General features: G+C 34.3%; 1 protein-coding gene and 1 long non-coding RNA gene across 4 annotated transcripts; both read right to left on the reverse strand.

Annotated features, from left to right (window-relative positions):
- Positions 1–7,586: 7,586 nt before the first annotated feature.
- LOC127879968 (uncharacterized) lies at positions 7,587–10,134 on the reverse strand. The gene is made up of 2 exons (XM_052427113.1): positions 9,982–10,134; positions 7,587–9,376 (listed from the first exon to the last, which is right to left on the reverse strand). Exon 2 carries the CDS (start codon positions 9,374–9,376, stop codon positions 8,369–8,371), a length of 1,008 nt encoding a protein of 335 aa, XP_052283073.1. The 5' UTR covers positions 9,982–10,134; the 3' UTR covers positions 7,587–8,368.
- Positions 10,135–39,769: 29,635 nt separating this feature from the next.
- Positions 39,770–42,799, reverse strand: LOC127879909 (uncharacterized). 3 transcript variants are annotated; one of them, XR_008049332.1, is made up of 3 exons: positions 42,566–42,799; positions 41,888–42,061; positions 39,770–40,893 (listed from the first exon to the last, which is right to left on the reverse strand). It is a non-coding gene; the product is annotated as an uncharacterized LOC127879909 (long non-coding RNA). The 3 variants fall into 3 exon arrangements; XR_008049333.1 differs by lacking the exon at positions 42,566–42,799 and adding an exon at positions 42,332–42,537; XR_008049331.1 differs by lacking the exon at positions 42,566–42,799 and having other exon boundaries at positions 41,888–42,550.
- Between the last annotated feature and the right edge of the window lie 29,290 nt (positions 42,800–72,089).

The raw sequence follows: 72,089 nt of genomic DNA on the forward strand, positions 1-72,089 counted from the left end.
GAAGCATAAATAATAGGGATAACATATATATATGTGACCTTGACAATTGTCATGCAACATCAGTTAGTGAACATTTTGTCCAGTTATGTTAAAGTAATCATAAATTTAGGACTGAAAAAAATTACTTATTAGATGCGAACAGTTGAACCTTCTTTATATATTTGAACTTTAAGTGTGACCTTTGACAAACATTTAAACAAGATTATGGACTCTCCCCCTATCCATTGATAGACCAAAAAAGTAGACAAAGTATAAAAAAATATAAGAACGTATATCTTAAACATGAAAGCATTCTTCTCACTTGTAACAGTAAACATATATTCTTTATCAACATAATATCATTGTATAAGTTATCTTTTGAACTTACCGGTTAAACTGTCAGAGCCTTTTTTCTGCAACGCTGTGTCTACCGCACATAACATGCCTGTTCTCGTCTTGCACGGGAACTTCTTCATGAAATACATTCGCCTGTTGCCAGCATTTCATTTGGACGGGGTGTTGCTCTGACACGTCATATCTGGAAGTCTGAAATCAAAACAAATTGATATTATTTTTATGTTACTGGTAAAATTATGTAAACAATATGAAAGTCTTCAGAATAATTGGATTGCTGTACTGGGTGGGTCACGTAAGAATATCGAATAAAAAAATATATTTTTTATAAACAACTGGTAGCAAGCTGAGTGGCAGATAATTTATCAGTAACCACATTTTATCTAACTCTTTTGACCTGTTAATTCTTTTCAGCTCAATTCAACAGTGCAAAATGCCCATAATATCACTTTAACGTGTTTTAAACTTTGGATTAATATCAATATTATGCGAGCACAACATATCATGTAAATTGTTTTAATTTGCGCATTATAGATATATTTACGATCTATTTATGTTTATTTATGCCAGAAAATAGGTTAAGTTGCTTACATTTCCGATTAAACTGCCGCCCGGATTTGGGGCGGCGAATTTTTATGGAAAATCGGGTTGTCAGTTGCAACTTCCAGCGACCCGGGGGTCAATAGCTGGGAGTTGTATTATTGCAACTAACAAAATTTATGTCAAATAAATCAACCTAATGGGCTAAAGAGCATTTCAATAAGCTGTAGGCGTTGGAAGCAATCGAACAACATAAATTCAATAGTCTTAAACTAACATTATGGTTTAACATACCAGACCGATTAAGCGGTTCCACCATTGCTGGAGGCGCTGTGACTTAATGGTTAGTACCGTCAATGCTCACAATGAATGTTCTGGAATACACAACAATTGAATAAAATGAAAAAGTGAATATTGTACAACCGTGATTGAAATTACTGGGCCAATAAATGTTATATTTATTAGAGTTCCACAAAGGCAAAATAAAAGAATTTGAAAAAGAAAGTATGACATACTGGGGGTTGACCTGCGCCAAATAAATTTACACCACTTGAAGAAAAGGTTGTTATAAATTTAATTTGTGTACATTAAACGATGAATTTCACTCCAGACAATCATTCATATCCATGTATGTTGATTCCATACTGTATTGTAATTTGCTATAGATCCACATTGACAGTTAAGTCCAACGTATTTTAAAGTGCACCTATGAAATTTGTATAGTTATTTTAATATTATTATGGATTAAGTTCTTGAACATTTAACTGTCCACAATCTATCAGCCTTGTTTTGGCAATGAGGTAAATATGTAGGTCTGTTTTTTTTTTACTCTAACTAGGTTAGTTATTTGAACTTTACATCTTTGATGAAGAGAATTTTTTTAATGGATTAATGAAATTTTCAGGTGCTGATTGTCATACATGAAGTGTCAATTTAGGGCGTGACTGCAGATAAGGATGTGTTTGCAGACAATCTTAAAGTTTATCTAAATAGTAAATATACATAAACAACCAGCATATGATAACAAAATTCTCATGAGATGTTAGCTATAAGCAAAAATAGCATAATGGCTAAGAAAAGCAAAAATTCATGTTATATTTTTAGCTCGGCTGTTTTCGAAGTAAACCCGAGGTATTGTCATAGCCAGCTCGTCGTCCGCCGCTCGCGTCGTCCAAAAACTTTCACAGTGGCCAATAACTTTTAAAATATTGAAGATAGCAACTTGATATTTGGCATACATGTGTATCTAATGGAGCTGCACATTTTGAGTGGTAAAAAATCAAAGTGAAGATAATCCTTCAAGGTCAAAGTTTAAGGTAAAGAAAAAGCTGCACCCACAGCCGTGCGTTGGCATCTAATTTGAGCCTCAAAAACGCTCGACTGTGGGTGCAGTGTTTTTTTCAAATTAAGTTGCTCTTGTTAATCTTAGTGACATGAAAATATGGTGAACCCTCTTGTATAAAACTGAGCATATGAAATAGCATTAATATGTTTATATTTACAAATGAATCTTAAGGTCTTAATACAATATCACTGCTAATTGAGTATTTCTCCTTTGTAAAGCAAACAAGATTAAACAATGAAAACGTTATAGCAATGCTTTGTGCATCATTGACTGGTATGATTATTTATAGAAGAAGTAGGTTTCACTGGCCTTTTTATATTCCATTGGACCTTTATTTTCAGAATCCACCATAGAGGAGGAATTCAAGATTGTAGAAGTAGAAGTGTCATGCAAGCACAATGGTAATATTGTGTGTTCATTGTTGAGGTCATTGTGTAAGCCTCCTAAAGCAAAACTTCAGTTGTTAAAGATATGTTAATAGGAATTTCATTTAACCTCTAATGACCAATGTTATATGTGTTTAGGTATCAATAAAACATTATTTATAACTAAAAAAATGACATTTCAGTACGAATGATATTTGCCTTTCTGTATGATATATAAATCATCCACACTTATGTAGGATACGTATTGTAAATCAACAAATATGTATTACCAAGTGTTGCTGCAAAACTGTGTTAAATGTATAAATCACAAATGCAGTTTGTTTCTTTCTTTTTTCCAGAAAACAAAATGTTATCAAATGATGCCTCAATCGAATATACAGAGAGCTTGGTTACACAGACTCAACCAAAAGTTGCCTCACCCAGGTGCATTTTAGTTGCAAATCAGAAAACGAAAGGAAGATAGAACGAATTGTTATGATTAGTTGTTTTTTTTTGTTCCTATTAATTATAGTAAAGCTGACTGCTAATTAGTTCTTACAATTTCAATGTAACAATTTGTGTTTTCTATTTTGTGTTTCTTCTCTTTTTTCATTTTACTGTTATATGGGTATACAGTATTGCTGCTTTTTTTTTCTCTACATTTTTTTACCAATACACTAATATAAACTTGTGCGTATGTGTATTTTTTTAAATTCTTTTAATACGCCCGTTGAAAACAGGACGTATAAAAAGATCACCTTTGGCGGGCGGCGGCGTCCACAGCAGTGTTTGCTCTTTAATTCAATAAGTTTTCATCCGATCTTCACCAAACTTGGTCAGAAGTTGTATCTTGACAATATCTAGCTCAAGTTCGAATATGGGTTTTACCGGGTCAAAAGCTAGGTCACGAAGTCACTAAGTGTGTGCATTTCAAGTATTAAGCATGGTGTCCGCTATCTGTTTGAAGTAGTTTTCATCCGATCTTCACCAAATTTGGTCAGAAGATGTGTATTTACTTTTTTAATATATCACTTTGCCTCACAAATGAGTGGTTATAACATAAACATATATCATTTTGCCACTCAAATGGTAAAGTAATGCGCTGTTTTATTTTCAAAAATATATCATTTTGCCACTAAAATGGTAAAGTTATCAAGTAGTCAAAAACCTTCGAACGGGCGTATCTTGTGACCGTTTGGCACTCTTGTTTGACATTGGTATACTTAAGATCGTAATTGACATGTAGGGCATTACTGTCACACACAAATGTCAAGCTTAAATTCAGAAAGCTAGATGAATTTCACAATACACAATTTCAGAATCAATAACAAGTCATGTAGACACGTTGTCTTATTATGACTGCTTTGTGTTATGTTTGACAACCACACACGCCTAATACATGGACATGCCATATGTTTTGTTTAATATATAATCTTGTTAAATGAATAACTAGTAATTTTATTTACTTGACTTGCAGCCACATGTCAATCATTTAGAAACAGTGTTACACAAACCCAGGAGGAGATGCTGATAGTGTCAACGGAACGAAATTCCATTCTACGGAACATAGAAAACATCTTGAAGAACTGGTTTCTTTAAAAAATGAAATTCCTGAATGTTCAATTGTTTCCTGAAATTTAAATCGGTTGAGAATGTGCTTACTACTTGAGATGACATTGTTTGATAATATGTTGCTTATTATCCCCCGCCAAAGGCGGAGGGATATAGAATTGGAGTTGTCTGTAACAAAACTTTTCTGGGCTATTTCTCAGAAACTATATAAGATACTAACATGAAACTTCTAGTGTGTATTTATATCAATGAGGAAAGGGTCATGCACAAGAACCATAAACCTTGACTTTCGTAAATAAGATGTATTGCCCTTTGATGTAATTTTTAGGGCTATACCTCAGATATAATGCAAGATTTAAACATGAAACTTCATGGGTGTCTAGATATCACATATGAAGAGATTTAGACCCATCCATAAACAAAATTTATTTGGCAGCTAGGGAATATCAATTCAACGAACTTGCTTCTCAATTTTTTATTACATATAATTTAGATGTATTATAAATTGTGAGATGAATTATAAAACCATGCCCAGTTTGTATATTGTACGTCCTAAATAATTGTGTTGTTTTACGGTCGCGACGTCGCCGCAAAATAAACAACGTCTTTTCAACCTATTTTCAGCGATATAATAATAACGTCTTTTTAAAGACATCGAAAAGACGTCTTTTTTGGCGAGGTAAATAATGACGTCTTTTAAAATACGTCGAAAAGACGAATATTTACCTAGAACATAATGACATCGTTTAAAAGACGTAAAAAAGACTTCGTTATAACGTTACACTATAAAGACGTCTGAGAAAATTGTAAAATAAACGTTTTTTTAACGTCTTGTTTTAGCAACATGATAATAACGTCTTTTTAAAGACGTCGACAAGACGTCTTTTTACTGCGAGATGGTAATGACGTCTTTTAAAATACGTCGAAGAGACGTCTTTTTACCGCGATAATAATGACGTTTTTTAAAAGACAAATACGTGTACTAGTATTACTACTAGAAATAATTATGTTAAGGACTTAAAGGTGGGTTATATTTAACTGAAAATAAAACTGTTGTCAAGATGAGATGTTTTGTTTAGTCATTTTTTACGATTTGATTGTATCTATTAACCATTTACGAGCCACAAGTTACGAGTCACGAAACATAGCAAAAAGGTATTTTAACCATTTCTTTCTTTATTTTACGCTGTACAATAAAATGCTTCCACACAGTGCACATTTAGTGGTGCGTATCCCCGAACGGTCCATATACAAAAATAGTGACCGGTCCATATACGCTTAGGTTTCTCTATCGCATGTTACAGACGGAAATCGGTCATATAGATATTGAAGGACCAATATCTCTGAGGTGTAATATATAAATATTTTATATGTGTGGCTGGGAACGAGATTTTGACACATCTGGTCAACAAATGACTTTTTCATTTAAGCATATTTTATGAAAGTGCTACATCTGAAAAATCAAAAACTTAAATTTGAGCATCAAATTCCTAAAATTGACGAAGTTATGTCATTTTTGTTCTATTGCTTATCAGAAACACTGATTTGCGCGTTTTTGAACGAAATGACGTTTCAATTGAACGAACTGACGTTTGAATTCTACCAGTGTTAGTTCATATTATGCTGATCAGTTTGTGTTGCTAAAAACGAACAACTGCTCATGATACAATGGCATGATACAATTTTTGTTGAGCATCTATACTGTGAGACATTTATTTATTTAGCAATTATATTTTAATCAAAGATTTATAAAATAAATAAAAAATAATTAAGTTTACAGTTGCTATGGAAACAGTAAATTGTCTATTACATATATATCTGCTATTAACAGTGTTCTTACATTACAATACTATTAATCTGATCATAATTGTAGATAGAAAATAATATTAACTCATGTCATATGTAGAGGTACAAAACATGATTTTCACTTTATACAAAATTAAAGCAATACGCCCTTAATATTCAATGACAAACTTCACCATAGAACTTGAAACAACTAAATATAAACATCTGGTATACATTAGCTGTTTGTAAAACAAGCATGACCCCCCCCCCCTATGGGCTGTCCGTTGTAGCGACAGCCATTGTGTGAATACGTTAGAAACCATTTTACTGCTTCATGTCACTGTGACCTTTGATCTAGGGACCTGAAAATCAATAGGGGTCGGTTATCTGCCAGTCATGATCAATGCACCTAGTTTCATGATCCTAGGCCTAAGCATTCTTACTCATCATCTGTAAACCATTTTAATGTTTCGAGTCAATGTGACATTGACGTTTGGCCTTGTGACCTGAAAATCAATAGGGGTCATCTGCCAGTCATGATCAATGCACCTATGAAGTTTCGTGATCCTAGGCCTAGAAGTTCTTGAGTTATCATCCGGAAACCATTTTGTGGACCGACCGACCGACGGACCGACTTTTGCAAAACAATATTACAATAGAATACCGTTACACATAACATAAACATATACGTTTACACATGTTCAAGAAAACAGCTTATCATAAGTATCATGGGAGAACACAAACTTAAGAGAATTACAATTGTTACAGGAAAACAAGCTCTCGAATTTTTTACTTCGGAGTAGATGGTTTAAGACACACAATGTCCCTGACAACTTCATTGATAAAGAACGGCGCAATGTTATCATAAAGATACCACTGCCTCTTAGGATCTAGAGGGGGAATAACCTTTACTGTTGGAAGGCAGCCTGTCTCGGGTCTTGCCTTTAGACGGTTAAATCTGATTTCCTGAGAATTCGCGACAGATGAAAACCCCTTGCTCATGAGACGTTCAACGAAAGTGGTAGTATTTTGTAATGTTTTTTTATTGCTTAAAAAAAAATTTCTTAAAAGTTCTTCCAGTTCAAAAACACTTCCGGCTTTGATGGATCATTTATGCGTTGCGGAATGTTATGCCCTGACCAAGAAGAAAATGTAACTGTGTTAGCAATATCCTCCATACATTCAGCATCTGATGTGCGTCACTTAATTTTCCACACACCAAAGTGCCAGTCCGGTGTAAATTTGGTATGTCCCATTTACATCATACTTAATGCAGACATGGAATTATATGCCATAAAAATAGTTAAAATTGTTTAATCCCTTAACATATTCAATCTAATATGCCGTAAACATCTTGTATTTGATACATAATTGTAAGTGATTGGTTGGCATCACGGTGTATAGTGTTTTTACGACCACACCATTTGAGCAAAATCGCCCCCACCTGTACTTTCAGAACTTTGATTCTTTTCGTCAGAAGGATACGGAGCTTTTGTCAGAAGTATACAATTTCGACGGTGAGCGGAATAGTTGTAATAATCGCCTTATCACTGTGAGAAAAGCATGCATTTCAAATGATTTTTAAGTTGTGAAGGTAATATTATTACATATTGATTATATTTAAATTATCTTGTTAATTGGTTAAACTTCGCATTAAACGAAAATAATTGTATGCATGCTTAAAGGGGCCGTCCAACAGATTTTTGCATGTATTGAAGCTTGTCATTAAATGCTTTAAATGCTTTATATTGATAAATTTCAACATTTGAAATAAAAATCTCCTGTAAAAAAAAAAAGAATACAATTTAAAAAAGGAAAAAAATAGACCTAAACAGGGCTCGAAACAATAATCCCTGGATTCCTGGAGTCCTAGACTAAAAAGCCTCCCGCCTGGACCACTCGACCATCCACGCTCATGTTTGGAACGGATGTATTTTATAGCTATATAAGCAATCCTCGTAGTTTCCCAAAATATCGTTTCGCGTCGATACGACGCTTTATCCGTTGGACGGCCCCTTTAATGTGTATTTCGAATAGTTGTAATAATATTAAACTAACAAACATTGCTGTGTACATAGTATAAGTTTTACTTTGTTATGATTGTTAAGCGTTGTTCAGTGGTCCATTTAAATCTATGTGATTGCCAAAACGCCTAAGAATATTTCTTATTAAACGCAAATCAAAGATATCAAATTAATTATGCAATATTTACAGTGAACGCTTTCAACAATCTCGATATTCGACATAAGTTGATCAGATTGGGAAAACCAGCACGTACATAAACATAAAACACTCTTCTGTGCTTAATAATATTAATTGTTTCAAGTTGACTGTACCAAGTAATCAGTTGTCTTAGTGCAAATCTTAAAGACATCTTGCAAAAAAACAACATTTAGCACTTGGCAAAAAATGTTCAAAGATCTACCATTTATATAATTGTACATCCACAGCAAGACTTGTTCGAATCGCCATAGTTTGGCCTGCTGCCTTCTCGGTATGATGGCATGGCATAACGTGGTTCTGATGCATTCGATGCATGTTCTGTAGCACGAACGGAGCTGTGATCAACTGAAGTGTCTGACATAGCGACAGTGGATCTTGATGGACTTCCTTGCTTTGAATAATTACTCAGCTGATCGCGGTTTTGAGATCCTGGACTTTCGCATTGCGTTGAATAATTGCATTGCGGAACACGGTCTTGCGAGACAAAAAGTTCACTATTCTTTGAATTATTGCTCTGATCCCCGTACTGCGACCCTGAACTACCTACTTGCGTTGAACAGCTTCTCTGATCACGGTATTGTGATTTAGAAGAGTTGATATGTCGCTGACTATAATCATCATTTGCCTTACCGATGTCAGAAAAGCACGGATATTTGGATGACGAGGAGCTAATCGGACTTATTTTGACCGGGGCTTTGTAGGACGCTTGCAAACCACTACTTAAAGGGTTGGATTGAAAACTATCTGAATTCGAACGTATCTTAAGTTGAGGTGAATGTTCAGGGCTGGTTTGAACAGTCATCGCAACGTTGGTTTTGATTGCAGTGGTCATGTGTGCTGGTATAGACGATTGTGGTTTCGTTTTTGGTGCCTGGTAGGAGAACAGAGTTGGACTTTCGCTTGAATCTTTTACTTTGTATTTCGACTGATACACATATGCTTTATTGGATATTCGCAATTTCGATTGAACCTTTGGCTTATATGGTGTTGGTTTGTTATGCCAATACCCTCCTGCAGGTCCACGAACGCGAACGGACGTCCCACCGTTATATGATGTCAGCTTTGCCTCGGGTATATATGAGGATATTCGTACCGGAATTGTGTCGCATTTTCCGAGCCGTTCCAGCTCACGAAAAACCCATAAGCGTCGATTGTCTGCGGTAACCCATTTTCCATCGAGGTTCACCACTTCGGAATTGAAGACACTTGACATCTACGAATTGGACATGATTATTGAACAGATTTTTGATAATCCATCTTTATAATTATTTAAATAAAAGTTATTAAAAATGAAAACTCAAACAGTAAAACGTACATGATATAAGATAGGACATCTGTATTTCTTAGTTTTAGGTCAACATACGTAAAAACGGCTATAGAAACATTTCATGTTCTATAAGCTATGTTAATCGTGCCGTGCCATATTATTGCATTATACAGTTGTTTAATGTATATAAAACGCCCCGATCATTTTTTAAGCAAGTTGCGGGAAACTGGTCGTAAAATATGAACGTAATACCTGTATTGTTGAGCACGTTTGACATGATTTGTTTTCCTTTTGCTTAAACTTGTATACTTTAATTAAAATTTGTGATTAAAGAAATGTTTTCGAAACTCATTCTTGTTGTGTCAATTTTTCGGACCGAGTTTCCAAAAACAATATATTGAACTAACTATAATAAATGAGTATATTATCGAAACAAATACATTAAATATAGCAGTACAACGAATATTACTTTCTTTTAAATTTAACTTCCAGCATCATGTAACAATAAGCAATTGTAATCAATAACACTCGTGACTTATGTTTTATCTTACCTTCCTTCACAGACGTCATCCAATGTATCACCAATTCTAGTCCTATTGTGTGATGACCGCTTATCAAAGACATTATTGATAGAATCTGGCGAATAAAATATTTGTGATGGTTTAAGATCCATTCTTAAATTAAACAACAACCTCCCACAACAAGTTAACGCGTCCGAATGTGCACCAAACTTTAATCACAATCTATACAATCTAATCAATATTGTAGTTTAGTAGTTATAATAGATTTTCTGAAAACGAAAATTGATATATACACGTAGTCGATTGCTAACGTTTAGGTACTTTTTTACAATTTTCCAAGAGTACAGCCATTAGAAAAATGGCATTATATAAACTATTAAATTAATAATAGGTACACGCCTGCAGATTATCATTTTAATGACACATTGCTTTATGAAGAAATATGATATTTAAATTTTAAAGGATGTCCGATAATATTAAGCAGAATTGAAGGAATAACATAATTCATTTTCTCAAAATTTCGTAACCGTATTTTAACTTTGATCAATATGTCCACTAATATGACAGTAATGACGTCATAGCGCATTGCATATCGGTATCGGGCGAAATTACCACGAGACAGGTTAAAGTGACCGTCAACCACAAACGACGAAAATATAAAAGTTCTTAAATACCGTATTTTTTATAATTATTAGTTTATATTGATTAAAATATCACGCCTGGTATATTACATTCCTTGAAAAAAGTTGTTCAGTTTTCATATTGTCATATATTCGGTAATAACATTTTACTGGGCATGCGTATTTAATTATATATATATATATTTATATATAATGATCAATCTACTTGCGTTATTTATAGAGTGTATATCGTAATGTCACCTATTTTCGCGATGTACTTTCGATTTCACATCGCGAAATTGTATTACCGAATATAATGAAAATAATATACTAATTATTGAAAAAACTAAGGTTTTTAGAACTTTTCTTTTTGCGTCGTTTGTGGTTGACGGTCTCAAATAATAGAATATACGCGCATCATATACAGCAAAGAAGAAGTGAGGAATGAAACTTAATAGCGTCGACTTAATATAAATTTAACCCTGTAATAAAATTGTTAATCTTCACTATGCAGTTTTTCATAAAGTACGACAGCCTTGCTTTGAAATTAAATATCACTAAAAGGATCGATTCTTAATTTTCGCAGCACGACTGTTTAACTGTAATAAATAATACACGTACCCGATACGTATGGGTATTAATTGGGTTTAATTTTTGGAAAACACGTTCAATATAGATAATATTTACATTATAACAAAGTCGTAGTATAAGGTAAAGTTTGCCAACAGCAATCAATAATATCGTATATTTACATAACCCATTATAACATTTTCAGTAAAATCGTCTTCAAGGTATTAATCTTGCATTATTTAAACATTCGTGGTGAAACTGGTGTATTGTACACTGCTTGTTTAAGAAGTATCTAGTCATTATATAGATATGATATGACTGTTTAAAAGCGACATAGTAAATTAAGTAAAAGCTCTATTGAAGTAACTCGACTGCGAACAAAAATTAAGATAAACGTATTTTATTTAATGTGTCTGGGGTCACAATGAATCAGACAACAGCAACAAGTAGATATGATACGAGTAATCAACATGATGTAATTAACAATATGACTTTGCTTGAAATCATGGAAAGATCTAAAACAAAACACAGCCAACCCGTTTTTGTTCCCCATCTTCCTGCGCATCTAGGTTTGTCAAACATAAAGTCATCAACCTAACTCAGTTTTCTATCTTGTTTTTTTTTTTATAGCATCATGTACGTTTGTGGTTTTAGAAAAAACAACATTAAATGCAAAACAAAGTGTCGTGGAGTGTAATCGTTTGTCATCTTTTTTTTATTCAGCAGCGATTGTTTTGTTTATCTATGTTCGGTTATCTATAGGTAACTCAAATTGTATTTGAACTGCTATTTGTTTCAAAAGAACGAAGAAGGTTGGTCTTACTCCATATGTATGATAAACAAATATAAAACTAAAGAACACGCTTTTTGAATTTGTATTAAATAAATATGTGTATTAAATTGACATGAAAACAGTACAATCAATCCCCTTTTACTATAAAAACAAAATCACAGATGACGATGAATGACAGACGATCGACAACAATCTTAAGGCTAAATTTCTTCTTTAAAATAAAAAGTCATTTAATGAAAACATTGCAGTTTAAGTTGATATGGCACGTATTATAACTGTTAGACATTTCATATCACTATTCATCACTGTCGTTGTCATGGTTGTCGGAGTTATCACTGTGTGTGAAGTTGTCATCCGAATCGCTGTCATCATACCTTGTTGAGTTCGGAACAATCTGGTTATGGTCCCTGTTTTCATGTTCCTGGTACCTTTAACCCCCTGGGTATCCGCGGATAATAATCGACAGCCCATCGTTTCTCGTCGTACGCTTCGCTTCCGGAATACTTTCTCCGACATTGACCGGTACAGTTAGACACCTCCCGAGCAATTCGAGCTCCTTAAAGACCCAAAGACGTCGGTTGTTCGTTGTCATCCACTTTCCGTCTTGGTTTACTACGGTAATTGCAGGTATTGATTCAATGCTTCAGCTGCGAATATATTTCATATCTAATGTTATGTCTTTCACAAAAAATGTGAATTACAAGTGATAGAGAAATCATATGATGTTGAATCGCAGTCATATAAAACATCCTTATAATGGGTAAAATATACTTAATTACCAAATAAAAATGTGTGTTTTCACAGTTTATAACTACATGGGAGCGATAATATGCGATCTTATTACTTTTCTTTTAAACATATATAAAGCTGATAAATATTAAATCTTGAATACAAGTTAAGAGGAAGTAATACCAGAAAATAAACGAAACCAGAGTTGTTGAAAATACTTTACTGGTGTACACAAGACCAATTTAACTGTGCAGATTAGTAATATCGACACATAGACACATTTTTGTTCTACCAACAATACTAGTTTTCATGTTGATATTGACCTTAATGTAAGCATTATTAATTTCATTTAAGAAAACTATATGTTTAATGGCGCCAAATAAGGATAGATGAGTCATTATATATATCTTATATAACATTCCTCGTTCATGTAGTTATGTTTGTTTGCTGAAAATGCTTTCATTTCATTGCTTTGAAACATAATACGTTTTCTAAATTGTGTTTGCAAACGGATCATCAAGCGGAATTGCTAAAATGTTCTTGTTTAATTAGTCTATTTTAGAAAAAAACAATGTCCTTCCCCCAACGTGCAATATAACTTTTTACAACCGCATTATGTTTACATGTCAGCTTCAATTTTAATAAGACTATTTAAATTAATATGCGTGTGATAACACCCAAGTTTAATCTGAAAAGAGAATAAAACGATACATATAAGGTATATTGTATTACTTTATAACTTTGGACGCATACATAGAAGTAAGACGCTAAATTGGAAAGCTAAATAAGTTAGAACGCATACTTTCCCCTCGCATATATCGTCCAGGGTTTCTCGTAGTTTGTGCCCATGGCTAGATCTCGAATCGAAGTAAATATTGATCGAATCCTGTAAATACAATATTTCCGACGGTTCGATTCGCATTTTAAACAACAAAATAGAGACAGCAAATAACACTGTTAACCTTAGCAGTGATTTAAATCGTATGTAAAACTGGGTCGTTAGACGTTGGTGGGGACTTCATTTTCAAAAAATAATGTTTGCTATTTAGTGCATGTATATTGCATTTTTTTTCTTTTCAGGAAACGTAAACTCAGATTACGTATAAATATTGCAGAGAAAACCCGAAGTTGTATTTTGAAACTATGCATTTACTTAATAGGTTCACCATCTCATGCTTTAGTAGGTTTGAATGTAAGTGGGATCTATTTTCCGACAATAGCGTTTGGTGAATACAGTGCCTACATGGCTTAAATAATTTAATCGATTATATAGAGGATATTTGTTGGATTGGGTGGAATATCGATTTTAATTCACGAGTGATCATAAACAATTATATTTTCACGAGTGGCGAAGCCACGAGTGAAAATATATTTTTTTCTATGATCACGAGTGAATTAAAATCGATATTCCAGCCAATCCAACAAATTTTCTTTTTATTTTATGCTCACAAATTAATATTTTTATACGTTTGCCAATCCGTTCAAACCAATTTCCCTTTGGGCGCCCCAAAATATCATTACCGCTTTTACAATAAGCGTCGCAAATAGTTCACAAGAAAACAAACGTTAAACAATAACTTTTTTGTATTTACAATGCAACACATATCAAGTGAAAAACATCATTTAAAAAATAAATAATCATCTGATGACACAATTTGTTTATGTCATGTTGTCGTATAAATATGCGGAGTCTATTAATAGCGTTAATAACGCTAACAATGTGTAGATTTATGTTCAAGGGAAGTTACTCCGTATGTTGATATAAATATTCATCGAAGAGTTCTCGCTCTTGGTGGAAGAATGCGTGGGGCTCACAATGCTCACAGTGCCGGTAAAACAGTGAATATTATCGATAATTTTCACTGATAGTTTTCACTGTATTAACAGCGTAATTATCAATTTTAATTCACTGATATTTCTCTATAAACCACCGGAAAGCATAAAATAAATTGCGATTATTTTATTCGCGCGAATAAATTACACTGTGGTCCCGTGTAAGGCTGATCTTAACTACCATACCGTTTCATTTAGTTTTGTTATTGAGTTCTAAGAAATAAATGGGCAATCATTCGAGCGACGTGTTTCATAGTTCTAAATTTTGTTTCAAACTGTAAAGCGCTAATTGTTTAACTCCATATTACTTGTAAGAGGTGATAACAATTTAATTCCATGTAAAAAAAACGCTGATTAAATTCATCAACGAATATGCACAGATCAGTACAGACTCATGAGGATTTCACAACATTGTACAACACAACAAAGTTAAGAAGGACGATGAAAATCAAAGTACTGGCAGTACTGGTGTGACGATGCTTTTGAAGAGGATGGATATAAAACATCAATTTAAGTTTCTCTATATCACCACAATTGTGTATGTTGATGCAACCATTTGGGTACGATAAAAAATTTGGGTACGAAAATTTTGGGAACGAAAAAAAATTCGGTACGAAAAAATTTGCGTACGAAACATTTTTGGTACGAAAAAAAGTTTAGGGGTACGGGGAAGTAGTACCCGTGGGTAACTTGACCCATTGAGCAAAACTGGGAGGCGGGTCACATTCTTGTTCATTAAGTATGGCAATACATTCATGATGATTCTCGAAAGTAGGTATGAGCACATAGGCGGACCATGTGAGCTCAATCGTATGAGCACTTGACTATCCGAGTTCGCCCACGAACATATGGATAAGTTAACTAATAGCGAAATGACCTTATACATGTATATGCTGAAATCTAACAATCGAACGAAATATCAAACATGGTATGTACACTTAGGTGGTTGTGTAATTTCTGTTAGAATATCGTATTCAATATGTAAATTTTAAATGATTGTGCCCGCACTTGAGTTTGTTGCCTTGTTTGAGTCTATACGCGTCTAGGCTGCACCCAGTGTGTGTATTCGTGTTTTTCCAAGGTAATGAGTTACCTCCGCGTTGAGGCTGCATAATGTTGGGACCCGGATAGTGTCCAGCACTCCTACCTAATAAGATAAGATTGACGACAGTTAGGACGAATTTTGAATGATAGCTGCAATTTCCAGCTATTTGTTTTGTACTGAAATACTTTTTAATTTTTTATATGGTCAAATGCTGCGGGGGGGGGGGATGAGATTTTCCGGGAAAAAAACGACTGTCAGGAATGGTGACCACAAAACATACAAAATATAACATTGCGCCGGGAGCGGGAATCGAACCAGTGTCGTAAAGGTGAAAAAGCGAACGTTCTGCGCTAGCGGGACGGACAATTACTCTAAGAAATGTTGTTTTATCTATATATATATCATAGCAGTGCAGCGTTTACAATTTGCAGGTTCGAAATCGGTCGCATTCTTTAGTTTTGTGATCACGTAAAAATTTAATTTTACATGTTTTTATTCGCAATTTATTTACTAAATCAAGAACAAATATCAAACAAAATTGAAAAAATATATGGTTGTTTCATTGGTCTATAAAAATAAAATGGATGTAAAATTACTAATTTGAAATTAACGTTCTGATACACTTATTGAATCTGTTTCCCCACGATATGCTGTTCTATTAATATTTACCTTTATTAACACGAACGACAACTCTGCTAGGAGAATGTTATCAATGAAAATCAACGAGCAATCTCCTACGCAGTGGCGAATGCCAAGGGAAGTAACTGAAAAATCGAGTTATCTCAATCGGACTGGCTCGGTCTTTTACATAGGTCGCAATTGTGAAGATTTTTTTTACTGGTTATCAAACCTTGGACGCTGCTGTTCCAGCATCGTCAAAAAGAAATGATTTGACGAAAACAATCTGAAGAAAATCTATAAACTGAAACCTATACTTTTTTATTGAATGGAGATCATTTACTTTGGTCGTATTTGTTTGAAAGTATAAAGTTTCATCGCCATGAAGCAAAGTTCCGATCGAATGGGTGTTGTAAATGTATAACTGGTGGACAAAAATACCTCGCATGACGCATGCGTATGTTAATAATGACTTCAAAAAGTAATCAATGCTGTTTCAACTATACCCTCGATGTATAGTAAAGTTCCGACGATGTTTTGTGAGAATAGATGATCATCCATCGCAGTACAATGTATACTTATGCGTCTCCCTGCGATAACAACGTGTTGGGGATGGTCGAAAACAGTTGAGTCTTGTTTCGAAATACACGAACACGTATTCAAACTCATCATACAGGCGTACACATGCACGCGATTATCGTGCACAACCAAAATGACCGTCCATTTTTCCCATGTCTCGTCTGTCCATTTACATATAGTTGTTTAATGTACTTCACAGTTCAATTAAAATAAAGGAAACTATCGAATCTCTGCACGAATTGTCTCCCTCAATAGTAACATGCGCTGTTATGACAATATTAGTTTCTGTGTTTAAAATAGCCAAACCATGAAGAAAAGTTCAGCATTTAATGGCCCTCTCCCTAAGGTTTGGTAAATCGTATTGGTTTTCATGGTCTTCGTAGCCCGTGTCAGGATGGACCTTCTAGTAATTTAAAGGCCCTATAAAGGTTGCAAATCCAATTATTATGCATATAAACTAGTATAATTTTTACCGTATTTCAGTTACTCTTACATAAAAAATGCGTATAACACAGCTTAGGTGCAACGTTGTCAAGAATTATGGAAGATATACCCGTTTCATAATTGGAAGAAATGTTTACAACTTTGCAACTAGCGTGATGTGTAGCCTCAAGGCGGTGACGCATGCTAAAAATAGCCGAAAGAAAATTCAATTTTAATTCTATTTTTAACAACTTTTTACCAGCAGAAAGTAAATTATTAGATCACTACAAACATTTTAGCCATTTAGAAGAGACCTACCTTGTGAGTGATACATGAAAACGTTGAAAAGCAACGATATATTTTTGGTGACCTGAGTCACTTTCACCTTCCCAAGTAAACAGCGATGTAATTAAACTGATTGTTTGTAAACACAATTGACTTGGAGGACACTGTATTTTGAGCTCAAAACAAGTTGTATTGCTCATTTTTGTATGGTAATGTCCAATAGCATATATATATTGTTCTTTGATAACCTTTATAAATAAAATATGAAAAAAATATTTAAAAATCGGTAAATAATAACGGATTGTAACCTGTATAGAGCCTTTAAATAACACAGTTGCGAGGTTTCAAAATGGACATTGGATCATGAAAATTAAATATAGACCAGTTCTTGTATAAATAAAACATCCTTCGCAGTAGCATACTTCTTATAACGCCGAAAAAAAGGCCTTAATAAAGCTCTCTAGAGTTCTGAACAAAACGTTCATTTTGTCAAACGAACAATATAAACGCACGAATGTCTGCATTGTTGTTCACTTATAAAACTATTGATACTTACCATTTAAGGAAAGGTGAATGACGCGATAATCGTGTTCTTAGATAAATACGAATTTTGTAAATTAACTTACATAAATTCAGAGATCTAACGAGACCTGTATAAAGCGATCTGAACTGATCATAACTGATATATACCAGAAGCTGTTTATAAGCGCTATCTATACCTGACTTAGCAATCAAATGTATTTAAGAATCGTACATCCTAAATATAGTTCTCTTGCGGCAATCATTTTACATTAACATTCTTTTTAACTAACAATAACCTTTTAAGAGGATATCTAGATTAGCAACAGATTATACATCAAACAATTATACTTCTCCTTGACCTAAATAGACTTGCAGTTATAAAGAAATATAACGGGAACAATATATCGAACATAATTCCACAGCTAAAAAGTAATTTTTGGGAATAGCGAAGTTTACAAAAATAACAAGGAATCAAGATTTAAAGACAATGAATAGTGTCTTAGAATAACTTGAAGGCGTTTTATTATAATAATACTCTGTTAAATCACTTAGATATACATATCACCGATATAATAATTGCAAGATGAAGGTTTGACTAGCATTCTTGCATTTCGCACATTGCCAGTAATTTTAGAATTCAAGTTTTGTTAAGCATTATCAGACGAAACTTATTCACATGATTACTCTTGGTTTATATTACGACCACACACAAAATGTCAACCATATGGGTATCTTAGGGATGGGAGAGTGTAATAGTTGAGTGAATTATACTTTAAATAATAACAGTTTGTTTATATTATTAAATTACAAATAATAAACAATGTGAATTTGCATGGGCCTAACAGTAGAATTTGCTTTTCACATTGACTGGAAATAATGTATACTGCACATGAAAGACAATAAGAAATAAAATTAAAATAAAACGACTATGAATAAATATTTGTATGGCGTTGTAAGCAGGCAAACGTTTGAAGAAGTGCTATTAAGATATTTAAAATAAGCATTAACAATTTCTAGTTTCTACAGCGTATGCAAGAAACAAAAATGGCGTGAATATATTGTTAATATATTAGTGATATTAAGGGATTTAACATAAGCAGTAACCATACGCAATAACGGGTATTTGTGTAAGAGTATACAAGACACAAAAAAATGTTATAAAGCAGAGCGTTTATGCGAGTGAATAACACAATACTACTACTTAGCAGCATGCATGCTCTGGCAAATAAACCATTCCACATTAAACACGATAAGTAGTTTGCATCTCCTTTATTAAATAATAAATAAAATCATCTGAGCAAGAAGTTTTTTAAATAAACTTTTGTTGGATAGATAATGTACGTTAAGCTTTATTGCTAAACTAAATGGTATTGTTTTTTTGTAAATATTAGACTTTCATATTTTGTTCGGTGTACTATAATTTCTTGTATATACATACTATTCATCGTTTTCAGAAACAGTTTTTATTGTCATTCCAGGAGTGTTCATTTGAAACCTATTTGGACGACAGTAGTGAACATAAGTGAACTACATTTTACACAACAACATGGACTGAAAAAACGATTGTAATCATTTACAATATATTATTTGCCTTTAATGCAATAGAAGATATTATTAAAACTAAATATTTACGAAATCTCTTTAAAGTTTCGTTTCCGTTGAAGATTAATGTACTGTATATACAGTATATGCTGCTGTATACATGTATTGGGAGAATAGTGCTTGCTTTAGTTTCGTAAGTCAATTTAAATCTGATAGAAGAACAGATCGAGTAATGCTAAAATACAACTTTCACATATGTTACGCCTGCGGTTAATCTATCAGAAGACATAAGCAGTTCAAAAGACATATTTTATTAAACAGGGCTGTCAATGTTATATCGATACATATCCAATCGTTACTTCTACTTCGTTTTAATGTTAAGATTCGATTGAAAAACAATCTGACGAATCAGTTCGAAGAAAATAAAGTGCGTACAAACAACCAATTAACTATGGTGACCATGATCGTGTACCCTGCCCACATTAGAACTGTCACACAGTATAAAGACGTCATGAAACTATTTAAGAAAGTGTTATTTAAACTGCTGGTCTTTTATGTGTGAAAACGTAACAAACGGTTATTTTATATTGAATATGTCCGCGTGAGTAAAACCGGTATATATGAATATAACATGTTTTATTAGTATTGTTTCTCAAAATGTTTTTAACGGACACAGCATAATTCCTTTTTTACGTAAAAAATACAATAAAGTCGTATTTGGCTTCTTTTGTGAAAACGACACAAATCAAATGTATGATTATCGCAAAGATAACACAGCAACATTAGAAAAAATGAAGTTTATCAATTGTATTCGAACAATAAACCATATAAAAATTATGTTGATAAAATATTAAATATGAGCAAAAAACCAGCAGTTTTTAGCAATATATCAAATACAACGGACTTAATAATTAATGAAACAAATTATGATTTTCTTTGCAAAAATAACAATCTTGATCACCTTTTTCCTGCTTATCAAGTCATGTGTGTGTACGTTTAAAACATGCGCTAGCAGGTGTGTTACGTGAATTTGTTTTATCGACAATGTACTCAATTAAAGCATATGTTTTCACATGCAGAGCGTTTATACGCGGTGATTTAAAGTGTTTAAGTTCATATATTATTAAATTATTACGATGTAGATTAGGTAAGTGCGAAAATATAAAATGTCATTTTAATAATCGGACTCGAACTCGATACAAAAAGGCGGATAATTTGCCAAGAAAGTATTAATTAGTGGCAATGTCTTTTAAGAAGTCAATACGTAAATGGTTTTTATAACTTCCTTTCCATTAAGTTTCCCTTAATTTCCTTTAATTAGTATGATTTGTCGTGTGCGGATAGATATGTCGCAAACAGTGTTGAGCATCGATGACATTAAATGAAATGACGCATTGTCTGCATGAGATACGTCCATTACGGCTGTGCGTCAACACAATAAGATACCGACTGGTTGTTTGCTGTTTAATGAAGATTCGAATATAGAAAGGAAAGGTCATTAATCCAATATATGGAAATGATTAAATACGCATTACGGAAAATGAACAGCATTTGTTCAGATATCAGGATAGGGTAAAGAGTACATTGGAATAATTGAAGGTATTATAGTGATTTTGTGACTTAATCATAGTTATTTTTTGTTTTATCGAATCGACTTAGCGTATGTGGTATCGAGAAGAAAGCGATGTATTGTATCCATTTTCGAAAACAATAATATAAAAACCCTGTTTTTTATATTACAATTATTCCTGTTTTTTTTAATTGCAATATTAAAATCAAAAATAGGTATTATAATTGTGGGCGTGTCATGCTACTTTTTTAAACATAACATAACTTCTACTTTGTAGTCAATAAGCTTTTTCAGTAGAATTACTGACATTAAATCGAGCATTTTGATGTATATTCTGTTTGCAGAGTTTTACTGTGTGAATTTATTAAATTAATATGACGTACTTTATGTCATGAATAAATTTGTTTATTGTGTAACGTTTAAAACATGTAGACTTAAGTTGAATACTATAATACTATAATTCTCTTATTATGATGCCCCTTTATGACAGGAGAACAATCTAGTTTTAACCGACGAGAACAATAATTGGACTATACACAACATACAATCGCTGTCTCTATTGGGTTCGATTATGCAAATAGAGGTTAATAAAGGTAAGCTTGCTTAAGTAGTGCTGAAAAATGTTTACTTGATAATGTCAATCAATCAATTTCAGATTAGTAACTATGGATTCCACTGTTGTGAACGCTAACACTTCTTTCAACAACACACTGCCATCCCCGAAAACGATGCCGTTACCATGGCAGGACGTTCGCGATGCATTTATGTGGGCAACTGCAATTTTAACATCATGTTGCATTATCGTCTGTGTTGTCGGCAATTCCTTTACAATTGCCGTAATGCTTTCAAAATCTTTTTCGAATATGAACATTAGATACGTTCTGTTGGTTTTGGCAATTTCAGAAACTATTTTTCTCACATCGTATACATTTAACAGAGACTTCATAATCAAATTCGTCGGTTATGACATTAAAGCACTATCATCAGCTTGTTGTAAACTATATTTTGTCGTCGTTAAGACATGTAAAATGATGTCATCGTGGCTAGTAGCTTTAATCTGTTTTGAAAGATTCGTCGCTGTTGTGTTTCCATTCAAAGCGAAAACATGGTTTACACCGAAGACAACGCGCTTCACAGTGATAGGAATGTTTTTGATTATGTCATCCTATAATTGTTTATGGTCCGTTTCGTCAGAAATCGTGGGTGGAATTTGTAAACCTGATATCGATTCCATTGACAACCATTATTTAAATCACTTTCTTATGTTGGTCGGGACTGCTTTACATTCATGGATACCGATGGCTATAATGTTATTGCTAACACCGTTGACGATAAACGCCTTGATGGTTCAACATCGAAAGAGAAAGGCTATGACTACGACGGCGGCCCAACGAATACCAGAAAATCAAGTTAGACACCAGCGAAACATCAGCGACGTAGAAAATGACGCGACAATTGAATCCGTCCGGATATCAATTATGTTGATTTCTGTAGTTATTGCATACATAGTTTTTATGTTACCCATTACTGTTGTACATAATATGGCTTTTATAAGAAATATTAGTATGATGGATAAAAACAGCCTGCAGTATTTTGTTCTGTTTGAAGCAGCACATATTCTTCAAGATTTATATTTTACGACAAACATGTATGTGTATGTATTGAGCTCAAAGCAATTTAAAAATGAACTTTTTAAGATCTTAAAATTGCGACGTAATTTGTATGTTCATCGATCGCGAATAATAAGAGCTGAATCTACACAATTGAGTGTTTTCGGAAAGGACAACAACGTACGCGTATAGAATGTAGCTTTTGGCGTTTGAAAAATAAAGTGCATATGGTTTTACATATAACAAGCTTAAGAGTAGCATAAACGTTTATGCAAATAATCGTAACTATTTATTATAAAGGATTACTGATCTCGATTATCGCAATGTTATCGAGAAGTTGCATTTTGCATAACGATTTCTTCCTGAGATGAATAATCATGATCTTAAAATATATACCATCGATGCTGGGGTAGGGAAAATGTTTATCAAGAAGATATATTGCTGATTATTGTATTCACTTCATTTCATCATGCTTCGATTGTTCCTTTTCTCTATATTCTCTTTTATAGCTTTCTAATTGCAATGCTAAGAGAGCAATTTAAATGTCAACTTCTGTCCAAGCGAAAACTTCTAGTAAACTATGATAATAAATGTGAAGTTTTGTGTACCGTTCATCCTGTTTAAACCCACAATGCTGATCAATAACGATTTAATACCGGTGACCAATGTTTTATCATTTAAAAAATATGGCTGTGTTTTCTAAAATGTCTTGTATAGACTACACAAATTCGAATTGGCCTTAATTAAAGATCAGAAGTTGGTAACGAGATTTTCCCTCTATTCGGGGCGACACTTTCCGCTTTTATGGAAAAATTCTTTTAAAGAAGGTCTATTGTAAACGAAATTCTAGTTACGACAGAAAATTCTTTACCTGATTAGCCTGTGTGAACGGCTTTACAGACGTGCATTGAGCTAAGTAAGCTCAGAACGCAACTCATATATCGATATAGCTCTTGATTGTTGAAATTAGCTGTAATAACGATTGAGTAATTCAAATATGATTACTTTCGCAAAAAAACAAAAAAAAAACACAAAAATTAAAAATTAAATAATTTGGAAAACAATACAAATATAGTATAACAAAAACCAAATACGTTGAACTTTATGTAAATGTATATTGAAGACGATTTTCTACGAATGCCACGATTAAAATAAAATATATTGACTCTAATTTAATGAACGTTTCTATTTTTTTTAACTGTTTATTTTTTTACTGTTTACGTTACAAAAATAAAAGGTGTGTAAAATCGAGAATAAAATGGTTTAATTTCAGTAAAAGTTCCTTATTTTACGATTTGGGTGAACAAAGTGTGTGAGCATGTTTTAATTTGTTTTGTTATAATCCTACGTGATTTTTTTTTATCTCATTTCATGTGTGGCTGTTGTTGTTTTCTTCAAATGTTCCTTTTCCATAATACTACTTTACACCATTGATTATTAATAAACATGTATTGTGGAACAAAATATTCAAAGTATTAAATAGTGTTTTGATGTTGTAATTCCTTTCAATCACTAGTGATGTTTTGAATAAATGCGTATATTTATAAAACAATTGTTTTTTATTGTATAGAAACAACAGTTTAAATAGTTAGTACATTTAATACAACTCGTCTTAAAGTATGGCTTGTAAAAAGTTATTATCCTAAAGTGCCCGCAAACTGACTTTGATATTAATCGTCCCGCCGATAAAACGTAGAAGAGGAAAGCTGACCGACACGTTTGAAACGCTGCTCAAATTAGATAAAGGGATAAAATTTTACGTGTGTAGCAACATGGTATATCTATTACAAATAGTATATCTTGTGTTGCATCTATTAGTGTGAAACGCATTAAACAAACAGTGAAAGCGAAAGAGAAAGCAAACATAAACATAAATGAAGATTTAGCCAATAAACATGATCAATTCTTAAGCATAAAGTGAACTACTAGCTATGAAAAATATATCATGACTTTTTATTGTCGGACACAAAACGAAAATTGGCTGACAGTCTATGAAAGTGAAAATCTATGAGATAATGGTTAATCTATTAGTTATGTCTTATCAGGTTTTATTGTTATGAGCGGCGGAATTGTACATGCTGTTTATCTGACGGTTAGAGTTTGGTTTTACATTTTATGGTAAACATATTTCAACGCTTTGTAGCGATCCTAAAATAATATCAACAAACATAAAAGAAACAACATTTTTGAAATAAAATCTGTTAAAACCAATGTCGTTTATAAAAAAGTGATGACATGCTATATAAAAAGGCCTGAACTCAAACGGTTGTATATAAAGTAATGTGTTAATTGGATTGGAAAAAAAACGAAAAACATATCTATCCGACTTTAAAAGTTATATATTAAACATAAATATAACACACGGTCAGGTCAATACACGGCGCTGTGTGGGGATAGATAAATAATATCCATGGCATGTCAAACATGGCCATGACAGATTTTCAGGTTTCTTTTCAAAAGAGTACGGATTCATTTCATTAGAGTATTGCATTATTGTTTTTATTGAAACACAACTAAACTATCTTATTAAAGCTGATAACATATTAAACGTTAACTTCAAGAGTCAAGAAGTTTGTGTAGAAGCATTCACATCCTCTCTTACGTTTTAAAGGATTTAAACTCATTTTAGCCCTGCACGTGTTTTTGAAAAAGCAACATTTTGTGATTTAATTACAATCTCAATTCCGAAAACACTGAACGCTTGTGCAACCATACACAATTTTATAGATATTACTTTACATGTTATATATCCATGACACAGAACAAAGAATTCGAATATGATAGTAACTTTATTATTATATTTTACACATACACACAATAGTATATCCATTGAAATATGTATAATGTGTAAACATTCGTAAATATGTAATGATATTATATACCTTAAAAGTTTAATTAATTATACAAATAGTCATAAGTTAGTCTAATAGGTACTACTAATTAATAGAACTTTATCATTCGATGCATACATATGAACGAACACCAATCCGATTAAAAAAGATGATATTGGGCCAAGAGCGATTCTGTTCGTATCAGGAAAAACCAAGAATTGGACACATAAATAGCTTCCATGTTTACATGCCATTCGATATAAACATGTTGCTAATAAGCCAACAGAACAAAACATGGTTTGTGTCTATTATTATAACATCGGTTATGCTGCATTAATTTCAAAACAACATCAAACCCTTTTACCGTTTGTAAAAATAACAGGAAACATTATTTGACAGTGATATAATGTTTCTGATTTGATTGTTATCATGATAATATAAGAAATAACTAAGACGAAGGCTCAGTGTTGTCTTTTTATATTTATTATATTGTAGTCATTTTGTAACCTGATAAAAAGAGAGAAAGACAGAAAGAGAACGCATGTAAGAGACCGTTTTCCGATCATTTTTTTCTTCTGAATACTTAGGTCCATATCATTAACTGAAAAGACGTTATGTCGACAGTGCATATATAAACCAATACAAACTAACATTGTTACCAGTCATAAGCATTGGGTTTTTTTATTACAAGAAATGACTTCAAAACAATTTATTACATATTAAATGATTGAATAACAGCAACACGTAAAACAACTTTTAATGTGTCTTATTTCCAGACAGTTATATTTTAGGAATGGGACATGACAGAAAAGAGTAAACAATTCCCTTCTCGGACAACATGTTGCGTTTTGCTACATCCTTAATTGGTACTCTTCCTCTGCTGTAATTAACAATCAAATGCGTCATTAGCTCAATAACGAAGTATCATCAGGCACTTACGTATACCTCGATTCTTATGGAATATTGCATTATTGGAACTTAGTGGCAACTGGATGTCTGATCGTCAGTTGTTGGCTGTGCTTCTAAAGGTATTATATTATTAACTTTGCATATTGAAGTACCAATACGAACAGACAGTTTATACATTTTTATACGTAAGTATATCTTCTCGAATGGATATTTTAATAAAAAAATGTCACGTGCCAGTATACTATAGTAGTTATATTTATATATTATATATAATATTATATATATATAGGGAGAAGGGTGTGTGAACAACCAGATACACAGACATACAAACAGACATACATAATCCCAGACTTCGGCGTGTGCGCCTAGCTACGGTGCAGAACGAGGCAAACATACTATGAAATCCCCATCCCAATAAAGGGTGGTTCATTCACAGTTATATACCCTGTACTTACATCGCAACACATCTCGACGTGGGAACAATTTTTACATACACAGAATGGACTATGTTACATACATTAACACTTATTTACAAACATAAAACCATAGTTGTATTAGGGCACAATCCGATAAGGATCCTAAACTACCCTCACACTATGTTAGAAACACCGCGAAAATCCGTTGGATCAAGAAGATACAGTAAAATCATGAATATATTTGTGTATTAACAGGGAGATAGTTATATTTCACAACAACGTCATTTCCTATTTCTGGGATCTATTAATAGATACTTGTTCACAGTCGATAACTTATATATAGGGAGAAAGGTGTGTGAACAACCAGATACACAGACATACAAACAGACAATTTAAGATATCTATATATAAAAGCCAATATCATAGAAAGCATATACGTTCGTAAAATATCTCTGCCTTTTTTATGAAGATGTAAGAAAAGCTTTAATCTTTTACAGATACGTCTAATATAATGCTACATAATTTTGATTTTTATTCATTGAAATATTCTACAAAAGCATCGGAACAGTTTCCTGTATATAATATACTTGTAGGGTTAAAATGCTACTTTTACAGATAGATGAGATTAAATCTCTGTTGAAGATTACATAACTATACAGGATAAGAGGTGATTGATGTCAACGGGACTTTACGTTCTACATACGGATTCATACATTTAATGAAAGAATCACTTTTCAAACTACAAAAAGTGTCACAACATTGAATCAGATAAACACTTTAAGTGTTATACATTTTAATATAATTGTGTGTGATAAAGTATTTAGGAAATATAAACGAGACATAACCCAGTGTGTATAGACTAAAAAAAATCACGTTTAACTTGTAAAAACATATGCAAACATGCATGACAAAAATAATTAAGTAAATGTGCGATATTAATAGAGAAGTTTCGTAGTTTTCTTACAACTATAATTGTACAAATTTGCAAAAAACAACAACATACATCAAGTTTAAATTCTTAGTTTTTAAGAAAATAGCATAAAACAATTCCCATTAACTGTCAAAGGATTCTGCATTATTTGTTTGAAATTGTATATATTTATCACATGCTATATCCTGTTCCTATGTAATACAACCATTACATATTTTTTTATATTACACATGTGTAATACAACATTTTTAAGCGTTTTCATTGGCTTAGTTATCGTTTATTGACCAATCGCATTTTGTTATTTTGATGCAATGCGTCAAATGACGTCACGAAATGTAAACAACATTCGGGATTTATCATTATTTTTGCGTAAATATTTATTGAATTTGGTCATTTAAAGGCATGTGATAAAAAAGATCTGACACTCCTCGTCATATCATAGCATATTTTATTAAACTCGCCAACGGCTCGCCTACTAACAAAATTCTTGAACTCGTTTAATAAAATATGGTATGATATGACAACTCGTTCCAGATCCTACATATATCAAGTTATCTTATTCATTATTGGTGTATTTATTGGCTCATGTTATGGTTGGAATGAATTTTCATTCTACGTTTGTTTGGGAAAAGCTTATGAAACAAAATAACATTATTTATGGCTGTAGCATACTTTGTTGAATATACAAGTAGAAAGTTGTACTATACATGAAAATAATAGATAGCCCTGGTAACATAACGTCAATTTCTTAAGATATCTGGAATACCTAAATAAAATGTAAAAAAAATTCCTCACTTTGTTTGCAAAATGAACATAATTGCTCATCATTAATTTTTAATTTATCAAAAGACTATTTGTTCTAAGTCGCCTGTGAATTAATCTGTATTGGAACCTATTAGCATTTACATAATTGATTAACATGAGTAGCTGAAATATGGAATTTCATTTTGTTAAATTAATTACGGTACTGTCCACCATTTTGCTTTTACTGGTGTATGTTCATTATTTTTTTTAGAATTCTGTTTAGTCATTTTACAACTGATTATTGTTGAAGTATGACTGATAATAATGACGGCAAGACGGGTTGATAGTTTTTTGGGTAGAACAATATATATTTTTTTCACAAATTTATCTATTGCGCTTGTAAACACATGTATAATTAATGATCTTAATGTTGACATTGTTTATTAAATTCAATTCATTCACATAAATACACGTTTCGTGTTTGAATATGCCACGTATGTACTGCACTACAACACAGAACCATGACTGAAAGAAAACAACTTTTATTTCCTATCAACATTTTTCGGTTATAAAAATTGGATAATACAAGAGGTCGTCATTTTTTATTTCTAATTTATCACAATAATAAGCTTTTAAAAACATTTTCCCAAAAGGGTTTGAAATTCTGTTAGATTTTAAGCAAAATGATAATTGCAATAAACGAGTCTATATATATCAAAAATAAAGTTGTGTGATCGATACTAAAATTTTTAATGAATTTAAAATGGTATTTTGTGGGTTTGCAATGATATGAACACATGATTACACAACAATTTCTTTCAGAAAAACGATCTTTCCTATCGGTGACGCAATTCATCTTTCCTATTGTTTTCAGAATAAATTTTTTTCAGAATATTTTCTATTTTAGAAATTGTTTCACCGTGATTTATTTCAAATATGTATGACGGGTAAACTTATATTTCTTTCCACACATTTCAAAGCTGCGTTGCACCCAATTTAATTTCTTTGTTAAAGACCCATATTGAGATTACGTGTCCATTAATTGCAAAAACAGGACTTGATCACTGATTGTAAACCGCAATACACTGTGGGGAATTTCATTTATAATTTCATAATTGTTAATGGATAGAGCGTATTAAAGTTAAATTTTCTGCAAATAGCCTCTACACAATGACTGACAGCAGAGAATAATTATGTTTCCAACGACTTAGTTTATGACAAAAAAATGGCTCAGTTTACAGATATTATTGCGTGATCCGATTGATGACTTTCTGGTTCTATTTCAGTGGACTGAACTTGTTGCAAGAAAACTTATGTGAAGAATGCGAACGCGATAAGATCCTCCGACGAGCCAGATAACCATTCTCCATCCAAGTCACCAAACTATTATTCGATTTATCATGTCACGTTTATTTGTTTTCTTTTGTGTTTTTTTCACCGTTTATTTACACTGTAAATAGAGAATAATTCAGGTTGGTGACGTGGACGGAGATTGGCTATCTGGAAAGTCGGGGGAATTTATCGGGTGAGCCGTAGGTGAACCCGATAAGATCCTCCGACGAGCCAGATAACCATTCTCTGTCCACGTCACCAACCTATTATTCTATTAATCATGTCACATTAATTTTTTATTTTATGATTTTTTCACCGTTTATTTACACAGTAAAAGAGTTAAACTGGCGAGTTTCGCTGGAATAATTACGTCATTGCGTAAAAAATGAGGTCATTTCACAGTAAAACAGAGCGACTGGCGGATATTCGAGGTCACGTGGTCATCTAGCCGTATATCTTTTGGTTTATTAGGTTGCCTGGTTATCGGGCTGGTTTAAAAGCATGTGACAGGATAAAAGTATAACGCGATTGTTTTGTTTTAGAGTTCAAATGTTTCTCGCCTCCCTGCTGATGACCTTAAACTTTATATATTGTACATTTGGTTCCTTATTCTACAGACAGTATTGTTAATAATTGCCAATATCTAAAGTCACTGTTAAAAAGGAAAGGGTGGGCACAGAGGCTTCCAGCTGATACCAAATCCAAATAGCGGGAACATGTTTCATTTTCAAACCCCTGTTTGCACTAAGTTTGACAATATGGACATTATAGGCATACATGCTCGCTTTTGTTTTCGTATCACTTTTTCATAGCAACGATTTGTGAACATCTTGCATTACTTTCCACAAGACACATACATGTGATTCTATAAATTATTTATGGTAATTATCGTGCACGGCTCATTTGCGTCAAATTAACGTGCTTCCTGTCTAAGATAAAACATAAATCTCTTTCTCAACGTGGTTGCATGTTTAATGGTATGATTTTTTTATCATGTGATATACTCTTTATCTAAAATATCCTGCTGCTAGTATACAAAGTAGCATATTTAAAAATGCGAGTAAATAACTCCAATGTTCTGCACTTTTGCGCTTAAGGAAACCGATCTAGCTGAAATCAAATTTGTTTATCCGAATATTTGAAGAAGTTGCTTTGGAGTTATCTTAAAATTCTCGAATGTTGTACATAAAATAGAAGTTGATACGAATGTGAATCTGTTGCTTTAATGATTGTTTGATAGATTGCTTGGCTGTTTCATTAATGGATTTGTCACATAGAAAATACGGTTGCAAACGATATTGTTAATTCTCCATTGCTTTACATCAAGCTTAACGCATGTACTTACGCTGCCAATCTCTTAATATCTGTAATGGTTGTTGATGACACGTCGTGCTCGCTTCTCAATAATGCATATCATATATAATCGTAAATATGGCCCGGGAGAATAAAATAACTTATTGATTTCATTGAAGAAAATGAATGCTTTACATTGCATTCAGGTTGTTTTAATTACAAATCGTGACAATATTATATAGTTATTTGGTATTGGATTTCTTGCTGGGTGACACAAGGCACTTATCAGATGGGTGTATATGTCCGTATATGCCATTAAACAAATGTGTTTGACCCCACCAATTTGAATATTCTGAACCTATCTGTACGGTACATATATTTAAGAGAAACACATATGAAAGACACAGTAGAGAACCTAGCATATGGGAGAACAGATCATTTCGTTGTTAACATGGTAACAGGGATTCCGCACTTTGCGTAAGTCCTGGAAATGTTATTAGCTACTAGTAATTAGAAATATTCTATGGACTGTAACCTTGTCATGATCATGATACAATAAAATGCAAAGAAGTATTCTGAGAGTTATTTGTTTGAGTTATTATGTGAAAGATTGATCGATTCAATGAACGGCTATGTAACCATTTTATTAAATTCGGACTCTCTGTGGATCCGGCCTTTAATACGATGATAGATAGTGAGATTAATGCCATATTTATTTTTCGCCTGGTCAACCTTTGTATACCTAGAACGCGATATAAACTCAAAAAGGGCATGGAAATAAAGATAGAGGGATCGTGATATCGATTTCGTAATATAACTCAATACAACACCAACATACAAACATCACATCAATAAATTTGGGTTTAAAATTAGCTTTATAGCAGTTGGTTTCAGGCTGGGGTAAAGGGTTACAATGGGCGAGTCTGGTAAAACAAGGATCTGATCAAAGGTAGCAGAAAATAGAAAAGTTATCTTGCTGTACAGTCACCATGCAGGCTAATAATTAAAATAAAAAGATGAACACTATTTTTTAGCGATAAATCAATTTTGTTTGATGTTGAATGAGACAAAATTGATATCGCATTTAAAAATAATAAAATGATATAATGTGTTTGTTGTACATTTAAGTATTCATAAAAATGGTGAATATAATAATGTTTCAGTTGATTTATTGTGTTTGTTGCACATTTAAGAAGTCAGCTAAGCTAAAATGTTGAATATAAATATGTCTCAGTTTATTGAATTTGTTTTGTGTACATTTACGTAATCAGAAAAATGTTGAATTTTCAATTATAGAAAAATATTTCCATAACAGTGCGATCTATGGCATATTTCTTGATATTGAATATTGTTTAAGAAACTTGAGGCATATATAAGATAAGATAAGATAGTTTATTAAAGTCTCATCATCATGTGCCTAGTAAAACTTATATAAAATAGCTTTAAAACATAGTACATAAATGCCGCTCACAATTGAGTTATAAGAGACTATACATATTATAAAAATATAGTCCGGCATTAATAGCCAAAACTTTATGAACATATTTCACTTCAACAAAGGAGAATGTTGATCAAGTTTTCAACTTCAAATATCGGTTTCAAGTAAAATAAAGCATACAAGAGTATGATAAATCTTTCATATAATTGCTTTGGGTGTTATAAAGATCATTTTGCAAATCTAGTGCCAATATAACTTCTTAATGGAGCAGAAAATTGAATAAAATTAAAGTTGTCAAGATACAAATTATAAGAAGTGTAATGTCTACAAACAAAATGAAGATGATTAAAGGATGGTTTAGTGAGTATGGTAGTAAAAGAAAGGAAACTATTCTACCCCAGAAATTTTCTGTTATACTAGCGTGGAATGTATACCGTCTTATGAAAATTGTAAACTTGATATTTAACACTTATGATACAGCTGTTATAACACAATGTATTATAGTATGATACCAGAAGCCGCTACTAGATACTCATATTTAAATATCCAAGTCAAACACTCAAATCATACAAGAGAAGAGGAATCCCTTCAGTATTTATGAATAGGAGATGCTAAAAAAGAACCATAACATACAGTGTACTATCCTACAAAATTTAGAAGAAATATCCATCATTCAGTGGCAGCTTCTAGTATGTGACTAGAATCACCATGAATATCTAAACAAATCTATAAAAAAAACTGTGTAAGTTAACATTATTTACACATTTTTAAAATTTAAACACATTAAAAGATCAAACTCTACAATACAATTTTCTTTTTCTTTCTACTAGAATATGATGACAGGCTTTTGCAGATAAATACACAAGGTTTTCGTCACTAAACATTCTAACCAATTGGTCGTCATCTGACATTTTATCATTATTTGCAAACATATTTTCGAGTGCAGAGACTAGGTTATTTCTAATATCACAATATAACGGACAATCAAACAACACATGCTTTTCATCTTCAACATAATCAGGACAATTAAAATATTTTCTGTTTGACACATCAATATATTCATAGCGCCCTGTTTCTATTCTTAGTGGCGCAACACCACACCTAAACTTTGTAAAAGCTGATCTCTATTGAAATGGCATATTACACATAAGATAGTTTTCTGTGCAATACTGTGATTTAAACTTTCTGTAAGTTCTTAATTTATTACCACCGTTTCCTCTTATAGCATTGTGCCTCCCCAACAATAGCTTCCACTTATTTTTTTCAATATCTAACAATTTCTCTTCCAACATTGATAAAGTAGGTTTAGCATTTCCAATAATATTATCTAATATATGAGCTATATTAATTTTTGATAAAAGTTTCTACAATCTATAAAAAAACATTTTTAACATTGCAAGCTTTGGACCACACGTGTATAGATTTATTAATTCTATTATCATCCATACTCATAACTCAAAAATACTGTCTAAATACTGAAACCCATTGTCTAACAATTGGTGGTTTCCAACCCCTCTCCACTTACAGCAACATTCGGAATATACTTCATTATGTCCAAAGTGAAACAGAAACCGTTAATTACTTTCTAATAGTGCAAACAAGGTCTTAAATGAGACCCATGCGAGCGAACAAGTACACGCATTGAATATTTGGAAGATAAACCATTGACACATAGAATGTTTTTTTATACATTTTTAAACAAGTAACTTAAGTTTATTTCTTATATTTAATGTAATAATGTAGTGTATTTAATTTTAGTATCTGGTGGCGGTTGTGGTCAAATTAAGTTAATATGTCAATTTAAAGAAAAAGCTTAAAACACTCTAGAAGTCACATTTATTGTTGAATATTCATTGGGCGGACAGTTTTCCTTATGTGGATATAGGTAAATCTAGTTGACGCTATATTAGCCTTATTTATTAGACAATATTTATGAAACTTGGTATGAACATTCGTTCAAAAAAACCTTTTCGCGGTTGGAAACTGGTTCAAGTGATCTCAAAAACTAAGTCAACAACACACTAATGTTTAAGGAGTAACGTTTTTGTCAAATCTTAATGAACCTCGGTCAGAAAGATTTTGGAATGATATTTCAGTCGAGATATAAATCAAAGCGCTGAAGGCACTGAAGTTGTTCGCTATTGCATAATTTGACACGCAATTCATTTTTCAAAATCAATCGCAAGTTTGAAATTTACACACGCCATTTAACTTTATAAAGTGTCTGCCATAGCGCACGGGTCGAGTTTTGTGTGCACTTTTTATCATCCTTATTATTTCATAGAAATAACTTAGACAAAATAAAAACAACATGTTTTTTAGACGTTCAGCAAGCATAGAAAGTATGATGAAAATGGTAATGTGAACTTAATATAAAGAAAATTTGTAGTCACCATCATATAAAAGGAATATTTGTCTAATATCAAATAACTACTTCACCAAGAATATAAATTCATAATGAAAGTTCCGTGTACAAAACTTTTGATTTTTGACACTAATACAAATTCAAAATATACAATTATCTTCGTATCTTGTATATGGAGGAATAAAAGTATATACACATTGCGATTTATGCTTTACTTGTTACCCGAGCAGTTCACACGGTGTCAACAACGCTGACATAAACATAGGTATAGAGCACTTTTACAACCCGTTTTGTAATAAAAACATGAATTGTAATAATTATAACAAAGTGGGTTGCGATGCATTATTACATTTCGGGTCGACAGTAACAACCCGTTTTGTAATAAAAACTTGAAATGTAATAAATGTTATTATGTTCATTAAATCAGAGATACAGACTTTTTAGAAGTAGTTTTCATGTTTTACATTTACATAATGAATATATAATTTCGGTGGTGAATTTTACTTCCAAAAAATAAGTTCCCATTGTTTAAATGATCGATTATATTTTCAATGCTGGATAAAATTAAAAATTTCAACCCCAAAATGTTATACATTTGCTCATGTCGTATAAATACCGAGATGTTGATATGGTTTTCATTTATTTTCAAGTTTTAATACAATTTTGATTAGGAATTTACAATTCACCCGACCTTCGTTCTTGTAGACTCCATAACAAAATCATAAATGCAAAAATGTATTGCAAAGTGGGTTGCGATGTCCGATAAAGTCCGAGATATAGATTTGTTAGAATATTGTTTCATGTTTTAAAAAAATTGAGTAGGAATTGACTATTCACCCGACCTTCGTTCTTACACATTTTATCAAACAAACATAAATGTAATAAATTATTACTTGGTGGGTTGCGATGCATTATTGCATATCGGGATGACAGTAAAAGTTATTCAAACGATCTGCGAAAATATTTTCATATTTAATCATGGACAGTTTCAAGAATAAAAGATGTGATGAAACATCAGTTTATTTAAGTTAATTAAAATAGTTTACAGTTGTTATTGAATCAATACAAGTGTGCAGCTTTGACAACAGAAGTTAAGCAGCAATGACTTTAAGGTATCCACTTTTATAACTCATTTCACCCTTTTTCAAGAATGAAATCCCCCTATTTTTCAAAATAAATGGGTGAAAACCTCATTTCCCAAATAATTTCCTGGGGCACTGTATAAACCATAATATAAACACGAAAATAGCCTTATAATTCCTATGATAGCCTACGAATCTTCGACATAATTCTACGTCGAATACACAGTGTATATACTAACTTCTAAAAGTGTAAATGTAATGTTCAAATCAAAGTAAGTAAATTGTAGTCTGTAATCAGCCAGTGCTCATTTTCTAAAGATAAGTTAACACGTAAATGCACTATGGATACTTGTAGAACAAAATAATTAACCAGTTCTTACCTGTAAATTTACTTAAAACTTAAAAAATCCTTGCCTTCATACGTTCTGCTCAATAAAACGGGACGTATTTGAGGACTTTGTACCTAAATCACTAGTTGCAATAATACAACTGCCAGCTATTGACTCTCCGCGTCGCTCGTATGTACTCAATAAAGTTTAGAGCATTCAAGAAAAACTACCTTACTCACCTGCTCGTTATCATTGTGTTTAGGTTACAATATACTTAATCAACGTACACACCAACACCTCGGCCAACGTACACACCAACATCCCGGCCGACGTACACATCAACACCCCGGCCAAAGTTCACATCAACACCCCGGCCAGCGTACACACCAACTCCCCGGTCAACGTACACACCAATACGCCGGCCAACGTACACACCAACACTCCGGCCAACGTACACATCAACACCCCGGCCAACGTACACACTAACACTCCGGCCAACGTACACACCAACACTCCGGCCAACGTACACACCAATACCCCGGCCAACGTACACACCAACACCCCGGCCAACATACACACCAATACTCCTGCCAACGTACACACCAACACCCCGGCCAACGTACACACCAACACCCCGGCCAACGTACACACCAACACCCCGGCCAACGTACACACCAATACGCCGGCCAACGTACACACCAACACGCCGGCAAACGTACACACCAACACGCCGGCCATCGTTCACACCAACACTCCGGCCAACGTACACACCAACACCCCGGCCAACGTGCACACCCGATCAGTGGAATAAGTGTCAGGATATATGCAGAATCTGGTGTTTTTTCGAGTTATATTTTAGTGAATACAATTAATTTATTAACAAGTATGTTAGTTTTTGTTGTACAGCCCTTTTAAACGCTTTAGGACAGACCGACAGACAAACAAACAGACAGACAGACAAGTTCACTCCTAAATACCCCCCCCTAAACTTCGTTTGTGGGGGTATAATAAGGTCGTTTTATTTGTCTATTTTTCACATTCAAAATGATTGAAGTGGACATACTAGTAAATGAAAAGTTCGTTATATATTTGAAGACAGATAAAGTTGCCATTGATGTGGTTTTGTTGCTTAAAGGGATCTTTTCACGTTTTGGTAAATTGACAAACTTGAAAAAAGTTGTTTCAGATTCGCCGATTTTCGTTTAAGTTATGATGTTTGTGAGGAATCAGTAATACTGAACATTTACCATGGTCTAATATAGTCATTATATGCATCTTTTGACGACTTAAAAACCTGAAAATTATAAAGCGTTGTAACGCGAAACGATTGAATAATTTGGAGAGTTCTGTTATTGTCGTTTAATTTTGTGAAACTACGAAGATTGCTTATATAAAGTATAAAATACGTCACTCATACATACTTGGCAGGATGGCCGAGCGGTGTATTTGGTTTTTACTCCAGGACTCCGGGGGTCACTGGTTCGAGCCCTGATGAGGGCTACATTTTTTTCCTTTTTTAAAATTTTATTCTTGATTTTTTACTTGAGCTTTTTCAATCAAATGTTTACTTTTATCATTATAAAGCCTTTAATGACAAACTTCAAAACATGCCAAAATCTATTAAAAGGCCATAACATAACATAACATTTATTCGGCATTAAAAAGCATATTGCAAATTTATAGCCTATACACACTATGTGTTTGCGATAGCAAAGACATGGTACATGAATTTGAGAAGTACAACATAAAATGATGTATACAAATAGTGGGTAAAACAAAAAAGAAAAAACATGTCAAAATCATTCAAAGAATTGAATCAATTAGTCATTTACATAATGAATATATAATTTCGGTGGTGAATTTCATTTCCAAAAAAAAAGTTCCCATTGTTTAAATGATCGATTATATTTTCAATGCTGGATAAAATTAAAAAATTCAAAATTGTTTAATTACACAGACTCAGTTAAGGATGTTCGATCGTTTCGTGATTTTAAAAAAAATATCCAGAATGCTATAATTTTTTGTAGGGTGATTAATGGATATGTATCTGAAGTAAATATCAAATAAAAAAGGGGGGTCACCGTGAATAATTTTGAGATATTGACGGTTTTTAAATGCCATGTGCGTTTGAGAAAAGGTCATTTTTGCGGGGAATAAAATTGGGGGTACGGTAAAACGTTTGTGTGTAAAACATTTAAAATGGACTAGTAGTATTGAGATTGTATTAGATCAGCAACTGTAACATTTGTATTATCATACTGAACACATTTAAAACCAAAAATATTGGAAATGGTAAAAAGTAATGAGACATAAGTATGACTAGTTTTTTGTTTGTTTTGAACTTTTTATTTCACAGTTCAAAAATCGATGACATACAATACAGATACAAATTTCTGTTGATGTAATTTTCATATTCATTTGAAGTTCCCAATAATTAAAGTAAACTAGCTTAGCATAAAAATGAAGTAAAGAAATTGATAGGTCACCGCGGATTTTTTTTGGCTACAGACCTTTTAATATGGACTTAATTTCAAAAATATAATTACTCACATTGTAATAGTAATTAAAACAAATCTATATAAAAACTGCTCCATAACAAATAAAGTTATCAACTGAAATTTGATACACGTACAAATATTTATTATATACATACTTATGGAAATATTTCAGATGTAACACATGAAAAAAAACATGTTGATGTTCAAATAAACATCTTTAATTACCCCACCCACCTGTTACCCATGTTTAGTACAGTCCGTGGGCACCTCCCGTGTGCAAAAAAGAGTGAAAGCTAATTTATATATCAATTTTTAGGTAAATGTCTGAAGTGTCAGAAAATGTTGGGTGGACGTGCCGCGTGATGGTACGGTTTTTGTATTATGTAATTGTGTTTGGTTGCCATGGTAACAGTTTCGAAATACTTCTATTTCCAGTTTAAGTGCTAAAAAGGTCCCATAATCGTTTTTTTATTCTGGGTTTATGATATTAAATTACTTTATCACAAAAATATTTTAAATGAGATCACACACACGCTATTAATGATGGTAAACTGTACTAGTATTCGGATAAATTGAAATTGGGATAGCATTCAAATTACTGTTGACTATTGCATACGTTTTTGATATAGGAGACACACTTTTATCATAAGTAAGGTTTCAAATATTAGATTGACAAAGAATCAATGGGGTTAATTAATTAGTTATTGCATAATTTATAACAAATGTGTGTAAACCTGTAACAGATAAAAGTAAATGGTTGTATAATGATCACCTTGTAATTACAATATAAAACTATGGAAGAATACAATACTTCATTTATCAACGGTATGATTAATGCAAACCATAGCTTGTGTACATAACTGAGCTGTTATCAAATTCGACTAAGAGCCATGTACACACATTACATTTTACACCATACGCTTAATACAATACGAATACATTGCTTTCAAGCTATAATCAATGTAAAATTTACATATCAACATTGTGCATGTACTACACATTTGCACTGAATATATGACAAACATGAGTACATATGTAACAGAGTCAGTCAAATATATGATATATAGCATTATATTTTTTGCATTCTAAATAATCAAAATACAAAAAAAAGAAATATAACTTGAGTCACCAACAGTCGGTCGTCATTATTTAAGACTATATTTATAACTTAATATTTATAACATAGAAGAAGATGTTTAAAGGAAAAGTTGACGCACGCACGACGGACACAGGATCATGACATAAGCCCTGCTGGCCTTTGGCCAGTGGAGCTAAAAACAACATTGAATACAATAAGCGGGGCAATAATGTTTCACACACCATCTGTGGTTTAATGCACTGCCAAAAATATCTTTCAACTTAGGTGAAACATGAGAAATACAACTGACATAAGAATCACAACATCGAGAAGGAAAAACAATTTCATAGCTAATCTATATACAAGATGCAAATTACAATTGGTTAGATGTCAGGCAACAAATAACTCGCTATTGCACATATTATTTTCTCTGATTTTGTTACTCTGATTTGTCCGTTTGTAACCTCTGACAGGGGGCTCCTCAAACCACTCAGTCCGTTTCTTTTTGATTCAATACTCAAATGTTTAAGTTGCAATCCACTTCCTGCAACTTTCCTTGTAATACCTTGACTTATAACTTATATGATTTTATATTTGGTAATATTTCTTTTAACATTTTTAAGTATCTAAAAAGCCACAAATATTTTGCTGAAACTCAAACATTTTTCCACAAGTATGGACAGCATGGAGCAACACTTTACAATCAGATACACTCTATGTTATGCCCAACTAAAATTTCTGGTGAAAATTTCTGTAAGAATGTTATAAAACGTGTCAATGCAGATTTGATGGGGACAGCTGTTACTTTATGTCCCTTAACAAGCATAGAGTCTCCAACAACTGTCACTCCACTTATTTCTGACGCTTTCAAGGACATCTTCTTCTCAGGCATCACATATGTTGAAAACTGACCAGTTGAATGCACTGCAGCTATCTGAATTATGTGAGAAGTACGCTCTGAAAAAACAAAACAAAAATTTTACATAGAAATTGCACAAAATCCATTTTAGCTCCATTAATCAGAGAGCCTTGGGTCGCTCGCCCGAGTACAATGTAAACTTCTAAAAATACTTTTGCAGTGTTTAAAATAAACATAAAAGGGAAAAACATTGCACCCCCCCCACCCCAGGACAGGACTTATTTTGAAGCTTAATTTGAACAATCGTAGAAGAGGTTCCTTTACATCCATTCTCTATGCATTGTGGTTTAAGAGTTTTTCAGTGGAAGGGTTATTGATCCGAAACAATTTTCACACTTATTGTGATCTTGACCTTTGACCAAGTGACCATAATTTAAATAGGTGTTATATACTGTCCAATCCCTATGCACATGGAAAGTAAAAAGCCAATCCGTGAGAAAGTTGACAAATTATTGATCGGAAACTAAATGATCTACCGACAGACCATTATCCAGCAAAACAATATTAACTCTCTCTTCAGAGGGGGGGCATAATAACTGTTATTATAAAAATTGAAAAGCTCTTTTCTTCGATTCATGGATATATCAAAGTAAGTTTTTGGCATCTTATTTATTTATAAATCTGAAGAAGCGAAGAGAAGAGTGTTTAAATTCTTAAATGATGCACAATAATTTACTATAGCCAGTTGTGGGTAATGTAACATTGAATCATCTAAGTGGTATTTACTATCATTTTATCAATACAGATTAAGAATGATTTATTATATGAAAGCAAAATGAGAAATAAGTCTGAACATAACTCTTGTTGCAATTCAATCATATGCTAGGTTGACCTACAATTGACACGATATCTCACATCGAGTTACACAGCAGTAGCATGTTGAATTATGTTACACATGTAAGTAAATATGTATATTTTTTAATAGAAGTTGAATTTTGGAGATTTAAAGTACCTAAATACCTGAATTGGACCAAGATAAACATCTGTATGTGCAACACTGTGAATAAGGAATATGTAAAAAATAAACTTTACCTAACCCTCTTGTTTCCAAATCAAAGAAAACAAATTCCTTCCCAGTAGTGTCTAGCCCTGCTGGACCAGGCTTGGGTACAGGTGGGGGTAAAGTTGTAACTTCAACATCTTGGTCCTCTATGTTTGAACAGTATGTTGGTCCCGCTCGTACTTCTTGCACTGTCCTTTGAATGCCTGAACAGGAAAACAGAATTTCAAATTGGAAAATGTGCTTGCACCTTCATGGGTTATCTCCGATTTTAATTTAAAGAAATGATTACACAGCACATTAATGCTTTTACAATAATCAATTTACAAACATTAGCATATGCTTTAAAATGTGCCTACTACTTTGCATATATATAATTGATGGATCTATTGAAAAAATCTCAAACAAGAAATGTGTCCACACGACACGGATGCCCCATATTTCAACTTTGTAACAATATAAAAAATAATCCATACAATTGTAAGAAACCCAGGATTCCACATGGCCATGTTCGAACTTGGTCTAGACACAGCTTCTGACCAAGTTTGGTGAAGATCGGATGAAAACTATTTGAATTAGAGAACAGGCACGAAAAGTATGACGGGCTGACCGACCGACCCACAGACAGTTCAAAAACTAAGTCGCCAATTTGGGGCATACACATGAAGAATACTGTGTTTTAAAAATAAAATGCCCATAATTAAAAATACCGTTCCAGTTTTTAGTCTTATGCGTCGCTGTTTTGCTGCACGAGCAACAACTATAGCCTTTCTTTTTTGTGCTGAAGGTCACGGGGAAGGGCCAGTTTCGATGTGAAAGTCCCAGGTGAAACACCCAGTTTATGATTTACCTGAAACAGATTGCAGTAAATGACAGAACAGTTTACAATCCACAATGCTAGAATATGCTTATGCGGAATAAAATAATATGATTTAATGTCAATAATTTACAAAAGTTTCATAATTTTATAAGACCTAGAGATCTACATAGTAACATACACACAAATAATAATTAATTTAAGCCCTTTATTTTCAAAACCAATACGTATGTGACGAATTGAGAAGATTTATGTTTTGTAAACTTGCAAAATTTCATTTTTATTACCGGTATTAATAAATAGGGCTCCAGGAAGAAAATAAACTTATGTCACTTTAACCCTTCCAGTGCGGGAACCGAATTTTGAAGGCCTGTGCAATGCATTTTGGTAACAAGAAGTAGTCGGTACAAATGATAATATATTGCCTGAATCCGAATTATGTGACACTTCTAGTGATATTCTTGCAATAAATCTAAGTTACCTCTATACCTTTGCTAGAAAACGCAGATGTTAGAATTCAAAATGAAGAGGAGAATGAAGTTCATGATGTTGATGCCCAACTAAACTTGCATAACTTGCTGTATTGTAATATGTCTGAAATGGAATTTTATGGAAAACTGTCATTACTTTCTTCATGTCAGTTAAAGTAAGATTACTATTCAAATGTTGTACAATTGTTCGTAAAATAAACTTAACCAATAAAAAATCAGTGTCCCGTATGGCAATTGCCGACATTTCAACGTCAGATGTGGTCTGGTAAAAAAGATGTTTGTAGATACAAAATGCTCGTTTTTAGTATTGTTTTTCATATCTATTGATACGAAACATGAACACTAAAATGGTGTTCGTTTGAATAGATATATTCGCGGGAATTAATTGTGGCCACAAATAAATAAAAACGAGAATTTTGTATCTACAAAAACCAATGAAATCATACCACATATAGCGTTGAAATTTTAGCTATTGCTATAAAGAACACTGATTGTTTAGGTGTAAAATTTATTTTATCAAAGTCTTAACGAAATTTTCGTTGATTTTGAGCGTTATAGAGACTTTAAAACACCTATTAGGACATGTTCCTTTTCTTTTTCACTAAGTTCTCGCATAGTAAAACATGTTCTTGAATTTGGCCAAGAGAAAAGTTTTTCTCACAATGATAATTGCAACCACATCCTTGCATGAATTTGTGAAGAGAGGCAAGTTCGTCACAATCGTGTAACACTTGCTCGTGTTCATTGTCACTGCTGTCATCTTCCTAGCTGACTTGTATCAGAGTTGATCGAGCACGGGAAACAAATGACTCCGTTCTCTCAGAGCACCACTCGTCTCTTTCATGGTCTTAGTCACTAAGAGTAAGAGTCTGTGACGCGCACGGGTAGAAACCGTGGTTTTACCAAAATGCTCAGAGTAGAGACTTTCAGAACCTAAAGAAATCAAATTACGTATTAAACATTTTTTAAACCTCGGTGAGCATTGAAGTGCAATAATTGTTATCATTATTCTTAATTTGATAAGTTTACACGTATAGAGTTAGCGACTTTAATGTGTCAAACTAAAGTATTTATGGAAAACACATTTATCATCGTATAAATGACGTTCGAAAATCTAGATCGATTAAACATAAGGAAATTATACTACATGTATTTCTTTTTGATTTATGCTGTTGAGAAGAATATTAGATTCCATTTTCTATTAAAGTGATACTATGGCATTTTTCACTGATGAATTGAGCTGAAAAGAATTAACAGGTAAAAGAGTTAGTTAAAATGTTGTTGCTGACCAATTATCTGGAAGTCATCTTGCTACCAGTTGTTTATAAAAAAAAGATTTTATATTCGATATTTTACATGACTGGTGAGTCTTGTTAGCCGAAATTATCCGTACAACAAAATTGTGTTTGTGTATCGTATGAACGAATCTGCACTACGACTAAATTTAGTATCACATCGTAAATGCATGATCAGTTGTCAAACGAAAGTACGGTTGATATATAAATGCATTCATTTTCTCGTTCCGGGATATTGTTTTAGAATGTTGATCAGGAATGGAAATTACTGGTTGCCCGTGAGCCCGGGGCCAGTACATTGAGGCCAGGGCAACTCAATTTCAAAAGTTAGTTGTCCGGCTCAGTGTTCAGTGCAATTAAACATTTAATGAAATTGACGACAGTGAGTTAATCATTAGTTTAATAAAATTCATTTATCAAAGCCAATGAAATGATTTAACTCACAGTTACATTAGGACATAATACACAGAAAGTTTGTCAATTAAGCAATGTAGTTGTTTAGTTATCATTTATTTACATGTAATTTAAAAAAAGTCTTATTTAATGACACTACATGTACATTGTACTGGGCTTGTTAGTCTTTAGCTGGGCAACCGAAATACTAAAGATGGGTGCCCGTGTGGGCAACCAACTGTAAACCGTTAGTTTCTATACCTGTTGATGCTGCATAAACAAATATAAGTGTACATGTATATGAAGTGAAAACACCAAAAAATAAACAACGGTTGCGATAGACACCTATAAACTGTTAGATGCCCATAATATCACTTTAATTGACCGCGTGTTTTTATCAATTTTCATACACTACATCACATGGTTGATAATACCAACTTCCTGATTATCTTCTACCTTAATTTGAATATACAAATAGGTTTATACGTGTAATCCTTGCCTAAAAAACACTGTCAACAACAACAAAGAAAGGCAAATATCGTAAGAACCCATGAACTGGATGACGCAATACAGTACGGATTTCGGTAGCGTAGTTAATAACATTAAAATCTAGTGATATTTGGCTCGTCCAATATCTCTATTGAGATATAACACAGGTTAGAACATGTACTGAGCATCATTATCCCACAGTTTGTCGAGTCTGTTTTTGAAAATATTTATAGACTTCGCAGACACTACTTCATAAGATAAAGTATTCCATGCTGATATGATTCTTTGTATCTGGTACATATTCAATAAAGTCGCATTTGTCTATGATACACAAAAAAGTGTAAAAATACGATAGTTCATGTAAACTGTAAAAGTTGGGCTCTCTTAAATTTAACTTAACAGTGTGCAGTTGAAATACTGCCATTCTATTCGTTCAGAAGAATAGCATTTCCATATGTCGAGATTCAACGGTCAAATTAGCAAACATGGCCGACTTTGAGACTGTTCGAAACGATCATGTAGTTCGCTAAAACGGCCAACATCATAACAGTATGCGGAAAAGCAAACTTAGTTCAAAAAGAAAACAAGCGATGTGTTTGTGAAACACTATGTCCCCATATCTTTGACCTTGAGATTGACCTTGACCTTTCACCACTCAAAATGTGCAGCTCCATGAGATACACATGCATGCCAAATATCAAGTTGCTATCTTCAATATTGCAATAGTGTACATTAAATGAGCGATTTTGACACATATATTTGACCTTGAAGGATGACCTTGACCTTAACATTTCAGCACTCAGAATGTGCAGCTCCATGAGATACACATGCATGCCAAATATGAAGTTGCTATCTTGAATATTGCAAAAGTTATGGCAAATGTTAAAGTTGGAGGAAACAAACACGCAAACCAACCAACCAACAGATAGGGCAAAAACAATATGTCCAGCACTTAAGTGGTGGGGGACAATTAACTCAAAAATACAAATATCTTTTCCTGTAATGCCGCCAAGGGCTTTGGTGGCGGCCATCCGCCAGTCTGCACTACCGCAGACTTGATCGCCGTGGCTTTTGTTTGTGCTGCTTATTGTAAAAATTAAATTAAAAGAGAAACGTTCATACATGTTTATGCTTTTATTAAATTTAAAGATTGTTATACTGATTAAAATGATCGATAATTTTTCTTTAACTAATGCTTATTACCTTAATATCTGACAACTTTTTTCACCTTTATGGTGGCCTCGCACACGTTCCGACGATGTTGACTCTGAATGTAAATAAACATGTGCCACTTAGAAACTACACAAACTACACAAACAAACTTTATTAAATGAAGTTTAATTAAATACTGATCCTTAATGTCTCGTATTTAATATAAAAAACCCAATTAACTATGAACTAATAATGAAGTCAAAATGACTCAAATAAAACTATGATCATGATGATATATTTCAACGATCTATAATATGTTTTTGGATATGTCAACAACAAACCTCTCCCCCTGAAAACCCCATTCATCTTCCCAAGCGATTATCCGGAGCATTGATCCACTAAAACCTCTATTTCTTCATCGCACCAATTTGTTGCTCGGGCGACCATCTTGTCTAAAAGTCGTCTGACATAGCGCATTGTGTACACACTGGTCTTACTACCTAGTGACGTCGCCATCTATGTATAGAATGGACATAGCGCGCCAACTTACTTTAGAATGTTTTTCAACCTCCATTTGAAGATCAAAGACTGGTTTAACGTTCGTGAGATTCGTAAGAATTCTTAAGTGTTCGAACAAGATTATGAAACGTTCGTAGGCATTTGCGTAAAATTATTTGTACGTATTTATCGCAGAATACCTACGAAAAACTTCAGAATTGTGTATGAAACGGGGCCATTAACTCTGTTCGACGACGTTGAACCCCTTAATTATCTGTTTATATACCGCTGATTGTTAAACTGTATTTTCGTTAGTTTCGGTGTCCCTAGTTCTTTACCCAAGAACGCTGTGTTAAATGACTTTATGAAATAGCTTGGTTGACAGACGTTCGATTTACGATGGAAGCCGAGGCTCCGAACTCGATGGTATGTTAAATTAATATTGTACATTGAGGGTATTGATTATTAAAATGAAAATGCACTTTAATGATATTTTAACTAGATCATGTACGTAAAAAATCGGCCACCCTATTAAAAGCTTTTCAGCGATACCGATCACATTTTTTGTATCCGTATCATCAAAAGTCACTGTTATAACAGGATTTAATATTTGATCACATGGGAAATATGACGTCATCCAGCGCGCACTTATAATAAGGTGCGACATGGGGGCAAACTTAGCTTTAAGGTAGCGCACCCCTTATGATATCCCGTGATTTATTTTACGATCATTGCCAATCTTCAATGATCGGTTATTTCCGAGAGATGCATTTTTTTTTTCAAACTTCGAATTTTGATATATGTTTACGTAATTCCTTTAGAATACATTATTTTCACAATAAATATTGACTGGATCCAAATATCATCTGAAAAATACGAGTTCGCGATTTCTTAACAGATCGACGAGCCTTTTTACCTGTTTACTTATGGATATCTAATTTAAGCTTGCACTAATGAGAAGTTGTCGTGGCCGAGTGGTTAAGGCGATTGACCTTACATTTTTTGGGAGCTTCCCGCGCAGGTTCGAATCCTGCCGACATCGCATACTTTTTGCGATGCGTTTTATTTTTTTTCTAACGTAATTTGATTTAATATAGCATATAAGCTATGTTTATTGTTAAATATGTTGAATTTTTATGCACATTCTTCAATTTTGTTCTTGGTATTTTTGCTGTATATAGTGTTTCTATAAAAACTAAGTTTAAAATATAGCTTAAATGATACTATTTTATGACACATTGTTTTTAACCGACCCAATTTTTACTTGGCTGAAATCACTTACATTTCATGGCGCTCTTCCATAGATAAAAATTTGTAAAAAATGAATGTCTATAAAAGAATACTTATTTCATCTTGAATGTTTAAACTTTAAACACTTTTACTGCATCTGTACACACCAACTGCATGCCCATATTTGGAAATTTGAATGAATTATTGAGCTTTTATATACCCCAGGGGTGAAAAATAAACTGGGCAAAAGCCGAGCGTAGGGGTGGTTTTGAAAAAAATCGGAATATTTTTTTAAAAGCATGGCAAGCTAACCTACAAATTTGCATGTAGTTCAGTGCAATGATGCTGATTAAGAAAATAATTAATTAGATTATATTTGGATATGTGCCCATTAGGGGTGCGCTACCTTAATTTGTCTTCTAACAGTGGACCATTATTTATTACCAACGTAGACAAACTTATGATATACAATTTTAGTTAAATATATGGAGTCTGTTTTTTCGCGAAACTTATTTTTGTTTGACCTCGTTTATCTGGTATCAAATAGAGTTGTTCTCGCTAAATATAATGCATTTTAAAAGCTAGACGAGTCCCGGCGAAATGTTCAATTCAAGGAAGGCAGCTCCACATAAAACATTGATTAATCATAACACAATACACTCCCTTAATACTGTGTATTATAATAGAGAATGGTCTATGCAAACCTATTGAAGAGTCAAGCTATTTTATTGTCCCCTACCGGTGAAACCGGAGGGGACTTATGGTTTGCGCTCTGTGTGTCAGTCAGTCAGTCAATCTGTCCGTCACACTTATCTGGATCCTGCGATAACTTTAAAAGTTCTTCTTATTTTTTCATGAAACTTGAAACATGGATAGAGGCAATATGGAGATTATGCACGTCATTTTATTTTGTTCCTACATCGAAAATTATGGCTGCTATGGCAACAACAACAAAATCTGACAATGGTGGAGTTTCATCGAAAGGGGACCATATTGCTTGACAATAGTCTTGTTAAACGTGTTCTTTATAGTTGAACCCATAGGAACAGATCTTACTCATACACGACATCGTATGCTTTGGAAAACATGAGTATGTCGATGAGTGCCGTGCACAGGAAAAAAACTGTCATTGAAAAGTGCAGCCAATGAATATTGCGTGCCGTGGTCGACACTTATGGACCGGTTGAAGGCCCCAGCGATGATGCATGAAGGCCGTGGACGTCAGAGGGCCCACACTGACCAGGAAGAGGCCGCCATTGCCGGATTCCTGAGATACATGGCTGGACAGGGGTTACCGGCGAGCCATGAAGTGTTGAAGTCCAAAGTTAGTGACATTATAAATGCATCTGGTAAATAGAATATATACTTTTAGACTTGAGAAACAATGAAACTTCAGGAACGTTTTCGGGAAGGAGGCCCTTATTATCCACCACCAGTCCTTTATTTATCAATGCCGTCGAACAGTAAATGCAAACCATCTGAATAATAAAGTTATCATGTACATAATTTAATAATTTGTCAATTAATATTACTATCCTATTGTGATAGTGCTCTATGTTTTTAACAATTATTGTTCTTCGTTGCAGTTCTTTGATTAATTATTAATTAATTAATTGAAATATCTTTTCATTCGATTCCTCCCTGTAATTATTCTGTCTTATTTATCTGTCACATCTGTAATTTTAGACAAATCCTGTCGTATCAAACGCATGTCCGGCCCTTCTTCGATTCGGAAACGGATTCGTGAATTTCTAACTCGCCACCAGCTTTTGGAACGGTTAGCGGAGAACATGAGTGCCGCGAGGGCAGCGATTTCCATTCAGGCTGTCATAGACGGATCTTTTGACTTGTTTAAAGCAGTTTTGGACAAACATGGACTAAAAGACAAAACTGGACAGGTAAAAAAACCTTAAAACTTAGTGTCTTCATGTAAAAGTAGAAATTTTATATTCAATTTCTTAGAAATTAGTATTACGTTTGTATACTAATTCAACGTCGACGAAATGGGCTGGACTGGTAAAGAAAAGTCTAAACGGCGTTTTATCGCTCCGACAGATTCAAGCCATGTGATTAAGAGGTAGACGTTTGTGAATGGTCACATCACCGCTCAAGTGTGCGTCAGTGGCAGATTTCTGCAAACAATGGTAGTGTACAAAGTTAGTAAGAATAGTCATTCCCGCTTGTATTAATCTATGAATTATACTAAACTTTCAAATATGAACACACAAGTAAGTATACAATTCTCAAAAATAAAACATTTGTCAATAGTAAAAAATACTATTATGATTGATTCATCGAATGACTTTGTATACCTATTATAATGCTTCCGCTCTGGGTCCGTGTTCACCAACCATTAATTATCTTAGATTTTACGTAAGGCAAGGATTTCCCTAACTTTCTTTCTCAATAAGTCGCTAAGGTGTCACCTAAGGTAAGTTTTATCCTTAGATACTTAGGAAAAATAAATGCGTTTTAGACTAAAGTGTATACTTATACACAAAATCATGTTAAAAAAGAAATACATGCCTAATAAAAAATGGAAACATTAACAAAGACTAAAGTGTATAACAACAATTGACTGTATGTAATACTTGTAATTGTCAGACAAAAATCCTGGGTATAACCAGTACTAATCAATAATAATTAAACAAGAAGCATTGTATACTTATACAGAAAATCTAAAGTAAAATAATAAAGAATATACATGGACAAAAGTAAACAAAATCATAATATCATGGTATACTTATACCGAAGAAGAGAAATAAAACATATACATGTAAAAAAAAAAACACATAACAAAAAATACACAATAATTATGAAGACAAATATACAAACACAATAATCAATGTCATAAAACAAACATATATACACACATCCTGATAACGATCAAGATCTAAGGAAGTTGACCGGCCGCCAGGCGAGCTGCTCTGGACCGGGCAAGGTTCCTAACCTTAGCCCGCACTTGTTCCTGTGTCAGACGACCCATTGACGCCGGTCAATACTTGGCCCTAACCACGTCCCTTGGCCCTAACGATGTCCTTCGCAAACGCCATGTTGATGGCGAGCTCCTCCGCCTCTGTCACCTCCTCCCTAACCCTCGGTTCCCACCCTGCCCTGGGTAGTGGCAAAGCCACCAAAGGGACCGGCGGCGGCACTTCTTCGTCGGAGTCAGAGGAGTCGCTGCTCTCAAATGAAAAAATTATTCCGATTCCGTTGGGAAGCCCGACCTGGACGACCTGGACGCAGGTGACTCGGAGTCCAATGGGGAGCGAGACCTGGACGACCTGGACGCGGATGACTTCGATTACGATGGGGAGCGAGACCTGGGTGGTGGCAAAGGGACCGGCGGCGGCACTCCTTCGTCGGAGTCAGAAGAATCGCTGCTCTCAAATGGAAAATATTCCGATTCCGATGGGGAGCCCGACCTGGACGCGGGTGACTAGGAGTCCGATGGGGAGCGAGACCTGGACGACATGGACGCGGGTGACTTCGAGTCCGATGGGGAGCGAGACCTGGACGCGGGTGACTTCGATTCCGATGGGGAGCGAGACCATGACGACCTGGACGCGGGTGACTCGGAATCCGATGGGGAGCGAGACCTGGACGACATGGATGCAGGTGACTTCGATTTCGATGGGGAGCGAGACCTGGACGACCTGGACGCGGGGGACTTCGATTCCGATGGGGAGCGAGACCTGGACGACCTGGACGCGGGTGACTTCGAAATCGATGGGGAGCGAGACCTGGACGACCTGGACGCGGAGGACGTGGGTGAAGTCATGACGGCCTGCATGGCGGGCGGTTCTTCGGGGATGGGGATGGCGGGCGGCTCGAAGACGTCGTCTTCTTCGGGCTCGCTCCTCTGTTAAAAAAGAATAAAACACGTGTATATTCGATATCATTTAATGATTGTTTTTTAATTTGTATCTATATATGAATATTTACCTTTATATATATATATTTAAAAAAAAATCTATATGCCGTCATGTGTCTGAGCAACAATTCTTTGTTAATATTGAAACCATTTATGAAGTATAATACAAGTAATTACATCAGGCAATTCACTTACGATGTACACTCCCTGACGGTTGGGCCGAATCCCCTCGGCATCCGCCCACTCAACTCACCGAGCCGCCGTCGGCAATGCATACCACAACTGTTAAAAAATGAAACACGTGTATAATCGATATCATATAAGAAATTGTATATTTGTTTTATTTTTGTATATATATATATATATATATATATATATATATATATATGGAAAATATTCCGATTTATATATATATATATATATATATATATATATATATATATATATATATATATATATATATATATATATATACATACATGCATACATACATAAACAATTCCGTTTTAATTTAAATACAAAGTTAATAAATGTAATACAAGTAATACAATCAGGAGCTTAACTTACTCGTTGTGGGGGTCGGCTGTCACGTGAAGTCCCGGGATGTGGCTCCGGTTCCTCCGCCCGTGGGACCGGCGGCTCCGGTACCGTCTCCATTTGTGGTGTAGTGTCCCCTTGAGACGCTGGTTACACATGACGGTCGTCACAGTACTGAATCACTCTCTTCAGGGTCAAGTCGCAGTAGTCTCTTACAGACTGGACATAATGCTGCCTAGCAACGTGGAAGGCCTCGTACTCAGTCGTCTGCGATGCAGAAATGAAAAGGAACACATGCAAATGAGAATGCTGAAGATCTTATAAGGTATCACTGCCGTTGAGTATGGTCTGTTAAACAACACATGTCAAACGCCTATTTATACTTGTAAAATGTGGCATCAATAAACATCAATAGCTTAACATTGGCGAACCTGAAGTTATATTACAACACAAATGTTATCAAATATAACAGCACATTACGTTGTCACCGGGTAAGGGTTAGGCTGCAGGGGCTATGGGTTAGGGTTAGGCTGACGGGGCTAGCTAGTACTGTCCGCCTTCTGCTTCTTGGCCGGCTGCTTGACTTTGGCCGGCTGCTTGCCATTTGTCCGGCTGCTTCCCTCTAGGCGACCGTTTCTAAAAAATAAAAGTATGCTCATTGTTATGCTGTTATGTTATAACAAAATATAATATAACAAGTGTTATAGGATTAGGTGGACGGACAGACCGATCGACGGACCGACATGTGCCAAACAATAAACACCCTCTTTAATGTTATGTTTGACAAGTTCAAAAGCGCTTAGATGCACTTTACATACTCTTGCAATAATAATATGTAATACTCTAAAGTAACCCGAACTTCAACGAAATGTGAAGCGTTGTCACGGGATACCCTGTGCAGTCCGCATTGGCTGACTACACAGGCTAATTACTCTAATACTTAACTGAACCTACTAAACAATGTAGCTAACCATGAAACCCTAAATGAGCCAATTCAATCAAAGGTTTTATTTATTTACAATTAACCAGCCGGTGTATCCCGCAAAGGCTGACTACACAGGCTAATTTCTTTATATATTATTTAATGTTAAACAAACACTAACATAAATAAAACCTGAAAGAGCCAATGAAATCAAATGTCAAATTTAGTTACAATTAACCTGCCAGTGTATTCCGCAATGGCTGACTACAAAGGCTAATGTCTGTATATATTATTTAATATTAAAAAACACTAATATAAAAATAAAAAAAGGAACCCTGAAAGAGCCAATGAAATCAAATGTTAAATTTAGTAACAATTTACCAGCCAATGTATCCTTTAATAGCTGACTACACAGGCTGATTTCTTTATAAATATGTTTATTTACTTATAAACAAACATTTATAATAAAAATTAAAAAATCAAAACGAAACCCTGAATGAGCCAATGAAATCAAATGTTATATTTATTTACAATAACTTGCTTCAAGTGTCGTCTCGGGATAGCCTGTGCATTCCACAAGGGTAGCCAGGGTACCCTGGGTATATAGAGTACCCTGGGAAGATAGAAAAAAAGAAACCCTGAAAGAGCCAATGAAATCAAATGTTAAATTTAGTTACAATTAACCAGCCAGTGTATCCGGCAATAGCTAACTACACAAGCTAATTTCTTTATAAATATGTTTTTAATTGTTAACAAACACTTATATATAAAAACACAACAACAAAACTGAAACGCTGAAAATCTTCATGAGCCACTGAAATCAAATGATATATTTATTTACAATTACTTGCGCTTCTAAGAGAGATGTTATAGAAACAGTGCTCGAAAGCACGAAGAGAAGTGAGAATCCTTTAAACGAAAATGGACCAACCCTTGCGGCCAAAAGGAGGTCCCAGTAGAAGATAAAGGAGGCCAGCCAAGCGAAACGGTGGATCGCTTGGGAGGGAACGAGGTGATGAGATTAGAGAAAGCGAAGCAGCTGGCATATGGGGTCAATGTCAGGGGGATGGTGATTGATATACCCGTAACGTTTACCACAGATACTGGGGCGACAAGGGCAATTGTATCAAAAAAAGTGTTTGAATAATTACGTCCCAAGAGTCGACCGATGCTTGTAAGGTCAGCCTGTCTGATCGGAGCCGGGGATGCCCCCATTAGAGATGCGGGACAGGCAAGATTGAAGTTGAAGTTTGGGCAAGTGACGATGACTTAAGAGGTAATAGTGGGGGAAATAGAAGACGACGCCTTGCTAGGTTATGATATTCTCAGAGAGAAACAGAGTAGGCCAGCAGACATCTTGTTAAGCGAGAACAAGATTGTGTTAGATTGGAATGAAATACCAGTGTTCCAGGTCGGTAGGCCAGGTGGGACAAAGCAAGTAGTCGTGGTAAAGATGTTCGTTGAACGGTTTGTGACTGATGATGATGGAAAACAGGCGGACTACATAGTTGAACCAACGCAGCAAAGAAAAGTAATTGTTACAGATGGCGTCAACTTAAGTCAATGTAAACCAATCGCTAGCCTGCAAGGTCAGGGTACTTAACCCTTTCATGACTGAGGTTAAACTGAGACAAAATGCAGTGATCGGACGAGCAGAAAGATTGAAAGAAACGTGTCCGTGGTGTCACAAGTAGTATACATGGACGAGGAAAACAATTTTTCATCTGTACGAAGAGTCGTGGCAAGTCCGCCAAATACTATTAAATGAAACTCCAGACTTCCGACACCTGCGAAACCTGGTCAAGTCCCGCCGCAACTAATATCTCTACTGGAGAGATCAACCAAAGACAAGACGCAAGCCGAAGTTGAAGCAGTCGCAGAGTAAGTCATCAAGTTCCAGGACATATTTTTCACACATGATTGGGATTTGGGTTTAACTCATTTAACTGAGCACCCGATAAACACAGAAAATGCAGCACCCATTGAGCAGAGACCACGTCGTGTGCCGCTAGCTTACGCAGAAAAAGAAAAGGACGCAATTGAAGACCTCCTTAGAAAGGGTGTAATTCAAAAGAGTGTCTCCCCATGGGCAAGTCCGATTGGCTCAGTTAAAAAGAATGGAAGCATTCGTCCATGTGTGGACTACCGGAAAGTTAATGCCTTGGTAAAACCTGATGGCTTTCCTCTGCCCGCGTTCAGGACTGTCTTGATGCGGTAGCAGACTCACATCTGTTCAGTAGTTTCGATTTAACTTCAGGCTACTTTCAGATTCCTTTGAAGAAAAAAAGACATCTCGAAGACCTCCTTAATATGTAAATACTGCCGCTATTAGATGACTTGAATGCCCTTTGGTCTAAATAGCGCAGCCAGCACCTTCCAGCGGACCATAGAAATAGCTTTACAAGGTCTACAGTGGCACACATGCTTCGTCTATATCGACGATATCGTTGTGTATGGCTCTACCTTTGAGCAGCATCTTTAGCGTGTAGACGAAGTTCTATCCCGGATCCGAGAGGCTGGATTGAATTTGAAACCAGAAAAATGCCACATGCTTCAAACAGAAGTCTTATTTCTAGGGCATTTGGTGGCCAATAAAGGCGCTAAACCCGACCCACCCAATGTAGCTACAAGCACTGGCTGGCCCACGCCTCAAAACTGCATTGGTTTCTTAAAACACAGTTCCAACTGCTTAACGGGCAGTGTTCAGATCGAATTAATGGTGCAGTCAGTACACCTGTCAAGAGATGGCTGCAATGCAGGATGAATACAGTGATATTGGGACGATTGCCAGAGCGTTAAACGCTGCCAAGAAACCCGACAATAGTGTAATGGCTGACAAAAGTCAAGAATCCAGACATAATTGGATAAGTTGGGATCAGTTGCTGGTAAAAGAAGGTGTGTTGTATCGCAGGGGAATATGCGATTCATTATCATCACAGACCAATTTGCAGCTTGTGACTCAAAAGGAAATAATAATAATAATAAGGCATTCTCATAATGCTGTTACAGGGTGTTAAAAGAACTCGAGCTGTCATGGTGAGATCCTTCTATTGGTTCAACCTAAAAACAGATATCCGGCTGTACATTCAAGCGTGTGATGCATGTGAGAGGGACAAGGCTCCTGTCAAGAAACCAAAGGCGCCGTTGGGGCGTCTACAGGCATGTGCTCCTTGGGATGTGTTGGCAGTGGATTTTGTTGGCCCTCTTCCTGTGACTGCTAGTGGTAACAGACACATCTTGGTAATGTCTAATCCCTTTACCAAGTACGTAGAGGTGATTCCGGCAAAACCCAGCCAGCTGAGGTGTGTGGATAAAATAGTGGATAATTTTATCTCGCGCTGGGGTACGCCTCTGTCCATCCATTCAGATCAGGGTTAGACATTTGAGAGTTAGTTATTTCAAAAATGTGTTCTATGAACAGGATCAAGAAGACTCGCACCAGCCCGCGCAAACCAAAAGGCAATGGCCAGGTTGAGCGATTCAATCGTTGCCTCCTTAAAATTATTCGCGCATATTTATTTGATGAACATAGCGAATGGGATTTGCATCTAGGAATTATTGCAGTAGCATATCGAGCAACCCCGCAAGAGAGCACCGGTCTGTCGATAAATATGCTTGCAACTGGCCAAGAAGTCCGTCTGCCTAGAACCACAGAAGACGGGGACTCTGCAGCGGTACACGCATTGAGGGTGAGGAAGCAAACAAGTCGAGCCCATGAGCTCGCTCGTATTGTTCTAGGGCAGAAAGCCGAACGAAATAAAGAATCCTAGGACTTAAGAGTGGACTTTAATAAATACAATGTTGGTGAAATTCTATGGTTCTTACGGGTAACGAGAAAAGTTGGTGTTACATTCAAGCTAGAACCTCACTATGATGAACCATATGTTATTACAAACATGCCATCAACAATAAATTTGACAATTCAAATGGATGCAAATGGGCAAAAGAAAGCAGTACATCATGACAAGATAAAGCACTACGTTGGAAAATGTGTTCCGTCATGGTTGTGCAAAGTGCGAACAAAGCTAAAGAAAGCTCGGTGTGAAATATAATAGTGCTTAAAAGCAGTTATTGTATACACTTGATGTATATGTTGATTTTCTGAATAAAATGATTACATGTAAACATAAAAAACGCTATTTGATAAATATATGCATTAACTCACAAAACAAAGAAGTGTATTTACGCCGCTACCTGAATAAGTCGAATAATCCGTACAGTGTCTCCGAGTTAGACATTGAACGTTTGGGAGACCCTGTGTCGGAGCCACATGCGGAAGAAGCAGAAGAAGAGTGGTTTGTTGTCCCGGAAGAAGCTCCTCTACTACCAGATTGGCTTACACCTATTCAAGCGCCTCAAATCCAGTCGCCAGTCACTACTGCGCCAACGGGTCTGAACATGTTCAGGCATCATTCATATGTGCCCAACCATCTGCCGCTTCCGCTTCAAGGCATTTCGATTGGCTGGTTTATTCAGAACCAAATTTCAAGCGAAATCCCAGTCTATAGACCCAAACCGAAGGCAGCAGGTCAGGCCCAACTGTTTCAGCCTGTGAAAACTCAAAAACACTGCAGAAGCCAAGTTCAACAAGTCAGTAGTGACACCTGGAACGCCCATCCAGGATGAGATCGTCCTGCAGCTGGATGATACCTCAAGTTTGGATTTCCTTGATGAAGAGCCTCTGCTGTTGATGGCGCAAAAGGTGTTTGGTGGCTCTGCTACGGCTAAAGATCCCGAGGTTTAGCCTACTCTAGCCAAGGTCAGACAATCAGCATCTCCCGCTGTATCCCTTCAGAAGTCCACAGAGGAGCGGTTTGTGACAGCAGTGCCAACGTCTCATTGTATCTATCTCAAATGAATATGTGAATGTTGCCTATACTTTTAATTAATGGATATTATTGATTTTAATACCTGAGAAGATAGTTGTTGAAAAATCTAGCTCTGATCGCATTCAGACATGTTAGTCAATTTCTGTTTTCACTTAAACATCGCTATATATGGGTTTGTATGTTTATGTGTAATATTTTGAAATTATGATTATGCCAATTTCAAACAGAAAACATGTGTTCACACATTTAAGGAATAGACCTATATTCCAATACGATGACGTTGCAATCTACTTAGTTTTGCTCATCACCCTGCCCTCTAAGTCGTCAATGACTTGTTGAATGTGAATTTAGTGAAACTTGTGATATGTTCTAAATAAACCTTACCAATTCAATAAACGGTATTTGTTGAGGGCCTAATAACTTATGCTAGGTTGGTCAACGCAGTATTTGCGGAACTCTGCTTAAATAAAATTGTTTTTGTTTTCGCAAATATTAATCGGCAAGTTAATGTGCTTTTGCTAAAAAATCTGGCCCCGTGTTCACAAAATGTCATTGACGAATCAATTTTGCATGACAATGAAAATCGTTGTCAATTGACATCGATGACTAACTTAGTGTTTTCGAAGCTATTTAAAATTGATGTCGTTCAAGATCGGTTTAACGACATCGATTTTTTCGACTTGTTGTGGACGTAAGCGGTAAAGCGGAAGATTTTTTTTGTTGACGTCTGCTGCAATTATAGTCTAGCTACAATGACTACTCAGGTACAATGGTCAAAAACAGAAAAGCCTTCGTGGTTGAACTTATTAACAATCGGTACGATCAGTTATATTGTCGCTTTAAAGGTGCCACACTAGGTGGCAAGAAAAAAAGAGCAAAGCTGGCAAGAGGTGGCTGATACTTCAATAGGTGAGTCGTAATAAACTTGTTATTTTGAAATGTCATCTTAGTATTAGTGAAGTTAGGCTGTAGATAAAACATTCATTTGTTTTGATCGAACTAACACATGCCTGTGTAACTGAAAGTAAGTACATTCGGCATTAATGGATTCAATATGTTTCATAATCATTGATATATGAACAAAAACAATGTCTTAAACGTTTTGCAGCTTAATGTTTGCAACTAAAATTATGATTTTTAAAATAATTTGAAATAACTAATAGTCACTGAAGTTATAGTCATGTTTATGTGTCTCAAATAAGATCACTTTTAAATTGTAAATTTAATTATCTAATGTTTGGTTTCATTCTTCATTTACTAGTAGCATCTAGCTTATCAAGCGTCTGTGTGTTTGTGATGATTTAATGAACGTTCTGAAAACGACGGCCTTGTTTAGTCTATTCCAACACGATTTTTAGCACTTACAGAGCCCTAATCAACAGATCCGTTTGCCTTAATTCCTGACGGGTTCTAAGATCTGATCGCCTTTTGCTTGTTTTTCCTTGGTCTGTCCGTCCTAAATCTATTAGCAGATTGTATGAAATCATAAATAGAGGCTATATAATAGTTTTTATTCAGCATTAAATATTAAGGTAGTACAACTGTAATCATTTCCCGCATTTTTGTAACATCGTTTGACATCGGCTAAAGTCGGTAAATAGCGTAACTGAAGTCGTGAGATGTCTGTTTTGTTCGGTTTATTATTTACGAAGTAAAAATCTTAAATAAAAAAATATTTCATATAATTCCATAAAAGATTGTATCGCTGATATGCATAGTACATTATATGACGTCAAAATAGATTTTTCTTTAAAAATTGTGTAAAAATGATTTGTACGTTATATATTTTCGCGACAACATAAAAAAACAACAATCGTGAATCGTAACCAAAAAGACGGTTAACGAGTAAAAAAGAAGTAGCACAAAAGAAAAAAATCTGAACGTAGAGTGTAGTAACATTGACTGCCAGTTGGTAAAAACTGCAGCGTGTGGTAAAACCCACACAGCCAAAGACACTGGGAAAAATGGACCTGGAAAAGTCGAATACCATGCTTTATGGTCAACACAAAACTTGAAACAGGTGAGGTCACAGATATATGATCAGAACGTTTATATAAAATTCACATACGCTAATCATTTATATAGATATTTAGTTCAAACATGTAAATTCCGAGAATTATTATCATTATATAATGGTCTTTGTATATGCTCTCTTTACTGTAAACATCGAGATACAGTAACCAGAAGTAAATTTGTATTGTTTTAGCTCCAATTGCCAGAGGCCAGCGGGGCTTATGCCATGGTCCTGTGTCCGTCGTGCGTGCGTGCGTCCTGTGCGTTAACTTTTTGTTTAAACATCTTCTTCTCCTAAACTACTGCCCAATAATAATGAAATTTTTCAGGGATGTTCCTGGGGTGAGCCTCTTTCAAATTTGTTCAAATTATGCCCCTGGGGTCAAATTTGACCCTGTCCCGGGGGTCTCAAAATTGAAAATTTGCTTATATAATGCCTATTTTGTGAAAACTTTCAAAATCGTCTCCTCCATAACCATTGGGCCTAGGGCTATCAATTTTGATATGCAGAGACATCTAATAGTCCTCTACCGAATTTATTCAAATTATGCCCCTGGGATCAAATTTGACCCTGCCCCGGGGGTCACAAAATTTAACATATGTTTATATAGAGTCTATTTTGTGAAAACTTTACAAATCTAAACGACCATAACCATTGGGCCTAGGGCTACCAAATTTGGTATGTAGTGGCATCCTATAGTCCTCTACCAAGTTTGTTTAAATTATGCCCCCGGGGTCAAGTTTGACCCTGCCCCGAGGGTCACAAAATTGAACATATGCTTATATAAGGCCTTTTTGTGAAAACTTTAAAAGTCTTCATGTCCATAACCATGTGGCTATCAAATTTGGTATGTAGTGACATGTAATAATTCTCTACTAAGATTGTTCAAATAATGCCCCTGGGGTCAAATTTGACCCTACCCCGGGGGTCACAAAAATGAACATATGCCTAAATAAGGCCATTTTTGTGCAAACTTTAAAAATCTTCTTGTTTATTATTATAGAGCCTAGGGCTACTAAATTTCGTATGTAGTGACATCTAATAGTCCCTTACCAAATTTGTTTAAATAATTCCCCTGGGCTCAAATTTGACCCTGCCCCGGGGGTCACAAAACTGAACATAAGACGTTTACTAGGGGAGATTACTGCGGCCGTGTGGCTGTGACCAACAACAACAGCAACGTAAAAAACCCTGTCATTTAGTGCAAATTAAGATCAGATGGTAACTGCTTACAAAGAAATTGAAGCAAGAATATGTGTTATGCATGTTTTTCTTATAAACTGAAAAAAAGTCAGGTTTTATTTTAATATGTCGAAAGTGACCATATTTCCGGATAAAATATTTCAGATGACAAGTTAATTTCATGTCTTTTTTGTAGTGTTCAAACCAGTTTAATAATACTGTATTGATTTAAAAAACACAACTTTTACGAACATAATTATTTCAAGAAAAGTTAATATATGATACAGCATGGTAAACTCAAACTTTGTATCCAAGAGAAGGTGTTGGAATTAATGATGTGCAATGTTCTAAACTATCGTATATGCTGCTTTTTAATTACTTATGATTCACTGTTCCATTTGTGACTCATGAATTGTGGATATGATTGTCAATTATTCAACGATCCATATATATTTTTGGCCATTTTATATTTTTCTTTATATAAGTTATTTATTTATCTTAGAAGTCAAATGTATTACTTTATTAAATACATTTATAAATATAAAGATATAATCTTTAGATTGTCATAATATTAGCAGGCATGTTGGTCTTAGGGATGTGTGGGTTGTTTATTATATTTTGAGATGATTGGTTACAAAGAAAGATGCTACTATTGTATTTGTTATAAATGTGTTGAAGGCTCTGATAAGGAACCAGAGATTATTAACCCTTTACCAAACACTAACAGGATTTTACAGGTTTGTAGCTGACGACTTTATAAATAATTGTGATAAAAGTGTGATCAAGATGAGCAATTTCTCCTTTTTATCACAACTATTTCTACCCTACCTGATCATTTCCTTCATATTCCACTACAATTTAATTGTCGTCTGCAACCTCTTTCAAATTGGGACTGTCCAAAATGCGTCGTTTGGTAAAGGGCTAAGGCATTTTGATTCTTATGGGTCTTGTGAATCTGTTTCAAATAAAATGCGTAGATTTGATCTTCAGCATCTAAAACTATGTGAAATAGAAAGAACGGCAATATCTTTTTGAGAGATAAATGAACCTACGTTATAAGCAAAGGACCTGTGCGACAATTCCCGGGCTTTTTAGTCTGTTTAGTTAACACCGTAGTAACGTTTTACATATATAAAAATGCTCACCCTTCCAATTTTAAGCGCCCAGTGGGACGAGGGATAGAAAGAGCAAGTCACATGCTTGAGTACATTTCAACACATGCGCATTGCACGTTTTTTTCACATAAAAAAACAGTGGAGCGATACAGGGCCATCATGGCCCTCTTGTTTTTAGATCTCGTACTTAAATTGTACTTGTATCTTTTCTTTTGTTATATTTGTTTCTGCATTTAGCAATCGTGGAAGCCTGGGTTGACCATCCCGTGTAAACATATGCTGTCCACATTAAACTCAAAACAATATCGGACACCAACTTAGAAATAATGGAACAGCCAGCTGGTGAGGTGATAGAGCAAGTTGCAACTGATTCAGCTAGGATTGCAGCTAGCAATGCTATCTTACATGAAATGACGTAAGAATTTATTATTTGGATTATCAGCCGTAACAATACATTTTTGCATCATTACATGGAAAACATCAAACTATATAAAATGTGTTGTAAAACCAATTATCTATGTTGACCGCCAATCTCCCAAGTGTAAGTTAGGCAACGTTTGGCAGGCCTTTTTATACAAATTCTGCGGGTCAGAATGCCTGACCCATTCCCAATTCAAAATACAAATATTTTCGCCCAATTAGCTGACAATTTTCTAATCCTAGAATAATAGCCAAAATAATATGTCAAAATAACATTAATCTTTTTAAAAACATAATGGTTTTGTTCTTTTATAATCACATTTTATGGCTGGTAGATCAGCAGTATGATTATTAACCAAAATACAATTCCAATATATTATGTTTAGTTGCATTCATTTCTAAATGTGATATTGCATTTCAATATTTTACTAGATTGCAATGTCAACTATGTTTCCAGTTGAAGGAAGGGAACGCCTGCAGGTTACTCATATGCATCGGTGAAAGTCCAGTCTGGTAGTCAGTTCGCAACATACGTCACGCCAACTGTTCCAATAAGTCAAGAATCTTTACAAGTTACAGGCAAATCAATGACTGATGTGACAATGACATTCATTGGATAAGTTGTGCAGCCAGTGTCGGGCCAATGACATTCATTGGACAAGTTTAGCAGCCAGTGTCAATATGAGTGGCTGTCGAAAAAATGATGCATTCGCTTGAAAAGTTTCGAAATGTGTCGTCGTTTTTATTTAACAATTTGTATGCCCCCGGATCGACTGATCGGTAGTATGTTGGTTTTGGTCTGTCTCTCATTGTGTGTGTCACTGTGTGTGTGTTCCAAAATTTTAACCTTGGTCATAACTTTTGCAATATTGAAGATAGCAACTATATGGCATGCATGTGTATCTCATGGAGCTGCCAATTTTGAGTGGTGAAAGTTCAAGATCAATGTCATACTTATATGTCAAAGGTCAAATATATGGCTTCAAAGCGGTGCAATAGGCGGCATTGTGTTTCTGACAAACACATCTCGTGTTTCAATCTTGGTAAATGTAAGTGCAATTGATGTTTTGCATAACTGTGCTGTTATCAATTCTCTATCAATATTCAGAAAATTATATCCAAAGCAGTCCTTGAAGCAAGTTGATTTATTTTAACAATTGCTTGGTAAAACATACAATGCACACGATGCTATGGCAGATGTGGCAGCACTTAGAAAGTTGCTCCAATTTGTGAATTTGTCTTCAAAAGATTGAATGACCCACAGCTTTTCCCAATTGGCTGTGTAAAAAAAGGCTTTCAACAGTGCTAAAGCACAGATCTGTCCAACATGAAGTGTAATGAAAAGGCCTATGGCTGAAAATGTTACTGAGTCAGGGCAAAAACTTGTGTATTAGACAACGCTTAATAACAGGGGTGGAGAGGATGCAATACGTGATGTTTTCATTTTATTCCAAAAAAATATTACACGAAGTTGTTCTAAAAATATGTAAGTTCTTAAACGAATGATTTGAAAGAAAATTTCCATTACTTGTTTTATTTCAGTACCTGTTTTTCAGTAATAACAGGAGTCAGATGGTGTGCATTTCCATGTTGTGTTTTTTTTTATGTCCTCCACCACTATAGTGAGGGTCATATTGTGTTTGCCCTGTCTGTCTGTTGGTTTGTTTGCTCCAACTTTAACATTTTGCCATAACTTTTTCAATATTGAAGATAGCAATTTCATATTTGGCATGCATGTCATGATGTGTATCTCATGAAGCTGCCCATTTTGAGTGTTGAACGGTCAAGGTCATCCTTCAAGGTCAAAGATATAGCTTCAAAGCAGCGCAGAAGGGGACATAGTGTTTCCGATAAACACATTTTCCTCAAAAAGGAGGAAGAGTAGTGGATCCAAATCAAAATGCATGTCAAGTTCATCACAACAGATCACTAAACAAAAACAAAAAATCTGGTAATACTGAAAATTTACAAGGATTGCCAAGTTCTTCAAACCCTGCTGCTTCTGATGACACGGACGACTTATTGTGTATTCCCAGTACTAGTATTTCAATTCCCTCTTCTTCTGATGAATCAGAAAAAGCATTTTGTCCTAAATGCAACAAATTGTTCATTGATAGAGATAACTGTGATAGTTGTGACAATTGGTATGATAGGAAATGTGCTGGTTTGACGAATGCCTTAAAGTGGAAGAAATTTTTGAAGAAAAACAGCAAATTTCTGTGTGTGTAGTGTCAGTCATACATTTGATATACAGGTCATTTTAAATATGCTCAGCTGGTGTTATTTTATTTCTACAGTCGTTGACCAAGTTGTTATTAGCCAATAAAGATGAGACAATCACACAATCTTATTAAGATATGTAATGATATGAAAGAGGATGATATGATATGTATAATGTACCGATATGATACAGTCTAACACAACATAGGTGAATACAATGAACAGTTCAATGTTTAGTTCAATAAACAAATGGAATCTCATGAAATTTTTCGTATGTCATATTTCTACTTGTTATTGGTTATTTCACCTTATTTATCTTATTTAAGTTTTTAAATAAACAATTTAAACAATATGACTCTTTATTTTATTCTTACCGGTGGTTTAAAGAGAAATATCAGTGAAATAAAACTGGTATTGCACTGTTTTAAACAGTGAAAAATAACAAGTGAAAATATCGTTATTTGTCACTGTTTTACTGTGAAATGACGTCATTTTTTCAACGAAATGACGTCATAAATACACCGAAAGAATTTGTCCACTTTTTCGCGATTGTTGAGGAGCTCACTTTATGACTAATAAGCAGCTACTGAAAACAAATGAACTGTGTATTTAAACTAATATGTTTGCGAATAAACCAGCCATCTTGTATTATGATATGGCAGGCATGTGTATTGACACCTATTGGAGACCTCTTGTATCCATTCACTATTGATATTATCTATATCGTCTCATCTCTATTAGTTCAGGGTCATGGTTTAAAAGGTATTGTTGGTTGTGTGATAACAATCTTTGTTTATCTTGTCAATACAATTTGTATTATTTTTTGGTTAGGTTTGAAACATTGGTGTAAATAGGTGTTTTTTAATATTTAACATGTTTATGTTGTCCTTTATTAAACAGTAGATTGTTCTGTCCATTGTAAAGATTGTTTCCTAGTGTGATATTTTATGATAAGCAAACCTGTATGATAAAAGTTTGCAAAAATAATAATGTTTAAGTAAATGCTGATATGATTTGATGAGCATTATTTTAATGCCCCCGTTATGGTGGCATATAGCACTCAGTCTGTCCGTCCGTCCGAAAACTTTAACATTTGCCATAACTTTTTCAATATTCAAGGTAGAATTGATATTTGGCATGCATTTGTATCTTATGGTGCTGCACATTTTAAGTGGTGAAAGGTCAAGGTCATCCTTCAAGGTCAAATATATGGCATCAAAGTGGCGCAGTAGTGATCATTGTGTTTCTGAAAAACACATCTAATAATGATATAATGTTGTACAAATTGTAACCAATTAACTTCTGGTCAAATGATCTACTGTCTAAGTTACATAAGAGGTACCAGTAACTTAAAATGTATCTTAAGTGAACTAATTTTGAAATATATGTCTTATGAAAAGTTTGTCTGCACTTTATTACACTGGTATTAATGTCCAAACATGTGCTATAATTGATGATGTGTGATAATTACTTTAATAAGTTGAAATGTTGTGAAGTTAACTCATCATGACAGTTGGTTATAAAGCATAGGTAATATATATGTCATGTTGTTGAATTCCCAATATATTTTAACATTTGGGTTTTATTATTTTATTGAACTCGGTGCATTGTATTATTAAGTAGATAGTTAACATCACTGCATTAAAATACAATCAAAACCCTTTGAAAAACTCTGTGTATGTCATGTTCCTCTATTCAGAGTATTCACACATAAATATATATATATATGTTTACAAATGACTCTTGTTGTTTTCTTTTATTTCTTGTTTCTCATGTAAGCACAATCTATGCCTTAAAGGGAGCCTTGATATAGCAAGTATTTAACTTCATGACAGCACTTTTGACAAATAATCATTGATTCAACAAGATGCACATAAATCTTAAAGTAACATTACTATTCAAAATCAACGAAATGTTCGTACTATTGTTTGTAAAACAAACTTAACCAATTAAAAATCAGTGTTTCTTATGGCAATTTCCGAAATTTCAACGTCAAATGTGGTCTGGTAAAATAGATGTTTGTAGATACAAAATGCTCGTTTTTATTATTGTTTTGCATATCTATTCATACGACGCGTTAACACATAAATGGTGTCCGTGTGTCGTATGAATAGATATATTCGCGGGAATCAATTGTGGCCAAAAATAAATAAAAACGAGCATTTTGTATCTACAAAAATCTATGTATCTACAAAAATCTATGTAATCATACCACATCTAGCGTTGAAATTTTGGCTATTGCTATAAGGAACACTGATTGTTTAGGTGTTAACTTTATTTTGTCTATGTATGTAATGCATTGAATAAATGATGAGAGAGAAAAGTCCATTAAAATCGTAAGGCTCATATTTTATCAGGCTTGCATATGAAGATTTAGTACATGTACAACATGGTGATAGCTGGACACACAAAATTTGCTCCAGATCAGCACTTATTTTGGAAGAAAAAGTTTACAAATATGAATGTAGACATTCTGCTGGTAGTTATGACTCTTTAAAGGGATCTTTTCACGCTTTGGTAAATTGACAAAATTGAAAAAAGTTGTTTCAGATTCGTAAGTTTTCGTTTTAGTTATGATATTTGTGAGGAAACAGTAATACTGAACATTAACCATGCTCTAATATAGCCATTATATGCATCTTTTGACGATTTTAAAACCTAAAAATTATAAAGCGTTGCAACGCGAAACGATTGAATAATTTGGAGAGTTCTGTTTTTGTCGTTAAATTTTGTGAAACTACGAAGATTGCTTATATAAGGTATAAAATACTTCAAAAATGTGTACTCGGCGGAATAGCTCAGTAGGCTAAAGCGTTTTTACTTCAGGACTCTGGCAGGACTCCAAGGGTCACTGGTTCGAAACCTGCTCCGGGCAATGTTCTTTTCCTTTTTTTTAATTTATTTCTTGATTTTTTTACTGGAGCTTTTATGATCCAATGTTTACATTTATCAATATAAAGCATTTAATGAATAAGTTAAACAAATGCCAAAATCTGTGAAAAGGCCCCTTTAAATCATTGGGTACAATTTTTCACCTGTATGTTCATCAAAGACATACATTTGTAATTAAGAGATAAAAATGCACTTAATTATTATATCAATTTCTTGTAAACCCTTTTCGACCGAAAGCAAAGCAAATGAATGCTTTTATGGAACAATTCTATTTAACTCGTTGATATATCACTTCGGGCAATCACGTGATCACAAAAGTACATCGTACGCACAAAAATGGCGGAAAAAACTCTCGCTTAATGACGAAAATCAAGGTATTCTCATATTTTATAATGTCAAAATAAATGATAACTATGCGCAGAGTACCCGCTTAGTCTACTACGTACTCTGGTAATTGTCGTTTTTCTTAGATTTCTTTAGTTTCCTCAAACATTTAGGAACAATAAACAATGAAAATTGTACATCGTCTGAACATACTTTATTTGGACGTGTTTGCTATTCAAGACCACAAACAACGAAATAAATACAGCATGTTTTGCTTGATAATATGCTTAGAATATTTTGTACAAGGTTTTGCACGTTATACAATCTTTTTTATATCTGTGGCGAGGAATTTGGAAAATAGTACAACGTCTGAACGTTTTTTGTTTGAGTACATCGTCTGAACGGTTTTGAGTACATCATCTGAACTGCTTCTGTTTTTACTGTTAATGCGATGTTTATCATAATAAAATTTTAATAACATCTGTGATCAGCCAATAACTTTATTTTTAACGCTAGTATTCTTTTAATTTTACTACAAAAAATAATAGGCAAATAAATCCTTCATGCCCATCTGTGAATGTGTGTTTATTCAATGTGTTGAAAATGTATTTGCTGTCATATTGTCAACTGTATGCTATTATATTTAAATTTCAGAACTGAGATCAGATTGTACTACACAAGGTCCAAGAAGACTTTACTATATATACCAACAGCAAATCGAATCCGGTAATGTTCTCTCTGCATATCGATGGGCAAATAAATTAAGCCCTCAATATGAAGTGGGCAAATTACACTGGATTGCTTTTTATTGTTTCATGAGACATAAACAACAGTGAACGGAATGAAACAAGCTTCAGTAAGGGCAATTGTATAACTGCTCTACCATGACCACGAATATTTGTACTTAGGTACAGCTGGCGTGGTTTGGACTAGTAACCAGGCACGAATCTCTGTGCAAGACTGTTATCCAGGGCACATTATAGGGAGGTCGACGCCGAGGCCGTCAGAAGAAAACGTGGATGGATAATGTAAGAGTACGTCCTTTATTTAAGGCAAGTGACCGATTGCCCAAACAGTACAAAATAGCACAATACAGCACAATACAAAACAACATAAACACAAATAAGAATAAAGCTGGGGTCACCGCCTTGGAACGGTTAATACAAAGCATTGGGGGTTTAAACCGGTTTTTGAGCGCTCAACCTCACAAATGGCCCAGCAATATTCATAATACATTTAAGTGTAAAAAATTTAACCTCATAGCATTGTAACTCAAATTATACAATAATAAAAGGGAATTAAAACGCATTCAATTTAATTACCATCTAATTACTTGAAGAGCAACAGAGCTACAACTTTTTGAGGAACGATGGAATGAAACTATGAACAAGTGTCAATTACATTCCTTCTTTATAGAAAAAAGATTTTAAAATATAGCATCATTTAGTTTATATTGGGTTCAAAGGTTCCATATCACATTGCTTGGTTGTTTATGTACTGCTAAAAATATATCAAACAAGAAACGCCTGTCACCGAGAAAATAAAAATAAAATTATAAACCCAATGACCTATGCATGTAGATTACAACTGGGAAAGTTGGTCGTATGACGGCACTAAAATCAATGTACCCAGGAACAGAGAAAGAGTTATGCCGTAATTGACAAGCGAAGACACAATGACGTGAACAAAATCCAGGGGCAGTACTGTCAAGTAAAAATAAAAGTATTTATGGGGCGTTACTGCAAAATTGAACTACTCATAAAACAAGTTTAGGTGATTAAATATTAAGAATCAACAATCAATAAAAATGGAAATTCCATTAAAGCTACATTATTGGAATCAAACAGTATATAGGTGTTTTAACAACTGACGACAGAAATGATTTGATGTAAGATGTGAGTCTAAATGTAGTATCATGCAGAATTGTGCCAACGACACAAAGACACAATTATGCTCAAATGTGAAAAATGCCCATAATATCATTAATGATTCCAAATTTTAAGAGAAGAAATATATAGTGAATCAAATATCATCAAGCACGTGTTTTTAAGTACATCAGAATCATATCCTTTTGATAAAAACGAGTTAATTACATTGAAAAGTTTAATATAAGCATTTTCTTTAAAGCGGGTATATACGATTTTTTATATGTGTTTATTTGTAATATATTGATAAAATATGTTACAATTACACAAAATAGACAAGAAAAATTATACATTAAAGACGAATTTCATAAAATGCAGCAAAGACAAATAAGCGGCCCTAGCCGATTGTGACGAACATATTTTCCTACAATAACCGAAGCATTCGTCTTTGTATTAGGATTGGAGTTAGTGTTCGTGTGTCGTATGAATAGATAACGTTGCAGAAATGCAAATAAACCGTTAAACTAAGTTTAGATTCACATCGTACATGTATGATATACATGCTAGCGAATGCGGCTGTACAGCCGTTTTCAATTTCAGAATTAAATATCTGGCTTATTTCGCATTTTTCGACACACGTTCTTCTTAACTTTTATTTTAATTCATATTGAAATATATATATAATTAGTTTTTTTACACATTTTATATAAATTCATAAATATTTGACAAAATCGTATATACCCGCTTTAACATATTTTTAGCAGCACACAACCTACCTGACTGGAGGAGGATTTCTGTATTGTAGTCCCTCATTTCCCCTCAACAGCCCAACCGGTCAAGGGATTGGTATGAAAAGTATCTCCATGAAATGACTTTAATAAATTTTGAGAATGACTGTGATAAAGAATTTATTTAATCTAACAGTCATATATTTGAATTTGTGAACATGCCAATCTATGTACTGTCTATGAGCATATTCTTTACCTCTCTGACTATGACATAACCAATACAAGGTACTGGAAATTTAGTTAAGTGAAAATAAATATTACATTTGTTTCATAAAACATATAACTTTTAGTTTCTTATTTTAAGCTCACCTGAGCACAAGGTGCTCAGTGGTGAGCTTTTATGATCACCATTCGTCCTTAATGCGTCGTCAATATTTGTCCTTGTTAGCACTCTATAGGTAACATTTATTGCTTGATTGTCATGAAACTTGGTAAGAAAAGTTATCCCAATGATATCTTTGTCGTGTTCGAAACTTGGTCACACCTGGTCAAAACCTAAGTCACTTGGTCAAAAAAAAGACAAATATTGTTAACACTAGAAATCACTTTTATCGTTCAATCTTCTTGAAAATTGGTCACAACGTACACGATGATAGGGCGATTACCACAACTAATCCGCTCACCGTCAACATTTTATAATTCTGACAAGAGCCCCGTATCCTTCTGACGAAAAGAAACATGGCGGACGAAGCAATATCAGGTAAGTGGGTGACAAAATGTTTTACTTTGAGACACTGCAAAATGATTGCCACTTGCGAAGTACTCCACCGAATAGCTGAACCAATATGTCGTCTATTTAGTAGTTTACCAGTCGTGAAATATTTAGAATGTGTTTACAAAAAGTCGTGTCGCGATCGACACCATTCGTACTTGTGAAAAAAATGTAA

The sequence above is a fragment of the Dreissena polymorpha genome, chromosome 4 (assembly GCF_020536995.1).
Source record: "Dreissena polymorpha isolate Duluth1 chromosome 4, UMN_Dpol_1.0, whole genome shotgun sequence".
Classification (NCBI taxonomy): domain Eukaryota; kingdom Metazoa; phylum Mollusca; class Bivalvia; order Myida; family Dreissenidae; genus Dreissena; species Dreissena polymorpha.

Coding starts and splice junctions, on each gene's coding strand:
- LOC127879968 (XM_052427113.1), bottom strand. CDS start 9,376: ATGTCAAGTGTCTTCAATTCCGAAGTGGTGAACCTCGATGGAAAATGG.